The sequence below is a fragment of the Myotis myotis genome, unplaced genomic scaffold (genome assembly GCF_014108235.1).
Source record: "Myotis myotis isolate mMyoMyo1 unplaced genomic scaffold, mMyoMyo1.p scaffold_m19_p_6, whole genome shotgun sequence".
Classification (NCBI taxonomy): Eukaryota; Metazoa; Chordata; class Mammalia; order Chiroptera; family Vespertilionidae; genus Myotis; species Myotis myotis.
Window position 1 is genome coordinate 6,746,889 of NW_023416368.1, and position 70,552 is coordinate 6,817,440.

At 48.5% G+C, this 70,552-nt stretch overlaps 2 protein-coding genes across 4 annotated transcripts; one reads left to right on the forward strand and one right to left on the reverse strand.

Annotated features, from left to right (window-relative positions):
- Nucleotides 1-1,070: 1,070 nt before the first annotated feature.
- Nucleotides 1,071-40,622, forward strand: LCP2 (lymphocyte cytosolic protein 2). 3 transcript variants are annotated; one of them, XM_036313445.1, is made up of 22 exons: nt 1,071-1,393; nt 5,684-5,746; nt 10,250-10,296; nt 16,989-17,057; nt 17,487-17,518; nt 18,077-18,114; nt 21,317-21,515; nt 21,709-21,786; nt 23,383-23,480; nt 25,853-25,919; nt 26,006-26,089; nt 28,634-28,659; nt 28,776-28,795; nt 28,884-28,991; nt 30,285-30,315; nt 32,404-32,416; nt 33,112-33,241; nt 34,627-34,673; nt 35,617-35,711; nt 36,549-36,626; nt 38,081-38,236; nt 39,883-40,622. In XM_036313445.1, the coding sequence occupies exons 1-22, from the start codon at nt 1,316-1,318 to the stop codon at nt 40,003-40,005; spliced, it is 1,680 nt and encodes a 559-aa protein (XP_036169338.1). In that variant the 5' UTR covers nt 1,071-1,315; the 3' UTR covers nt 40,006-40,622. The 3 variants fall into 3 exon arrangements, with proteins under 3 accessions (XP_036169338.1, XP_036169337.1, XP_036169340.1); XM_036313444.1 differs by having other exon boundaries at nt 1,073-1,393; nt 34,624-34,673; XM_036313447.1 differs by lacking the exon at nt 21,709-21,786 and having other exon boundaries at nt 1,076-1,393; nt 34,624-34,673.
- A 1,850-nt stretch (nt 40,623-42,472) lies between these two features.
- On the reverse strand, nt 42,473-49,252 carry CUNH5orf58 (chromosome unknown C5orf58 homolog). The gene is made up of 3 exons (XM_036313448.1): nt 49,061-49,252; nt 47,937-48,030; nt 42,473-42,687 (listed from the first exon to the last, which is right to left on the reverse strand). The coding sequence occupies exons 1-3, from the start codon at nt 49,067-49,069 to the stop codon at nt 42,536-42,538; spliced, it is 255 nt and encodes an 84-aa protein (XP_036169341.1). The 5' UTR covers nt 49,070-49,252; the 3' UTR covers nt 42,473-42,535.
- Between the last annotated feature and the right edge of the window lie 21,300 nt (nt 49,253-70,552).

The window sequence follows — 70,552 nt, forward strand, 5'->3', positions numbered from 1 at the left end:
TTTTTTCTTTTAATTTTTTCCCTTTAAGTGAGTCTAGTTAAATGCATCTAAGTTTCATGTGCTCGTGAAGCAATGCCTCTGTTTTCCTGTTTTACAGACATGGGAACTGAGATTCCTAGATCTCAACACATTGCAGATGGATCATGAGAATTCACACTTCATGTTACACAGTGTTTCACAAAGTATCATACTTTAAAAAGATATTAGCTTGTAAGAACATATAATAAATAACTTCAAAATGCAACAGGTATTTAATTTTAAAGTGTGCCTTTAACATTGATGTAAAACGTTTTTTGTACTCGTTCAACAGAAACTTATCTGGCCACTGGGTAAAGCTGGCAATAAAGCTACTGGTCCTCAACGTGTTAAGTCCTACCCACGTTGCACGACATGGAAACCATCATATGAGAAATCAAGCGTAGTCTGCCCCGTGCAGCCCCTCTCTCAGCGCTGGGCCCTGGCTCACCCACTCACTCACAGAGATCCCTCTGGCAGTAACTCTAAGGGGGCAGCTGAAGAAATCTCGACTTTATCCTTGCAGGAGTGGGCAACCTTTTTTTCTGCCAAGGGCCATTTGAATATTGATACCATCATTCATGGGCCATACCAAATTATCAACCTAAAAACTAGCCTGCTATAGTTGGTCAAACATTTAATTAACTCACCGTAATGCCTTGGTGGGGTCAGACCAAATGATTTCTTCGGCCTTATACGGCCCGTGGGCCGGACGTTCCCCACCCCTGCTAGAGAGACCGAGGGGTGGTTGGAAAACATGAAAAAGCCCTGCTGCTTCCCCCAGCAGTTCACTGATGTGGGAGATTGTCTATATTTTAGGTCAACTGTCAAAATAGACTTTCAACTGCAAAGACCCAGGCAAGCAGGAATGTGGTGTAGACTTATGGGTGCCAGGAGTTTTAAGAGAAACATACTTGAACTCATGCTGGGGTCCAAGTCCCCTTCATGCCACTCCCACTGGGCTGGGTGGCTGGCCTTGGGGAATTACCACCCGTGGCTCGCTTGGCCTCTCCAGCGGGGAGCTGGCTTCCTTGTTTACTTATTTAGGGCCCAGCAGAGGAAGTGGTAAAGGAAACTTGCTGAGTCGTTTTCTGAGAAGAGACCATATTTGTTCGCGGAGGAAGCGTTGCTTTCTGGGATCTGGCTACGGCAGAAAAGACGTTGGCTCCAACAAGGCTGCTCCAGAGGGTAACCGGGTGTGGGAAGAGCCAAGGACACCCCCACGCTCTGGATTGGGGTTCTCTGTCCATGGGTGCCGCACCCATGCTCAGCTTGTGAGCGTCCTCCCCGGAGAGCAGCCATGGCCTTGAGAAATGTGCCCTTCCGCTCTGAGGTCCTGGCCTGGGACCCCGACAGCCTCGCCGACTATTTCAGGAAGGTGAGCCTTGCTCTTTGGTGGTGGGGGGCTGGCAGTGCCCTCGGGGAGGGCGGGGGGCAGCTGGACAGAGGCTTGAAGGTGGAGTCCAGGCAGAACGCAAAAGGCATGAAAGATAGCAGCGAACTTCCAGCCTCGCAGCCACCTCACCAGTTGGGCAAGTACCGTTAGATATGCCTACAGCACCGAGTGTTCCCACAGTAAGATCTGGGGAGAAGGGAAGTCCTCCAATGAATGTGTACCTACTGTGTGCCAGGGCTTGAGCTTGTGCTCTCCAGGCACTGTCCCATCTCACACTCTCCAGGACTATTTAACAGGGTCTGTCCCCTGGCTCAGCTGCAAAATCAGCGCAGGGAGGTTAAGTGGCCCAAAGCCCCAGAGACTACATGTGACAGAGGCAGGATTCCGGTCTGTCACCCATCTGGTTTCAAAGTCCAAGCTCTGAGATGCAGAACTGCTCTAACCCCTAGTGAGATCAAGGCTCCTTATTAGAAAGGGAGAAGTGAAGTGGTGTCCTGGGCGGGGGAGGGGAAGGCCGCGATGAGCCGTGCCTAGGCAGCAGTCCTTGTTCATCACCCTGAAGGAGGCCTCCTCGCGTCCTTACGTGAGGCAGCGTCTCCTTGGAGCTTTATGAGGGTCTTGCCAGGCAGGTCAGAAAACTGGTATGAGCCCAGGTTGCAGCTGGGGAAACTGAGGCTCCTGCACAGGAAGAGGCTCAGCCAGAAGGGTCAGAAGTGAGCTATGGCAGAGCTGAGCCCAGAAGGCTGTTGTCCTGCTTTTGAGCATTGGAGATGCTCAAGATCCCCATGCTTCGTCATCTGCTGGTGGGACCACAGGTCGCATAGCGGCTTGGGCAGATCCCAAGCCACGTGACTCAGGGATATTCTCTTCCTGTCCAAGGGATATGGTGTCTTGTGAGGGACATTTGACCTTTTTGCACCTGCCCCTGAGGAGGCTGGCCTCAGATTCAGTTGACACTCCAGACCGTCATACAGATGAGATTTTAAAGCCGAGGTCTTAGAGATCATCTAAGCCCACGCTCTGTTTTTCCTGGGGCAGCTCAAGCTCCCGAGGTCACACAGCCAACCCTGGGGTCTGCGTGGCCCCGAGGTGTTTACTGCCACACTGCCCTTCCCCAGACTCAGGAAGAAAAGCCTGAAAATGTTGGACCAGGTGTGGCATGATGGGGACACGGCCCGCGAACCCTGCTGTTGCTGCTTTTGTGCATCTCCTTCCTGTTCTTTTTCCCTCTAAAAGGTCATCTCAACTTAGGTTTCAGCATTGTGGTTGCAAAGATGTTTGGGAAAACTGACTTCTGAAGGCTATTTCTAAGTGTTTTTTTCTTAAACGTAGACCAAATGAAACAGGGCACCCGGTGAAATTTGCCAAGATTTCTATCAAGCGGCATGCTAGCTCAGTAAAGAAAGGAGAGAAGGATTGCGAATTAGGGAGGGAAACCAGGGGGCAGGCCGGGAGGCACAGATAGACTCCATCTCCAATGTGGTGAGAAGAATGCACAACCCAGCCCAGCCACAGAAGAATCCATGGTCAAGTTCCCCTGGCCCAGGGAGATGGGCCCCAGGCCAGGGCTGATTCAGGAGAGTTCTCTGCCTGAGCTGGGGAGAGGGAGAGCTTTCTTCTTGGAAATCCCACACCCCGGGTCAAGCCCACAGCACCAGCATAAAATGACCGAAGTGGGGAATGAGGAGACTGCGGGGCCTCTGTGACCTGGAAGTCCCCCCAGAGACACAGATAAACACCCTTTAGGTCCTCAGCACTTCAGTCCCCCCGAGAGAAAATACCAAATGGGGATGGATCTTAACCATCAAATCTCTTTAAAACGCTGATTGGCCAGCCCAACTTCTAATGAAGCAGTGATATCAGGTCCCCTTGCCAGCTCTGGAGGCAGACGTACCTCGGTTTGAATCCTGACTGTGCCACTTGCTAGCTGGGTGACCTTGCCTTCGTTACTTGACCTCTCTGTGCCTCGGTTTCCTCATCAGTATAATAGAGATACTAACAGTAACTAACCTCGTGGGCGTGTTGGGAGAACTAAAGGAAGTAACGTATGTGAGGCATGCAGCAGAGAGGGGGCTATTGATGATTGAGCTTCCATTTTTCCTGCTCTAGTTGCTGGCCCCTAGCTGAGAGCCCAGGTCCAGGCAGACTGGCACGTTCTTGTGTCTTATTCTCTCAGCTACACAAGTAGCTCATCCTCTGTCTGGAATGCAAGTCCCCAAGGAGGACCTAGGCCGTGGTCTGTACTTCTTTAACCCCTCCAATTCCTTTTGACTTGGGCCATGCAGTAGAGAAGACACTGGCTCAGAGCCATGAGTTCCAGTCCCAGCTGTGTTCCCAGCTCACTGTGTGATGTTAGGCCCCAGACTTAGGCCTCTCTGGGCCTCGGTTGTCCCATCTTCAGCACCAGGTATCTACTCTAGACCAGTGCCAACTAACACTGGGTGCTCATAAAAGCCATATAAGTATTTACTAAAAATATAGATTCTAGCCCCCAAGCCCAGATATTGTTAGATCAGAATCAAACTCCCAGGCAGGCCCCAGTCTGCAAGGATGTCTGTCTATCTAGAGTTGAGGTCAGTATTTTGCAAAATCAGAGGTTCATCTGACAACGATGACAGTGGAAATGATGAATTAAAGGCAGCTGACTCTTCTAAGAACCACTTACAGCTCAGAGCATGTAGATAAGAGGGATGCTCAGGGCTCCTCGGATGCTGCTTGCTTTCCACACTGATCTCTAAATCAGCTTTCTAACATTCATCCTACCCTTCCAAGCCAAGAGGTTACAACAAGTGTGCTTACTTCTTAGTCTTGTCGGCCATAAGAAAAGGTCACGATTTTAAATCTGTACCCAAAGAAGCTTGCCACAAACTGTGACACACTTGTGAGGAGATCCTAAGATTCTCAAGGACAAACATTTAACCTTAAATACTCCATCCCTACACAGCAGATTAGAGATATTTCCAATGCAAATTCATATGCTGTTGAAGACAAGGCAACACAGATACCTGATAGGATTGTTGATTGATGTGACTCTTTAGGAAAGCAACCGAGACCCTCAAAATGATCATCCCTGTTAATCCTATAACTCTGTTCTGAGAATCTAACTTAAACAGTTTCTCTTAACACATTGCGCACCAGTAGTTTTATTGCTAGCTTTACCCAGTGGCCAGATAAGTTTCTATTGAACGAGTACAAAAAGCGTTTTACAAAGTACCATACTTTAAAAAGATATTAGCTAGTAAGAACATGTAATAAGTAACTTCAAAATGCAATGGGTATTTAATGTTAAGGCGCGCCTTCAACATTTATGTAAAACACTGTGTAACACGAAAACACGCGAATGCTCGTGATCCACCTGCAGTGTGTTAAGTAGAAGAAAATGAAAATGGATGCAAAAGAATGGCCATGATGTCCTCTGATATGATCTGGATGTGTATTAAGTTGCACTTAAACTTGTTCACTTTACTTATGGCTAAGTTATAATGTTATTAACAAATACGGGACCATTCCTGACATTAAAAGCTTGATCTGAAGCCTGACTCTCGCCTCTGTCACCTACTCCCCGTGGAGCTTCCTACAGGTTACATGACGCTCTGCGCCTTTGGCTCTCCATCTGGAGAAGGCCAGGATGAAATGACTAGGATTGGTTTAAATACTAAGGACAATGCCTGCCATAGAGCAAGCGTTGGATAATTTCCAGCAGTTGCTCTTATCATTATTGGAGCAGCAGTTTGGTAAACAATCTAAATGTTTAGCAACAAGAGATCAATGAAACTAATGTTTAAAATAAATTTGCAATAACATGAGGCAGTGCTTATATCGCCTGAGGGTAATTGTGAGCAAAAGCCAGGCTCACAAGATTGAATATAAATTATAACCTCAGTTATGTTTAGAAGTATGCTCAGAGTGAAAGCGTTGAAGGAAACACACGGCCATGTCCAGCGAGCTTGTCTTTGGGTGGCAAGACAACGAGTGCTATTTATTTTCCTCTTCCTGATCCTCTCCACTTGCAGAGTAGCCTTGAAGGCCTCTCTTTCTTAGGGGTTGGCCCCAAAGCTTTCGACCAAGGCAAGTTCTCCATTTCACAGAGTCCCACGGGATTAGTGAAAGCAGGGCCGAGGTGGGGACGGGCCCTCTGTTAGACAGGGGAGGGAGCGGGGAGTCTGGCTAGCCACAAGTACCACAAATTGCTGAGCTTCTGGGCCAGGCAGGGGAGGGGAACCAATGGCATGAGCCTGCCCCACTGACAGCACCTTCCTTTCCCCTTCGCAGCTGAACTACAAGGACTGTGAAAAGGCCGTGAAGAAGCATCACATCGATGGGCCACGGTTTTTGGTAAGTGCTGCTGGTCCGACACATGGAGGCCAGAGCTGTTCTGTACTTTAACCAATGGCTGCAGGGTCAACTGGTCTACCTGTCCTTGAGGATGCCAAGGATCAATGCCTGTCTGCAGGATCCCCATACAACCTTTTGCCTTCTTCAGAGGTTTTGTCTGAACCCCTCTCTCATCACCTCTGAGGATCCTCCTATTTAGGGTACCTCCCACATCTTTCACTGATACTAAGGTACATTCCAAAGTCAAAGGATAAAGAAGAAACCCAATATAGTTAAAACCACACACACACACACACACACACACACACGCGCGCGCGCGCGCGCGCACACACACCTTGAAAATCTATTCAAATACCACCCACACTTTGAGAAATCCAAGTCCAAGGGAGAAAAGACCATCTGGGATGGAGAACAGAAGGATTCTTTTTTCCAATCTCTCATTCTGGGGTACATGCTCATGGAGTGGAATAAAGAGTGGGAGCACCTCATTATTTCAATTACATCTCTATTTCTTGCTACTAAGTTCACGGTTTTGTGCCCATTAAACACATGGGCTATGGCTCTCTCCACTCCATTATGTTGCATACCACTTCAAGTGGAGACTAAGATGCATCTGCATATTAAGGACTAAGCCTTTGACTAGAAGGGATGCAGATCTAATGGTGGGGACAGAGGCATTGGGTGCTGGTTGGGGATGTGGTCTGAGCATTTCCCCTGAAATGACACCTTTGCCAATGGGTAAGAGAGACCCTGACTACATAAATGCTTCCCCAATCTTCTTGAATCCTTTCAGTGATGGTGAGCTCACTACTACCTATAGTCATTGGCCCGCTTCTGGGCAGCGCTGAAGTCTCAGGCTGAGACCAGACCTCTGTCCCTATAGGTCTGAGTTTTGCTTTCGTGTGACATGTTTATTCACTGACCCACGCACATCATTTCATTCATTGACCCATCTGTTCATCGGACAAGCATTTCCCTGAGCTCTTTTTACACACCAGCCATTCCACGTGCTGGGAACAAGGGATGGTGACTTCTGTCTTCCAGAGGCTAGTTTTAGCGCAGAAAGGGATCTTTAGGCAGGCTCCTACCACCTTGTTTGCAATTGAGGAATAATGCACAGGGGTGTGATGGGATTTGTGCAAACGCACCCACTTTAGCAATTGGACTCAAGTACACATTTAATGCAGCCGAATACTGCATGAGTTTTTAACAATGCTATTTCTCCATGCTGAGCTTTTCCCCAGTAGAACTCCTGGAGTTTTGTTGTTATTGTTGTTCTTGCAAATTACTGCTAAACCCAAATGTTCCCATCTGGCGCCTTTAGCACTGAGAACAGAGACCTACTGGGGCTGAGTGGGAAAGAGGTGAGACATCCCTGAGGATGGTCCTGATGCCCTAGCTCACCTTGAATAAACACTTGCCCGCTGAACGTCCCCAGCTCCCTCCTCTGTTAACCAGCATGTTGGACTGGGTGGTGGTCCCTTCCAGCCTGTGGGTCTCCCAACACCCCCCAGGGGAGTTTCAGGCCTGTTAGGACCTGGTTGTTTCCTGGGTTGAGAAATGGTATCTGAGTCACTTTGTCACCTCTGCTCCAATATCTGGGACCTGCAGACCCACTGCATATTCTGCTCGTTCTATAAATGGGGAAGGGGAAGGAGGGTGCTCAGAGCCAGGAGAGCAGGAAGCAGAACCTGGTGCCTGCCCCGGCAGCCGGAGTGCTGAAAGGCAGCCTCTGTTGAAATCCACCCTCCACCCCAGGAGCTCTGGATACAACTTGGGCTCTGATCTGAGCTCTATCTCTTGTCTGTCACTCCTTCCAGCTTTATAGTGTCCAGGACCATTCTCCATTGAAGGCAGAGTGAAAGGCCTGTGTGGTGTGTCCTTCCCTCCCTCCCTCCCTCCCTCCCTCCCTCCCTTCCTTCCTCCTCCTTCCTTCCTCCTTCCTTCCTTCCTTCCTTCCTCCTTCCTTCCTTCCTTCCTTCCTTCCTTCCTTCCTTCCTTCCTTCCTCCTCTCCTTCCTTCCTTCCTTCCTTCCTTCCTTCCTTCCTTCCTTCCTTCCTTCCTTCCTTCCTTCTCTCCTTCCTTCCTTCTCTCTATCCTTCCTTCCTTCCTTTATTCTTCTGCAGCATAGGAGCTACCACATTTCTCTGTTTTGCTACCATCTTGTTTTCTTGTGAGAAGGGTGAGACCGTGTCTTTCCTCCCAGTTCCTGGCCCGTTCTGAAGGGCAGCCTCTTCCCTAACATCTGCTGCTCTGTCTCCAGCCACGCTCACCTCCACCTCCTCCTTCCAGAAGGTTGAAGAAGAGGAAGATGTGCGCTTAGGGAGGTGTGTGGCTGCACGTAACAGGAACACGATCACAGTGGCTCACACTTTCTGTAGAACCAATGCTGTGAAGAGAGTCCCCTCAGACACATCAGGGTTTATCTTTCTCAAGTGGTGAGAAGTTCAGAGGTGGGCACTCGTGGCTGGTGAGCTGCCGAAGGAAGTCATTGAGAACCCAGGCCCCATCCAGCTTATGGGAAAAGCCTACGGCTTCTGTCCTAATGGCTGCAAGATGGCTGCTCTGTCTCCAGGCATCACGTCTGCATTCCAGGCAGGAAGAAGGGGGATGGGGGGCGGGGGGGGGGGCGGAGGTGGGCAAAGAGTAAAAGATGCAAAAGTGCATGGGGAATGCATCCTCCTTGTTTTCAGGAAAGCAGTAACTTCTAGAAGCTCCACCCAGTAGGTCCAGTTCATCACAAATATTATTTCTTCCTTCTTTCCCTTCTCAGTAGGCCTCAATTATCTCTCCGGCCATACTGGGTCCTGTGACCTCAGCCATCTGCAAGAGAGTCTAGGGTATTGCGTATTTTGGACAGGACACGTTTGTTGCCCTGAGCGAAGCGCAGGTCCTGTCAGTGAGGAAGAGAGAATGGACACGGGGCAGATAAGCATCAGTGTCGCTCGGGCCACGTCGTCCCTCCACGTGGGGCCAATCTGCAGCTTTCCTCGCCCCTGTGCCCCTCTGGAGGATACACTCAGCATAGAGTCATATTCCCGCAAAGCCGCAAGTCTACCGCTGAGTCATCGTACAAGTAGCCGGGAGTTTGCCGAAGGTGTTTGAAGGAAGTGGGGGAAGGGATCGCATCACGTAGCAAAACTGCTCAGTAAACACCTCTCATCTTTCCTCCCAGTTCCTGGCCCTGTTCTGAAAGGCTCGCTCTTCCCTAACATCTGCTGCTCTGTCTCCAGCCACGCTCACCTCCACCTCCTCCTTCACTCTCTTCCCGGAGTCCCCTCAGGATATGACCCCGGCTTAGCCAACCCGAAGGTGCTGGCCAGCCGCCTGGTACTCAGCCCCCAGGAGGCCCTCCCTCATCATACCGCACTCTGGACACGAGTCCTGGTGCATCCCTGGGAGGGGTGGGGTTTGGCAGAGGAGACGCCACTGCTCAGTGATATTGAAGAAGATGAAGACGAAGATGAAGACGAAGAAGAGAAGTTAAGAAGTTGAATGGAAAGCCTGATTTTTCTCAAGAATCTTGGCAGATGCCTGTCCCGACCCTGCTGCAGGGTCTGATGAGGGGCCCGCCTGACTCCAGAGCTCCCGCCCAGGCTCTGGCCTCAGTTGGAACGCCAGTGGGGCCCCTTGGGCTCAGCATTGGTTCTACAGAAAGTGTGCTCACCCTCTTCTTTCCTCTTCCCAATATTGCACCCCTGCCCCTCCTCCGCCCTTCCAGCCACCTTCTCTCGCCCTCCTCCCCTCCAACATAGGCTCCCCGGGCCCTCAAAGGGCTCGGACATGGGAGGAGGGAAGCCGATAGGAAGAACTTTGACTACAAATGCTTCGTCACCTACAAGCTGAAATTCCCTTAACTCCCTAAGCCTCAGTTCCTCATCTATAAAATGGGGTTCCTACAATACAGAGTGGATGTGAAGATTAATCAAGGTGCTATAAGGCAGAGGTCCAGTTCATCACAAATATTATTTCTTCCTTCTTTGCCATCTCAGTTCCCTCAGGAAAGCCTCTTTGTCGCCTCCCCACATCTAGAGAATTCTATCAGTAAGCCTGGTGAAAGAGGCCTTTGGGGTGCAGTGGTGGCATGAGGCCCAGATTCCTTCTGCAAGTTGGCCTCTCACAGCTGCTCAGCTCATACAGAGATTGAGGGGCCCTGAAGTCTGGGGTAAGGGCCTCAGACGGGAAGAGGTCATAACATGACAGATTCAGCCCACCAAACACATTCTGTTTGGCCCACAACTCAGCGTTCATCGTGCTTGTTTAAGTCAAGATTATTTGTCAAGAGAACTCAGGAAATGGTGTTCCCTTTGAAAAAGGTAGATCCAGCAACACCAGGCCCACAGGCTTTTATGCAACCTCTAGAGCTGCCCACTCTGAGTGGGTGGGGGGTGTACTCTTCAGTGTGCGCAATCCCCACCACTCCCTACTGTCTCACACCTGACTCTACTCGCCTGGCCCCGGGCCCTGCCTGTGGGTTGTAACCTGCCTGTGTCTTCATTTCAGAACCTGACAGAAAATGACATTCAGAAGTTCCCTAAGCTCCGGGTGCCGTAAGTATTCCCCCTGGTTCGTTGGGGTGGTTTGGGGATCAGAGGTTGGAATGGGGAGCTGAGTCAGTGATCTCTCACTGTTGGTTCGAAACAGGAAAGAGAGTGAAGGCCAGGCCAGGGTGTGGGGAGGAGAAGTTAGGCGACGTGTTGGGAAAAGGAAGTAGCAGGCGCAGCCCAGCTGGCACGCTGTCTGCTCTTGCCAAAGACAAGCCCACCCTGCGCCATGTCTTCATTTCCTCTCTTCCCAACGGGCGGCTTGGGCCTGTGGAGATACTTCCAGTCAAGTGATCCGAGGTTTCGCTGTGGCGTCATCACAGACTCCGTGATTGCTCGAGTTTTCTGGACCTTGGTTTTGAGCTCAGTAAAAGGAGAGAATGAGCTCAGCGTGAAGAATGGCGAAGAGCATCATTTTGTCTGTCTGAGCTGACTGCTTGGGAACGGTGGCAGGGAGGGGCACTGTGTTGAGAAGAATCCCTGGGGAAGGGCGACATGATCCATTACTGAAGTCTGACATGGGTGCTGGAGTCTGACATGGGTGCTGGAGTCTGGCATGGGTGCTGGAGTCTGACATGGGTGCTGGAGTCTGACATGGGTGCTGGAGTCTGACATGGGTGCTGGAGTCTGGCATGGGTGCTGGAGTCGGACGTGGGTGCTGGAGTCTGCCATGGGTGCTGGAGTCTGACATGGGTGCTGGAGTCTGACATGGGTTCTGGAGTCTGACATGGGTGCTGGAGTCTGGCATGGGTGCTGAAATGAGAAGTCCGGCGTGCCTAGTGCGCCGTGTGTGTGTTCTCTCCCTCTAGTAAAGGCCCCACACCCTCCAGTGCTTCCAGGAGCCAGGCAGCTGATATAAATGTGTAAAATGACCAGGTTGAAAAATGCAAAGCCCTACTGATTTTTTTTTTTTCATTTTACCACCTTTGTGTTTTTTTGTTTTGTTTTTTATTGTTTTGTGTGTGTGTGTTTTTAAATATTGATTTCAGAGAGGAAGGGAGAGAGAGACATATCTATGATGAGAGAGAATCATTGATCAGCTAACTGCCTCCTATATGCCCCCCATTGGGGACTGAGCCCCAAATCCAGCCATGTGCCCTGACCAGGAATCCAACCATGCCCACCTCCTGGTTCATAGGTCTATGGTCAACCACTGAGCCACACCAGCCGAGATCATTTTACCACCTATGAATAAGATATGTGTATGGAGACATATTTCTTCTCTATAAGAAAAATAATAGCACAATTATGATGATAACTGAGGTAATCAACACAAAGCCTCATTGGTGGTGAACAGTAGGGAGTGGTGGAGATTGTGGCAAATCAGAATTATATTCTCCACCCACAGAGAGCAGCAGCTACTCAGCTCCAGTCAATGTGGAGCCAAGAATGCTCAATCTCTGAATTTACCAAACATAGCTAGACAGATTGGTTTTATTTGATTTATCTCATCTTTAAAGGTTGGCTCAGATGTTGTTAAATGCTGTGAAAGTCTAAGTAAACATAACTATGAGCTAGATTTAGTCTGGGGGACACAAGTTTGAGACCGGGCCTCTGGGCATTCTCCGTGGTCCTTTCTCTTGCTCCAAGGGTCCCAGAGCTCATACTAATAAAAGGGAAGTAGGGCAATGGAGTGGGAGGCCGGGAGGTCTCTAGTAAGTATGACTGCTGGAGAAGGTCAATTAAAGGAAACAGGACCCGCAGGTTACCTTCATCGGAAAGGGTGAAGGAAAAAAGGGATAAGGATTTGCTTTCGGTGCTACCTATCTCCTCGGGCAAGTGTTGTTGAAGGATGCTCATGCTCCCTCAGGGTTTTCTCTAACTACACATAGCTCTATAAACGAAAATGAAATGGAAAATTCAGTTCCTCAGATACTAGCCACATCTTGGTGGCTGATAACCACATGGAACCGGTGACTACTGTATTGGAGGGTGCAGACAGGATATTTCTCTGCTTATGGAAATATAATGCTGTAGAAAAAAATATCATAGTTCGATATAAAGAAGAGAATTTAACACACAGGGGTCAGAATTGGTGGCTGGCCAGCCAGAGCCAGCCTGCAGGCAAGGTAGGTTTGATCTACATGGTGTTTTAAATCAAAGTATGTTTTATAAAATCTGGCTTCTTTAGAAACAGACAGAAGCCTGGGCTCATGTTATAATGTGGGAGCAGTCAGCTGGATCTGAGTGTCTGCTGCCCTGTTTAGATAGGGGGTGTGCCCCCCAGTTCACTGAGGTCCTCACCACTCCCTAAGGTGCTCTAGTCATTTCTAGCATAGGAATGGAAACTTTCGCTTTCTGAACAACAAGAAGTAATGAGACCAGATTTGCACTCCAGCCTGAAATAACCAAAAAACTAGATAAAATACACAAAACAGCAGTTTTTAAAACATGGAACATCAGACAATGAGAGATGGAAAGCGAATGTGGTGGTGGTGGTGGTCTCCATGATTGCTCCCTGCTTTGAGGGAGTCTCCAGGCCATGGCAGGGGACAGGTGGAGTCTGCTGACCTCCTTGAGTTGAAGGGACAGGGCTGAGGGTCCAGAAGGCGAGAGTTCACTGAATGTGGATCAGAGAAGAGAGAGGTGCCCTGTGGAAATGCCCTGGGGGACTGCAAGGTCCCTCTGCAGCAGAGTTCTCATTGGAGCAGGCACATGGGAGGCTTCCTGAAAAGAACCACCCAACATTAGAGGGAATAGCGTCCAGCCGCACCTGTGTCTACCGGCCAGACTGGAACAACATCCAATTCATAGTCACTGGGGAAGGTGCACAAAAGGCCTTGCCTCAGTGGTGAGGGATGATTAGCCCTAGTCTAAAAAATGCCTACATACTGAGTCTTAACAGCAAGACTGGAAAAATTAAAACAAAACAAAAACACATACACAAAGCTTGGAAATACTGATCAGAATACAAAAACATCCATCACCCAACAAACTACAGGTCACAACGTCAAGCATCAAATCAGAGATGAATGCGTACACAAATCAGCAGAAAGTCTGACCTACAATGAGGAGAAAAACGATGCATGGAGACTGACCCATAACTGACACAGATAGTAGAATTAGCAGACAGGGGCAAGATAATGGTGGCCCATATGTTCAGAAAGTTAAGTTGAGGCTTGAGAAATACCAAAGGACCCAAAGAGAACCTTCTAGAGATAGAAACAATAATGTCTGAGATGAGACATGCATTGCTTGGGATTAACAGCAGATTAGACACTGCAGAAGAAAATATCAGTAAACATGAAGAATTAGCAATGGAAACTATCCAAAATGAAACACAATGCTTTATTAAAATAAAACAATAAAAAGTATCAAGGAACTGTAGGAAACTTCCAGTAGCCTAATAGATGTCGAATTAAAGTCCAAAGGGAGGAAAATGTAGAGAGAACCTACCTCAAAGGGTCAGTAGGAACGTTAGAGGAAATAATGCGGAGACAACAAAATGCATGGAAGAAGGGTCAGCTGTTCTTATTATTTTATGCAAAATCCCCATGAGCAGGATATCAAAGTTTTACTAATTATCCTATCCTGGTAAGGGGTGGGGGTGTATGTGAAGGAATAGAAAGGCATGGACTTTGGAGCCAGGGAGAGCCAGGTTCGAAAGCTGGCTTGGCCTCCTCCAAGCTGGGGCAGTCACCTTAACACTCTGGCCTCGGCTTCCTCATCTACAGAGGGGGAAAGAGCCAACCCTCAGAGAAGTGGGTTTTCAGGGAGGCAGCCCGCGTCAGGTGCCTGGTGCCGTACTTGACACATATCGATAGTCACTACTTACTCATTCCCATCACTTGTCCGTAGGTGCATTTGCCCTGATCATTACCCGAAAGGTCTGTGAAGGAGAATTTGTGTATGTGCAACAGACCAAAACACAATTGCGTCCTCTGAATCTACTTCCTTCCCCCAATTAAAAAGTCAGTATTAAGCAGGTTTTGTCAGAACACCCATGCTGGTGAGAAGGGCTTTCTCTGTCTGCAGTTGTCGTCGGTCTCTCAGAACACAGTGTCTCCCAGAGACACCCCAAATTCTGTAATGGGGGACGGGTTTCAAATAGGAAAATGGAGCCTCCCTATAGAGAGGGCCTAGTTCAAAACCAACACACAGCTGAGCAGGAGCTGGTAAGCCGGCAGAGTGCACGATAAAGTCTGCTGATGGCTGTTGGGAGGTTATTTTAAACCCCATATTGTAAGTTTTATATTTAACTCCACAGGGAGGGCCAACGCCTTGCCTGAGGTCACAGGGTGGGCTCTGCCTCTGCCCGTGGGCAGGACGCTGCTGTCAGACTCTGGGTCTAAGGTAACCAGGAGGTGTCAGACTGGCCCCTACGATGCAGCGAGCAGGGGTGCAACTGGGCTAGAATAGGTCACGGCAGGATGTCACCTGTTGAATGGCCTAGCTTCCTACTGGAAGGTTCAGCCCCTCTTTCTCAGCCAGTGAACCCCTAAAAATGAGAAAAAGAAGAGAACTATGTCTACCAGCTGCCCAGCCCCCTCCGCCTCGCTCCCTGGCTCTGAGCGAGGTGTGAGGTTTGTGGGAAGGAGGGGGAATGAGTCACCTCCGGCCACTCACTGTCACTTGGTCCTCTGGGGGTGTGGGAGTGGAGGACAACTTACAAGGTTTGCACACAGAGGAAGCCACCGCCTTCCTGCCCTGTCCCCCCGCTCCCCAGCGTGGTCCCAGCTGGCTAGGAAGGTGTCCTCTGAGGCCCACCGAAGGAGGAGGACCCCAAGAGCCCGGGTTTTGCTGCAAACCAGAAGGGCAGGCCCTGCTCCGCTCTCTGCTCTTTGCTTCTCTTCTGGTGGGGCCTGTGGTTTGGCATTTCCTTCCTTAGCCTCCAGCCTGGCTGCTAAAGATACTGGTGCGAAGCGACACCTCCACCTCGCAGAGCAGGAGGTCCTTCTAGGATCAAAGCAGCTCCGTGAGTCAGAGCCCAGCCAGGCTCTGCAGGACCAGGTCGGGGGCGGTGAGGTGGGCCGCGCCACCTTCCCCGGGTCCCTGCTGAAATGTCATCTCAGCAGGAGGCCTGCTCTTTCTCAACTGCACTGCACCCTCCCCGGCACCCTGTCCCCACCCCATCCCCCCCCACCACCACCCCAGGGTGGCATGTTTGTATACACTGGTCTCACCTAGCATTTCACTTCCTTAAAGGTTCATTGTGCATCGGCTTCTCTCTTAATTAGCATGGAGCCTCCTTCATGGCAGGAAGCTTTGTTTTGTGTACTGAGGTGCCTTAAGCCCAGTCCTGGCTGAATGAAGGGGGGACCTCCAGCCTGGCCACAGGCCGACACCACCAGGCCTCCCTGCCAGGATTCCCTCTGTGGGATCCTTCCATCCCCCAAGTCAGAGGGAGGAGAGGGGCCCTTAGCCTCTCAAAACAATCACTCAAAAGAAACAAAGGAACCATGTCTCAGGTGACACATGTCCCAGGTGCTAGTCAAAAGGCCACTGGGAAGCCCCAGGTGCTTTAGGACACTTCCCTTCCGGGCAGTCAGTGAAGTGTGACACCCCCACAGGGACACTGTGGCCCAGGATTCAGCAATGCCCGCCCCTCCTGTCCTCGGAAGTCCCCATTGCCCTGATCACGATTAGTTTAGCTGTCAATCTAATGAGGGAGGAGGGTTTGGGCAGCAGTCCTGGGAGCCTGGAGGAGCGTGGGGTCTGGGGTCTGGAGGGTCCCGGTCAGGAGGGAAGCAGGAAGTGGTGGGTGCTGGGTACTGCCTTTCTAACATAGCAATTTTGTTGTGGGCCAGGCTTGTCACCTGGAGACAGTCACTTCGCAGAAGGCATATAGCTCCTGGGTCCTTCTCAGATGGGCACGGCTCATAATGCTCACTGCTGACGGGCGTGAACACAGGAAGTGGTGTGTGGGGTGTGCTGGCCTGGAAATTGGGGAGCCCAGCTTCTATATTGTGGGGAAAGGGGAGGCCTTCCTCACTAACCCACAGGTGGCCTGTCCCCGCCTTTGTCTGGGCCACCTGGAAAATGTCCTTAGACCAGATCATCTCCCAGGCTCCTCCCAGCTGCCCCGAATCCCTAGGAAACTCTGAGCCTGTTCACTCCCGTGGTCTCAGCAGGGGGTGTGAAGGGAGGCTGGAGTCCCGTGTCCTGGGGGTTTGCTAGAGCCCAGGGAACGGACACCTGTGGGTAAGGCCTGCTTGTGTGAGGTCCCGCCGGAGAAGGCCCTCCCCATCCTGGCATTTGGGGATTTTCTGGTTCACAGCCCCCAGGATCTAGGAGTATCTCCAAGGTCTTGGCCACAGTTGGCCTCAGGGCATGGGTGATGGAGGGAGTCTCCCACTCCCACTCCCACTCCCACTCCCCAGGCTGTGCCTTGACCGGGAATACTTCTCTGAGATTAGAATCCACATCACCGAGGGGGGAGGCAGGCAGAGGAGAATGGAAGGGGATCCGGCCTCATGAACAGCCCCTGTCAAGCGCTATACAATCACGTCCGAGATGATTGCAGGCTTCCCAGGAGCCAGACATCACCGCAAGGCACAGAGTCAGAGCACCTCAGCCAGGAAGGCTCACGCGATAGCATCCACTACGCGGTGGTCATCCCCATGTCATAAGGCTGAGGACTCCATAAGGCTGGGGGAGGTTGGTCCAGGCATGAGGTCGGAGGGGTCGAGGAGCATCCGGTCTCAGTGGGAAGGCTGGGGGCGGATGGTTTTGTCACCGTATCTGTCTTTATCTTGTAGGATTCTCAGTAAGTTAAGTCAGGAAATCAACAAGAATGAGGAGAGGAGGAGCATCTTCGCACCTCGCAAGTGAGTGGGCCCTGTGTGCGGGAGGGAGGGCGAGGATTTTCATGCCCAAGTCGGACCTTAAGTGGGAGGCGCAGAACTGGTTCGGCCCAGTTTGTGATCGGTGTCTCTTCAGTCCCGGGTCTTGAAGCTGGCTCCCGGGACGGGTGGGGGTGTTCCCACTCCCTACCCTGCACCCTGGGTCTGGGATGTCAGCAGAACTTCTCCGAGACAGTCAGGCAGTCGCCAGCTGCCAGTGGCCCCACCCATGTGGCTTTGGTAGTTTCTAGAATTTGGGGCAGTCTGGCCCTGGTTGCCAAGTGACAAGGACCTCGGTCCTGGGTGGTGAGACATACTCTCCGCTGGGGTACCCTCTTGCAGGGCCGGGTGGAGGAAAGGGGGAGCCTCCTGACGTCAGTAAGGCCATTAACGCAACGCTGCTTGCCTTTGCAGACCCCAAGTCCATCGGTTTCCTGAGGAAATAGGTAAAGGTCTCGGGGGGAGAGAGATGGCTTTGGGGGGGGGGGAGGTACTTTAGTCCGTCTCCTGGTTCCTAGGGCTCCTTGGGGGTCATGCCAGTGACCTTGTTCATTGCCTGTCAGCCGGTTCTGACCCAGAAAAGGGTTTGGGTCCCGATTGAGGGCAGGAGAGATGTCACTATGCAGGGCACGTGGCTTATGGCCCTGCTCAGCGGGGACCCTCTGCAGAGACACAGAGAGGAACGCGGGGCTGGGGAGGGGGCCGGAGAACACAGGCTTTGGCTGGGCACCTACGTGGAGCCAGCCCATGGTTCTGAGCCTCTAGAGCAGCCTCCCAGCAGTGACGGTTACGTCGGCCACTTTAAAGCACTCTCAGTGGCTTCTACACGGAAGGTTGAGAGCCCGCTGCCCTCTGGGAGAATGAGCCCTCAGGCAGACGGTCTAGCACTAAGGGGGGTGTCAGGTGGGGTGGGGCATGGATGGGGGAGGCACTGAAGGAAGAGCTGCTTTCACTTTCTTTCTAGCACCTTCTTTGGTACTAACTAGCGTTGTCTCCTTCCACAGAAAGCCACGAGGAGGAGAATGGGGGCTGGTCGTCCTTTGTGAGTATGGTTGGCTGCTCTCCCAGAGCGTCTTTGTAGCGAGGAGCAGGCCTCTCACAGAGGCCAGTGTACCCACCACGGTCAGGGAATGTGCGGAGGCCAGAGAGTAACTCTTCCTGGCCTTGACATCCACGTGGCAGCTCACCAGCTTCTTTTACAAACCCAGACGCTGGGCCGAACTTGGTCCGTGGGTCGTAGTTTGCAGCCCACACCGTTACCCACCGTTATTACCCACTGTTACCACCCACGGCAGGGCCTCCCCCTGCTTTAGAGCAGCTTGGATGTAGCTTTTCTCATTCACATCAGTCCCCCCTGGTGGAGCAATAGGAAGCGGATTTCAGAATCAACCTTTAGGCCTGAGAAGACCTCAGGGAAGGTTCCAGCCAGTTGGTTTTATAGCTGAGGGGTCACAGGGACCCCTTTGAGATTCTAATGAGCTCTGCACACCGTCATCCCTAACACCCAATAAACACTCGCTGTGCTTGAGGCTAGGCCCAGGCGAAGGCTCCATGGGGACCAGAGCCTATCTGTGGATTTTATGGAAGGAGCAGCTGAGCCCACTGGGGAGCCTGACTTCTTAGAGCCACTCAGCTAGTTAGAGACCCGCCTGGGGCCAGGTGGCCGCCCTGGGCCATGGGTCTGCCAGCAGGTGCTGCCTCCAGTGCAGGGGCTCCCAACCTCTTAGGCCACGCCCCTCCTAAGCATCTCTAAAACCCTGATGCCCCCCCTGTGACATAGAATTCTTATTGTTCAAAAAGAGAACTCCTATTCACGGGGAGGAAGCCTAAAAGGCCATTCACATGGTCTAAACAAGCTTCCAAAGAACGTGGCATCCGTGAAAGAGAAAAATCAAAGAACGAAAGGACAGTTGAAGTACCGAGGAACACATCACTAAGAAATTGTTAAAAAATAATAATATGAAGTGATATAAAAAATAGCAAATAGTTCCGAAACATACAATAGAGAACTGAAATGCTTAAATATGTCACAATATGTATTTATATACTCTATATGAAGCCCCTAGAGTAGGGATGGGCAAACTTTTTGACTCAAGGGCCACAGTGGGTTCTTAAACTGGACCGGAGGGCCGGAACAAAAGCATGGATGGAGTGTTTGTGTGAACTAATATAAATTCAAAGTAAACATCATTACATAAAAGGGTACGGTCTTTTTTTTCAATAGTTTTATTCATTTCAAACGGGCCGGATCCGGCCCACGGGCCGTAGTTTGCCCAAGGCTGCCCTAGAGCCATAAGAAATGCGAAAAATTCACTGTTAGTAACTCATTCTCAAATTGCCACCCCTGAAAAATCAAATTGCCCCCCGTGGGGCATGTGCCTCACATTGGGAACCACTGCTCTAGTGCCTTTAGGAACAGGCCCTGCACATTCCTTATCCCATTCACTGGGATTCGGGCAAAGGGAAGCATTGAATTTGAAAAAGTTGCCAACTCTGTGCTTTGTGCCTGAACACGAAGGAATAGGTCAGATTTATCTCGTAGGAAAGGAAGACAGACCAGAGCTCCCCCAAATGTTTACCCATTGGCCCAGAAGCGACATCCTTGCAGGTGCCGAATGCAGTGCCTTCTGTGCAGGGCTCAGCCCCAGACGAGCTGCCCCGCTCCCCTCTATAAACAGATGGTTTCCATTCGCTGCTGACCACAGAACGCGGGGCTTCCAGGTCGTGCCCAGTACCCAGCGGGGCACTAGGGGGCAGGGTGGCGATAAAGAACCCGAATGTGTGAGCAGTTCACAGTGCAGGACATGCACAGGGATGGCACAGGTGCGGGGCAGAGTCTGATCAGGAACAAGAACACACACACCAGTCACTGGGAGACGTAATCGTCCTAGAGGTGGAGAGGAAGAGTCTATGGTTGCAAAGGCCTGTAGGGGAAGCCTGGTAGGAAGTCAGGCGCCATGGGCCGGGGGGGGGGGGTGGGGGGGGGGCAGGCTGAGAGAATCGAGGGTCGCCCATGAGACCAGGGCACAGTCAGTCTGGGCTGGAGAGGGCTGACACCATCGTTCTGAAGTCCTGTTTGTCACAGGTGCCCCCCCTCCTCCCGCCTCCTCCCCCCACTTGGCTCTTAAGATAAAGAAACACTAATGACAGGACAGGCCTTGTTTGGAGTCCAGGAAGACACTCAATCCTCACTTTGCCTTCCAACATATATTTTCAAATGCTCCTCAAGTCAAAAGTTAACACAACAATCTTTCAGTTGAACAGTTTGGTCTTCTTCACGCCACCCACAGAGCTGCCAGGATTTCTAGATGATCACTCCATCGCTTTCCTCACCGAGCTGCAACCTCCCATTGCTTCTTTGCCCTGAACTTGAGAGAAGTGCCCTGGGCTCGCTGACTGCCCTTGACTTTGGCCTGAGAATGACCAGCCACTCCGCTGGGCGGCTGATGGTGGTCCCTCTTCTTGGGACGTCATCCCTGTGACTGTCCAGGTCCAGGGACTGCTTCCCAGGCAACCACCCCGCCCCCAGGGCTGACTTCCTGGCACACACAGAGAAGCACATGTGCAATGCAATACAAAACTTAGAGTCTTTCCAATAGAGCGGCTTCAAACTCAGTGTCAAGGTCAGGACCTGTTTCTGTATGTGCAGCCCTCAGCTGAAATGAATAGCTCAGTGTGACTGGCCCCTAAACATTCCCAGACACAGCTCAACCTGCTTTCTGACTCCGGCGTGGCTCTCTGCCTTCCCATTAGCCATTAGCGTGGCCTGCAGCGCTGCACTGGGTTGTAATGAGAAGACATTTTTTTGAGCACAGCACCCACCCTCAATGAACAGAATCGACAATGAACTTGGGGCATCACAAATGCTCCAGGCATTTAGTCTGCCACTTGGTGATGCCTGGAGTAAAAACCGTTTTCTCAAAACGGAGCCAGGCCTCCGGCCCCTCCATTCCAGAGTCCTCCTCCTTTCTTTTGCTTGTCTCAGTTAGGCACAACGGTGTAGAGGAAAACGCACTGCCCTCATGGCCTGAAGACCTTGACAGAGGTCCCCAGGCCACGACTCGCTGGCCTGTCATACTGTCCTCCCCAGCCTCAGTGCTCTCAGCTGTAAAATGGGAGTGACCATCCTGGTGCTGCCTCTCCCCACGCGAGTACCACTGTGAAGCCTGGCAGAGAGAGTAGACACAGGCACGTTGAGTGCCGAGGAGCCTCTACAGCCTGCGCTGTCCCCGTCACTGTGGCAGGAAGAAGACGACTATGAGAGTCCCAATGACGATCAGGATGCGGAGGATGATGGCGACTATGAGTCCCCCAACGAGGAGGACCAGGCGCCCCTGGAAGACGACGCTGACTACGAGCCGCCACCCTCCAATGACGAGGAAGCCCTGCAAAACTCCATCCTGCCTGCCAAGCCGTTCTCCAACTCCAACTCCATGTACATCGGTAAGGGCCCTGCAGTCCGCCCCTGGTCCCCGGCCCCTGGCCTCCAGCACCCCGGCCCCCACCGATGCACCGGAGGTGGGCGCCCAGGCAGCAGAAAGCTGGATGTGCTGATGCCAGCTTTGGGCAAGTGACTCCACCTCCTGGGCCTCGGTTTCCTCCTCTGTGAGACAGGCTAATAATAACACACCCACAGAGGTTTGCTGTGAGGACTGTTCAGACTGCAGAGAAATCATTGCCTATGATGATACCAGCACTGAACTGCCACTTGAGGGTACGTGGCAGTAATAACTCGTTGTGTCCTGTTTCTCCACATTTTTTGACCAACTCATAGTTAGGTGACACAAATACCCACAGGCTGTCAGAATAATATAACCATATTGAGTGGGGTTTGAGCATAACTTCAAATTTTTAAGATTTTCACTGTCTCTCTATTTCTGTCAGCCCATTTCTCATTCATTCATTCACTCATTCATTCAACAAAAATCACTGACCTCCTACTATGATCCAGGCACCATTCTATGCTGAAAGTCAGCATTATCAGGGAAGAAAACATAGCCCTTGCCTAGCAGGGCTTACGTTTTAGGAGAGATGGTGACAGAAAATAAGCACGTAGAATACAATATCAAGGAGTAAGCCAGAAAGTTAATGGTCAGTATCACAAAAAATTAATACCACCGATTCTATATCACACTTGGCAATTTTAAAGCCCTTTCATAAACTCCATGTCAACATTTTATTTTGTCTTTGTAAGCACTCTATGTGATAAGGGCAACAATTATCAACCTTTTTTTTATATATGTAGGGAAGCAGGCCCAGTGAAGAAATAGATAACTGACTTGTTGAGTACCTCATATGTGTCAGTTATGAAGATACAGAGTGAGCAAGACAGTCCTCACCCTAAAGAATTCATAGTCCAGTGGCTGAGGCAACGTCAAATGAATGGGTCACAAAATGGTTTAATTAAAACATGATATATACTCAGAAGACAAGTGTGGGAGATGAGGCTGGGGTATATGCCTCGTCTGGGTTTGATTCCCTGAGGATGTGATATTTAAGCTGAAAGTTAAAAGATGAGTAGGGCTGAGGCTAAGTGAGGGTAGTTGTGGGAAAAGAAGAGCATGCTAAGCAGTAGAAATGGCTGTGCAAAGGTCCTGGGGTTAGTAGGAGCATGGCATCTCAGAGGAGCTGAGAGATGGCCAGTGTGGGTGGAGTGGCATGAGCTCGGACCTGACTTGCCTACGTTCTAAGGCCCATTCTCCATGGACAGGTGATGCCTCTCAAGGGCTGGGGCTAGGGTGACATAAGAGAGGCACCCAGGGCCCAAAGTGTAAGGAGGCCGGCACTGCAGTCCTGGCCTGGCCTTTCCCTGTTGAAGGGGTGGGGACGTTGTCAGCCTGCAAGCCTGGCTCAGGGATACTTCTTCTGTAGTGACCAGAAAGATCTGAGTTGCTCTCCAGGGCAAGTCCTAACCAGTTAAGAATCTGTGATTGGGTAACTGGAGTTGAAGACCAGCTCCTCCCTTTAAGGGAAGAGATAAGCCAAAGGAGGAAGTAAGAGGGAGCAGAAGAGCCCAGAGCATTTGTGAGGGGAAGGAAGGGAACCCAGAACAGGATCTCCATGAGCCGTGAGTGCCTCTGTGTGTACTAGTATGTGTGTCTGATTCCCCACCGCTTGTAACCCAGGTATGGACACATCCCTGCCGCAGCCTGCGCTGGCGCTGGCGGAAGGCTGTGGGACCTAGGGCTCCTGGAGCCCCGAGATGTGCAGAACTGGGTGCAGAATCTGTTTCTGGGAACCCCTGAGCGTGGCCCACACTCACCTTGCTTTAGCATTTCTCCTTTCATTTTGCTGTGCCTGTGTTTCCCAGACCGGCCCCTCTCCGGGAAATCCCCCCAGCAGCCACCCGTGCCGCCCCAGCGACCGATGGCTGCCCTCCCTCCCCCACCAGCCGGCCGGAGCCACACGGTAGGCCTCCTCGCTCTTCCCTGGCACTTTCTGCCCCTTCCGCAGACCTCCTCTGCCAGAGAGAAGTTGGTAAACATCTTCATCTACTTCTCGCCAGTAAGACAGGATTATATGCAGGCTGGGAAAATGCATACCCACGTACTCACCGCATTGTGTATATGTGTGTTTTTTGGGGTGGGGGAGGATTGATATACTAGTGGTTTTTATTCATATTATAATGATTATTGGTATTTTATTTCTATCATAAACAATTTAAGCTAATTGCTTAATAAAAAGTCTCTCACTTTTGAAATAAGTGAAAACTGTAAGTCAATGACACCTAATGGTATTCCAAGAGTCCCAGGTCCCCTTTTCTCTCCTGCAAAAAGGATGTGCACCACCTGCTGGCCAATGCCAGAAATTCCACAGGCAAATGCCTGGAGACTACAAGGTTTATGACCAGATCGAAAGAGAGGCAGCAACTCCCTTTCCTCTTTCTCCAAACTTACAGTCTCGGGTCCTGGGGGCCTATCCAAGTACCCAGGGAGACCCAGAGAGACCCCGAGAAGTTCAGGATAAGGAGTCAATATCTGGAAATGTGTTCCCCTCATGAGGGATCCAAGCACTCTAACAGCCATGGCAAGTGCCAAAGTGTCAGCGCTAGAGGGAGGGAGAGGACAGTGTCAGGGCTAGAGGGAGGGAGAGGACAGTGTCAGCGCTAGAGGGAGGGAGAGGACAGTGTCAGGGCTAGAGGGAGGGAGAGGGCAGTGTCAGGGCTAGAGGGAGGGAGAGGTCAGTGTCAGGGCTAGAGGGAGGGAGAGGGCAGTGTCAGGGCTAGAGGGAGGGAGAGGACAGTGTCAGGGCTAGAGGGAGGGAGAGGACAGTGTCAGGGCTAGAGGGAGGGAGAGGACAGTGTCAGGGCTAGAGGGAGGGAGAGGACAGTGTCAGGGCTAGAGGGAGGGAGAGGACAGTGTCAGGGCTAGAGGGAGGGAGAGGACAGTGTCAGGGCTAGAGGGAGGGAGAGGACAGTGTCAGGGCTAGAGGGAGGGAGAGGTCAGTGTCAGGGCTAGAGGGAGGGAGAGGACAGTGTCAGGGCTAGAGGGAGGGAGAGGTCAGTGTCAGGGCTAGAGGGAGGGAGAGGACAGTGTCAGCGCTAGAGGGAGGGAGAGGGCAGTGTCAGCGCTAGAGGAAGGGAGAGGGCAGTGTCAGCGCTAGAGGAAGGGAGAGGGCAGTGTCAGCGCTAGAGGGAAGGAGAGGGCAGTGTCAGCACTAGAGGGAGGGAGAGGGCAGTGTCAGGGCTAGAGGGAGGGAGAGGACAGTGTCAGCGCTAGAGGGAGGGAGAGGGCAGTGTCAGGGCTAGAGGGAGGGAGAGGACAGTGTCAGGGCTAGAGGGAGGGAGAGGACAGTGTCAGGGCTAGAGGGAGGGAGAGGACAGTGTCAGGGCTAGAGGGAGGGAGAGGTCAGTGTCAGGGCTAGAGGGAGGGAGAGGTCAGTGTCAGGGCTAGAGGGAGGGAGAGGACAGTGTCAGGGCTAGAGGGAGGGAGAGGACAGTGTCAGGGCTAGAGGGAGGGAGAGGACAGTGTCAGGGCTAGAGGGAGGGAGAGGTCAGTGTCAGGGCTAGAGGGAGGGAGAGGACAGTGTCAGGGCTAGAGGGAGGGAGAGGACAGTGTCAGGGCTAGAGGGAGGGAGAGGACAGTGTCAGGGCTAGAGGGAGGGAGAGGACAGTGTCAGGGCTAGAGGGAGGGAGAGGACATATTGCCCCCAAAGCTCAAAATCAAGAGCATACCACAGTCAGGACCTCCCATCTGAGAATGGTCAGCTCCCTCCTGCTTGTGCAGTTTTCTTGCAAAGGGGGCTCACAGACCTGAATTGATCTACAAATGCATTTTACTTTTGAAATCTGAAGGCTGTGAACTCTGCCATTGGCATGCAGAATCCACTCATTCAATCAGCAGATATTTATTGAGCATACTGTGTGCCCAGCAGCGTTCTAGCTGCTGGGAATAGAGTGAGCGTGAATAAGACAAATAATAAAAAAAGTAAATAGATGTATAAACACAACAGTTAGAGTAGTAATGTGAGGCTCAGGAGACAGAAGACCCAGGAATGTGATGACGGGTGGGGAGGTGACATTGAGCTGGATCTACTAGCAGGCTTGTCAGGGAGCAACTCCCTCCCTCCGCTGCCATGCAGGAATCGCTTTGGGGGAGAGAGGGCAGAACAGGGGGCTCCCGTAGCAGGCTACTGTTCAGACTGGGATCAGAGATTAAGATTGAGGGTGGAACTTGGAAATGGGGAAGAGTGAACAGATTCAGACATATTTGGGGAGATAAAGCCACCAGGAACTGCTGATGTGTTGCAAATACTTCCTAACATTTTTTTTTTCCAAACAGCCACTCCCCACACCCCAGCCCAACCAGGAAGAGCCTAGCAGAAGTAGAACTCCCAAAACAGCAAAGCGTGAGTTCCACTCTCCTTGGCCTGCCATGCCCCACCCCCCAGCCAACCATTCTTCTTTTAATTGACTTCCTTCTTTTCCCTTCCAGTCCCGGCTCCTTCGATAGACAGAAGCACCAAGCCCACCCTCGATCGTTCGTTAGCTCCATTTGACAGAGAGCCCCTCACACTAGGTGCGTATCATTTGTATTGGATGCATAATAATAATGGCCAGCCTCTATAGGGTGCTTATGGCATGGCTTTCACACCCACCAACTCATTTAACTAACACCACCACACTATGAAGTGGGGGCTTTTAGAAACATTGCATTTTACAGATGAGGAAACTGAGGCATAAAGAGGTAATTTCCCAAGATCACTCAGCTACCAAGTAGAAACCCCAACCCAGATCAGCCTGAAGCAGAGCTCCTGCCCTGTGCCCTGTGCTGGGCCTGCTTCTCCCCTGGGCCATCTGTGTACACTCCTCTCATTGTCCTCCCGAAGGTGATGCAGGGGGCACTGTGGTGCCGAGGGAGGAACTGTTGTTTAGCAGCTGCCTGGCCACAGGGACCTAATCTTTTCAGAGCTACCTCCTTATTTGTAAGGTGTGTGTTCTATTCGGAGAAAATGCTTCATAAACTCTAACGTGCTATTTAAACGGCAGGGTTACTTTTGTTGTCTGTGTGCAGTTGACCAAACTGTGGGTCTACGACAGTCCTTCTCCCCCAGAACTGACCCGGGGTAGTCTTGGATCACAGTTACCTCCACATGAAGCTATTTTCAACTCAATTCTAAAACGTAGCTACCATTTATTGAGCACCTACTATTGACCCAGTGCTTTACCTACCATAATATTTTACCTACATTTTCTCTAATCCCCAAACCAACCCAACCAAGGGGGTGCATTACCTCCCCCCCTCCCCCCCACCTATGCAGATGATGAAACTGAGGCTCAGAGAGGTTGAATAACATCCCTAAATGTGTATAACTAGGTACAGGATTTGAACCCATGTCTTTCTGACTTCAGAGTGGTGCTCTCTTCCACCATCTCCTCCTGCCACTGAAGACACTGGCTTTCCCCCTGTAGACCAGAGAGTCCTGGGCAAGGAGCCCCAGGTTTGGAGGGATAAGGAGCCTGGAGGCCAGGCCCCACCTGAGCCCTTCCTTCCCTTCCTTCGCTCACTCTGAGCAAGGCATTCGCCTGCGGGGGGCCTCAGCCTCCTCTCCTGTTGGCCAGTTCCTGGCCTCGAGGCTGCTGCTAGCTGCTAGCTGCTGTTTTCCTTAAAGGGCTCCAGGCTCTGCTGACTCATGCAGGACTGTGTGCTGTCCCAAAGCTTACAAAGTGGAATACTGCCATCAAGTCTCAGTCACCTCTGAGCTAACCCAGCCTTTTAAAAGATTCCTTCCCCCTTGGGAAGTGACCTTGTCCTGACAATACCAGCTCTGCCCTCGAAGTGACTCACTTGTCCAGGATGTTTTGGGAGAACTAACCTCTTACAAAGCTCAGACTCTCCACAGGAGATTCCTAAAATGCCCAGAGAATGTGCATAAATAAGTGATTTTTTAAAAGAGAAAATCTATTCAGGCGTAAGATATACATATAAGTTTTCCGGTTATCCCTCTAGAGTTTTCACCTCCAACGAGTTTTATGAATGACAAATTTATTTTTACACCAAAATGCTCCCCCACTGGGCAGGAAGCTCCTCACAGTGAGACAAGATCCTTGGCCCTCCCGTGGGCCTGGCTGTACTCAGCATCTAGAAAACAAACCACGTAAAAATACAACTCCAGGTGGACCATTTCACCATCCACCTCAGGGCGGTCGCTGTGCAGGACAGTGGGAAGGAGGGGGGAAGCTCAGCTCACAGGGATCAAGTGCCTGACCCTTCATATAGTGTCACCTGACTCCTATAGCAAACCTGTGCCCTTTCACCCACACTCCCATTTCACAGGTGAGAAAATCAAGACTCAAAGACCTTAAATAACTTGTTCAAGATCGTGCAGGATTTACTTCTAGACCTGCTTGAATCCAGCTGAGTAATACTTGTATTACATTGAGGATATAGGGCATTTCAGACAGAATAAAGAAGAAAGCGCTGTGAATAACTTTGCAATGCAGAGTTCTCATTCCCTCAGGGAGCCTGAAGGTTATCTGCTCATGAGAAAAGTGAAAGAAAAAGAAAGGAAGAAAGGCCAGCCAACAAAAACCAGCCCGCCAGGAGAATCTTCAGAAACCCTCTTCCCCAAGTTAAAAATCTTCTCAGAAACTAAGTGTAATTAATATTTTATATAATGTCAACGGTACCAAAGGATTAGAGGAAAGTTAACCTCTTCGTGGCAAATGGGTTTATTTCAGACACAAACATAAACGTAGGCTTTATACCAAGAACCTCTTGCCCAATGAAAGAGGGATAAAACCCCAAAAGACACCCAATCCTTTCATCACCCATTACCTAAAATAAACTGTGGGAGAGAAGCACAGAACCCAGAATACTGTTTGTATGTACGCAATGCTGTGCGACCCGGGGCAAGTCACTTAATTTCTCTGAGCCTGAAAAATCAGGTCTAAGGTCTATGGTTCCTCCCAGCTTGAACCCAAGCAGCTCCTTCCCTCCCTCCCTCCCTCCCTCCCTCCCCCCATGAGACTCAGTTTAATTTCATCAAACTAAGTTTTAATGCCTGGTGCTTAGCTGGTAAAGGCCAGAACTCAAGGCCTGTCTGCTGTTTGTCATTTACAGGAAAGAAACCGGTGTTTTCTGACAAGGTGAGCTGCTTTCCTGTTTGTTTGTGTTTGTTTTCATTTTGGTCGTGTCTTGTATCTTGTCTTTATTCTTTGGAAAGTGCTGAGGCCACTCACTCGTCTTCCCTCCTGTCTTGCAGCCCCCGACCCCAGCAGGAAGGTGAGTGCTCTGTTGTGTCTGCGGGAGGGAACTGGTCTGCCTGGGACTCTGGTTTGTGTCTCACACATCCTTTCTCTCAACTCTGCAGGCCTCTCGGGGACCATTTACCCAAGATACCAAAGCCTCCTTTACCCCCGACCGCGGAAAGACACGACAGGAGTAGCCCCCTGCCCGGGAAGAAGCCACCTGTGCCCAAGTAACTGTCCTCTGTTGCTTGAGCTTGTCATTTGCTGCGGATGCCCCCGCCACCTGCCTAGTGGTAGCTTTCCTCAGGGACCCGCATCCTGTCTGCTGCTAGGGCTAAGGGAATACTCGGGCTGCTTAGGCTGGATGCAAAGTCCCAGGGTCCCTTTGAAGAAAATGGCAATCCAGCCAAGAAAGGGTGGGGAGATGCTTAATCGGGGGTGTGGGCGTGACTGCTGTTCATGGAAACCTTGTCCTCAACCAGTCACATTTGCGGCTGCATTTTGCTCCCACCACAGGGCATGGGACCTGGACCTGGCATTGCAGTTTTCCATACAGACAGCAGGAGGAGATAATGGCGGGGGTGGGGGGGGAGGTGTCGGCCGCTGAAAGTGTCTTCCTCATTTTATAACAGCAGAATCCTGAAGTCTGCTCTAACGTTGCTCGCTTTGCTAGAAAGTTCTGGGGGCCTATTTACCAAAGGGTCAGGCCCAGCCTCACCACTTACTGAGGACAAAACCAAAGCTTCCATTTAATTTAATAATAGTTGTAACTCTGACCCTGGCTCGGCCAGTGTGAGGATTCAGTCTGGCCCAGGGCTGGGTACACCCCAAACCTCAGTGATCAGTTAACATTTTAATGGAATGTTTTAAAAGTTCAAAATGAATGGAAAAAATATAATGAACAGAATATCAGAATTTTAAATACAGGGAGACGTGGCAGGTGAAGCTTCCAGCCCTCACCCTGAATGCCTACTATGTGCAATGCCATCCCCTCCCCACTCTGTCGGGAGAGCGGATGCAGGCCCAGGGGCACAGCTGCCGCCAACCTGCGGGACTAGCTGTGCATCCGGGCAAAGCTCCAGAGCAGCCGCGTTTCCAACTGTCTTCCCTTCCCCCAAAGGGTGGGCCCGGGATGGCTGTTTAACCCATCAGCGAAGGAGAATGGGAGCTGCGATGGCTCTCTTTTGCTTGGTACAACATCTATTCAATGACATTTAACAGCTACTAAAGAGTTAGTTTGCTGGCTAAACCCTTTTTCATTTGTAATTCTTTGCTGCAGGAGCTGAACAGAATAAAGGCTTGCCTAGCTCAGTGGGCAACAGGACAGCGCTCAGTCACCAGACTTCCCCCCATGGCCTCTCCCCACTTTTCTGCTGGGTTTTGGGAGTTTTTTTGCTTCCTATTCTGCCACAGCTCAGTGGGCTTGATTTCTCACTATTACGCCAAGTGAAACGATCTATGTTCTGAGGCCGGGTCTTTGAACTTCATGCTCAGTTCTCTTTCTTTGCCCCATTTCATTTCAGGCATGCACGGGCACCAGACAGAAGAGAGAATGTAAGTACACAATGGCATTCGGTGAGCGCCTGGCACAGGGGAAACTAGTGCGGGCTCCGTGCAGGCGGGGGTCCCTCTGTCCTGCCTTCACTGAAGCCCAGTCCCAGAGACAAACCTACACACTGTGGGCTCCAGAGTCCTGTGCCTCTTGGGGCCTCCATCTGTCCCGCCGGCCCGCTGCCAGGCTGCACTGTAGTAGCTCAGGCCCCTCTGAGAGCTCCCGGGGTGGCTGGGTGAATAGCAGCCCCAATTCTCGTGGCAAATAGCAAGGTGGAGGGCAGTGGGTGGGAGGGAGAATGAAGGGAGGGATGGCCGAGAGGCTGGCCTTGCAGCAGAGTTTCTAAGTCCTCTCTTTTCCTTTTAATACCTGCACAACCTGCTAAGGAGGGGAAACAGTATTTATTGAATGCCTACTGTGTGCAAGCTAGCTACAGTTGGTGGACCAGCTGTGTGCCCAGGACTTGCCCACTTTAGCAATGAAAGTCGCATGTCCCAGAATTCCATCAGTTTCAGGCAAGCCAGGAAAGTTGGTCACCCAGTTTTACACACGCTTTGCCTTTACTGACCCCGTGAGGACTCATGGTTTCTCTTATAAGAGGAAACTGAAGCTCAGAGGGGGTGCCATGCTCCTTGCAAGTAGTACAGTGAGTAAGTAGGCAGGAGCTGAGTCCTCTGGTCTGTAAGCCTTCTGCAGGCTATCATACGCCTGCCCTATTCAGGGCTCAGCCCACAAGTGCCTGCTGTTCTGAAGCTCCGTGCTAGATTGGGCGCTTGTTTAGATGAAGTGTTAAGACGTGATGGAGGCAGGCAAACCCACAGCCAACATGCTAAACAGTGTATGATCATGGAATGAGCTACGGAGGTGAAGGGAAGAAAGTGACCCATGGGGGTCGAGGAGCCAGGGGCGACTTCTTAGAGGTGAAATTTGTGGTGGCCATTGAATGTTGGGGAGGGCACAGAGTGAAGTCACCCTAAGAGAAGTGGGCTTGCAGCCCAGCCTCAGGAACGTCCTGAGCAAAGGCGGGTGGGTGGCAGTGCCCAGGGAGCCCAGGAGCTCAAGAAAATGGCAGCTTGGCTGCCGAGCCAGAGGGACAAGAGGAGGGAAGGTTGAAAGTGAGGGTAACATCAGATTCCTGCGGCTCACAATCCCTGGAAGGGTAGCTGCTCTTGTCATGAGAACCTGGGACTTGATATGGTGGCAGCCGTGTTGAAGAGAGCTTTCATTGTGGGGATTCGCGGAGCCCACGCACATCAGCTCTGCAGCCCTGGGTGGGGACTCCCAGTTGGCCACGTGGGATGAGTGATTCTGGCTGTGATCCTTCTTGCCTCATCTCAGTGGTAGACTAGTGACAGCTAACTCTCATGAGCACTCCATATACGTGAGGCACAAGTCATAACTAATGTAATGCTCACAGCACTTTCATCACCAGCATGCTATCCTAACAAAACAAGCCAAGTTGCCAGTGTTGGTCTAGTCAATGGCAACATGCCTCTCCCATCATTTCTCATCTGAGGAGAGAGCAACTCGCCTCCCCCTTGCTGGTTTCACAAGGGCGCCCTGCAGATCAGTGTGCTGAGCGATGCGGGCGCACCTTGTAAGCGCATCATAAATAAGATGCAGTTGCTCTTCACAGGAGTGGCCACTGCACAGCAGAGCCCAAAGGAAGGCTGAGCTTGGGGCTAGACACATGCAGGTTGAATCCAGTTCTGTAACAATTCCCTGGCAAGTTTGGAGTCCCCCCTGAGCAGCTGGTTTCCATGTGTAAATGGGGATGTTAAATCCTTGATGGGTCGCTGAGGAAACTGGATGAAAGATCATGCATGAATCATTGGTGTCATTGCTGTATCTTTGGGCCCTTTTAGGCACCTCAGGGCCTGTTTGATGCTAAGTATATAGGGAGAGGCTCTGGGTGGAGTGTCCTTCGATGCCGGTTTGTATTAAGGAATCATAAACCACTTAACTAGTTCTGTTCCCTACAATATATTCGTTACAGAGTCGCACACTGCTAATGTGAAATAGAGCCATTTATGTGATTGAGGAATCGTCTTGATGATAGACTAATATATATTTTTTCTTCCCTTTACCAGGATGAAGATGATGGTATGTTCATCTTATAACTTATAACTCATCCCTTCATTTTTCTGCTCAGGCATTCAAACGAAATTTTTTAGTACAGAAACACCATAAAGTCAATTACATTTGTTAAATTAGTTTTAAATGGACATATATCATGTGGTATACTGCATGACTGTAATAAAATGGAATTGTTTGGCTGGATTACCAAAGAGAACCATTAAGTTTGTGCGTGTCGGTGCAAATTACTTAATGGTACAGCGAGTTAGAAATGGCATGTATGGTGTGATGGAAACATTTCTATTGTGCCCTCTCGTGCACATGGGTAAAGGATCACTAATTGCAGAAGAATAGGACAGCATACAATCTGGCTTTCATAAAACAGAACAAAACTTGTGAATCATTTCTAAAATGCATATGGTTTCCAATTGATAATTTTCTGCCAACTTGGCATTTCAAAAAAGGGGGAAAAAGTGTATTACAGAGACTGACATAGAATGGCAACATTTTAAAATGCACGCTAAGGTGAAAGGTCACCCAGAAAGTCCTTGGGAGGTGGGGTTCCATCCTACCAACCACTTCCTAATTACATTTCATCTTTCTTGGATGTTTGTATCTCTCTTTGGACTAGTTGCTTCTAATGGGGGAGCAGTTCTGGAATGTTCTATGACACTTGGACCCTGATAATCAGCTTTATTTTTTTCTTCTTTCCCTTCCCACAGTGCATCAAAGACCTTTGCCCCAGCCAACACTGCTCCCCATGAGCTCCAACACTTTCCCTTCAAGATCCAACAAACCATCGCCCAAGTCCTCCCTCCCATCATCACACATGTTCGGAGCATTCTCAGAGAGGTTTGTGCAATGTCCTTAAGATCTAACTTGACGTCTGGGTCCACTGAGACTGAGCTAATGTGAGGTAAGTTAGGAAGGAAGAAATGAGCCAGTATATAGTAGGGTCAGAATATTTTGGGTCTTAAGAACCAAAACCAAGCTAATCACAACGAGCCGCACTTCTTAACCCACCGTGTCCTCTGAGTCTGTGCTCAGGGTGAGAGAGGTATGGAATAGAATGCCTCATGGTCACCCCAAAGAACGGACGCTTTGGCAGGAAATGGGGAACATTTTCACTTTGTGAGTTAAACACACGACCACTCAAGAAACCCAGTTACCTGAGTCCCTGGAGTTCACCCTGCGTCTTGAGTGGAGATGGAGAAAGCCTACCGTGTACTTGGCAGGTGCGAAGGGTCCACTGTGCAGGCTGTCCCCGCAGGGGCGGATCTCAGCAGCAGGGCGGATCTCAGGGCCCGCAATGAGGCTGGCCAGGGGCACGGACAGGAAAAAGACGCCGGTCGTGTCTCCCTCAGCAGGCCCACAGGGTGCCTCCTGGTGTCTCCCTGACCTCCAGCCCTGTGGGCTCGCTCTCTCCTTTAATATCCAAAGGGAGAGGCCCAGCCCCGCTCTAAATACGGGAGAAAACTCAACCATCAGCACGACTCCCACCCCCCTCCCCGCCCCCCGTCAATTTTTTTTATTTTTTTTAATCTTCCTTGGGTGCCTCTTGCTCTGAGTTGCTGCTGCTGCTTCTCACCCTTCCAGCTATGCCTCTTCCTCTGCCACACCTGCCCTTTTCCACACTGTCCGCCCACACGGGCCCCTGCCCTAGCCTTCATTCTCACAAAACACCACTCACGGGAGCTTGCCGAGCAGAGCAGACTTGGACAGAAGGGGGTTGGGCTAATGGGTGGGGGCATGGCCGTGCAGCATGGACAGATGGCATTTAGGGTCCCCAGAATCCCTTACCGTCCGCTGCAGCGCCGCCTGGTCTCTGTTCCTCACCCGCCCACCCTCTCGTTGTCCACTGTGAGGCCCTGGGGGTCCCCTGTTCCCCAACTCCATGCCCATCACTGTATTTTCCTAACCATGACAGGCCCTCTCCCCAGAGGACTCTGCCATTCCCCAAACTCGAAAGCCTCAAAGTGCAGCCAACCATATGAAGTCGCTTTCAAATGCCCGTACTTACAGTTTTCTTGGTTTTGTTTGGCGGCTGGCGAAGCTGGTTAGACTTTGGCCGGTGGTGAGATGCGTGCGCCCCGTTCCGTCTCCGGCCCGGCTCCCTGGTTTCAGGGCGGGGTGGGAAGTACTCACAAAGGAAGGAGCATGACAGCCCGGTCTCCCTCATGCAGCCGCCCACTGGCTCCTCCTCACCCAGCTGACAGTGTGTTCTTTTCCCGCAGCAGCAGCAGCTTCCCGCAGAGCGCCTCCCTGCCGCCAAACTTCTCTCAAGGTTTGTGGTCTGGGACCCGGGGGCCTACTCCAGGCAACACGCCGTCATGCCAGGGTTACCGACCTGTGCCAAAGCTCTTGGCCAAGGTTGTGCTGGTTCCTAAAGGCATCAGCTTCCTCATCCAGCACTGAAGTTGGGTCTGCAGTGCGCCAAGGGCTGCTGGAAACTTACCCCACTCCGGAAGGCGGCCTTGGCCTTTAACCTTCCCCGGTAGAGCTCCCAGGCCCATGTTTTTATCCCGGGCTCGGCGTAGTACTGGGCTTTCTCTGTAGTTTGTTTCCACAATGAATCTACACTTGACTTATACATTGAGAAACATGTTTAAAAGACAGATTAAGAGAACCCAACCCCCAAATTTCAATTCGGTAAGTCTGGGTGAGGCCGTGCCTTTTAAAAATATATATATTTTTATTGATTCAGAGAGAAAGAGAGAGGGAGAGAGAGATAGAAACATCAATGATGAGAATCACCTATCGGCTGCCTCCTGCACACCCCCTACTGCAACCGGGCATGTGCCCTTGACTGGAATGGAACCCGGAAGCCTTTGGTCTGCAGGCTGACGCTAGCCACTAAGCAAAACCAGCCAGGGCGAGGCCTTGCCTTTTAAAGAATATCTCCTCCAGGTGTTCAAAGAGAGTGAGCAGCAGGGAGCAAACTCTGGTTCTAAAAGCTAGCAGTATTCTCAAGGTAATTTCATCTTGTCTCAGGCAACTGACATTTCTCTTTGTGAACACGAGAGAACATAATTATCTTCATTCCTGCCTCGTCACCACGTGGTGGTTTTGAACAGGTGGAAATTATTGTTGAACTAGGCTTCCTGAAATGCTAGTTGCTGGAAACAACTGCAAGAGCAATTGGGGGGGGGGGGGGCGGGAGTATGTGTTATGACAGAAGTGAAAAAGGGTTTACAGTAAATTAACTTCCAAATGTTGTACTTTTGAAGGTTCCGGCAACAGACCACCGCTCAGGTCAGAAGGCAGGAACTTTTCCTTGCCGGTTCCAACCAAACCCCGGCCACCATCCCCTGGGGAAGAAGAGGTAAAGATACACATATGTTTTCATTGCATTTTCATTTTCCCCCAGGAAATGAATCACCGTAAACTCCCACTGAACATTCTTTTGTACTTTTATCTTCTTGACCTTAATTTTATATGTATATATTATTGATTTCAGAGAGGAAGGGAGAGGGAGGAGAGATGGAAATATCAATGATGAGAGAATCATTGATCGGCTGCCTTCTGCATGCCCCACACTGGGCATCGGGCTCGCAACCCAGACATGTGCCCTGACCAGCCATCGAACCCGGACTTCCTGGTTCATAGGTCCATGCTTAACCACTGAGCCATGCCACGGCTGGGCATGGCCTTAATTTGTTTTTAAGTGAAAATAATTAAAAGGGAGGATCCAGGTGAAAAATATATTCTTTTTCCTTGTGTTCTTAAAGACTTTTCCAATGGCAAATGTGTTTTGCATTTAACAGTGAGTACCATGATCCTATTTTTCATCTGTTTTCTAGTTTATGACCTTGAGTAAGTCCCTTAAATGCTTGTTAATTCAGTTTTTTCATTAAGTCCATTATTCTATTAGACTGAAGAAATTATTATATCTATATTTTCCTCATTAAAGATTCCATTATATAAGGAATACTTATTCGCAGATACCTTTGAAACAGCGTCATGATAAAAAGCAGTTTGCAGGAAATACCTTCTATTTAGCCTTACCTGAATGATTCTTTATTAAATTAAGAAAACAAACGTTTCCAACCTCATGGCATGGAGGTGGCGATTTATGAAAATGATTACTTGGAGGCCTTTCTTTTTACTTACTTATGTAACTGCACAATTTATTCTGTATTTTAAAAATTTACCTTTTCAGAATTCATTAAGTGAAGAGTGGTACGTTTCTTATATTACCCGACCGGAGGCAGAAGCTGCTCTTAGAAGGATAAACCAGGTACTGTGCTAAAGTTTATTTTTAAGTGGTTATAAACATTAACGGCAGGAGGAGAAGGGGACTGGCTTTTACTGAGTACCAGTTACGGGCTAGGGATTCTGCTAGGTCCACGCTGTTACACCGGGGAGACCTATTAGTACTGGCTTCACACCTCCCAGCAGCCGCCACAGTGATTCCTAGGACCCCGGGAAAAATCTAAATTAAGGCCACACTGGGCTGGCAGAATCTCAGATTTTATCATCAAAAAGGCCCAACTTGTCATAGGAATCATACAGTGTCCAAAGAAGACTCTCCCCCAAAGTTCCAGCGTCTTACTGGCCAAGTCCTCCTCTTCATGTCAGTGGCCATTCGCACGGATGGGAAGAGATTACATCCAGGCGGACAGTGGGTCGCAGCCAGGCCCTTCCCTCTGGAAATGCCTTGCTGCCCTTTAATGTTATCGGGTCTTAGCCAGATGTCTTGTCGTCGGTGCTGAACCTTAACCTTAAATCTGCACGTATCAGAGAGGAGAAAGCGAAGACCCTGCATCTTTCACATCTCGAGTCCACAACAGGGGTTCTCAACCTTACTTGCACCTGCAAATCGCCTGGGGGAGCTTTTCTAAACTCCTGCTTCCTGGGTCTCCCCTGGAGAGGTTCTGACTGAATCAGGGCGCTGTGGGTGCACGGGGTCTTCAAAGCTCTCCAGGTGAATCTATAGTGAAGCCAACCCTCTACATCACTGGTCCAAGGGTATATTTTTTCAACAGAGATGTTCTGACTGAAATTTACTCATTAACTTGCAATGAAAAGCACAGGGGAAAGCCATTAATGCAGATTGATGGCTCTATAAAGCCATCCTGGCTCAATACACGAAGAGAAAATAGCTTAAGTGAGTTCTTACTAATTAATTCTAATTTAATATCATTATCTTTACAGTATTAATATTAGATAGCAATAATTTATAGAATAAAAATTTAAAGTACAGGACGAATCACAACACTATTTTAGAAAATATCAGAAAAAAATATATAAGCACAAAGACAGCCCACATTCAGTTTTGTTCAGGGCCGAACACTCCACCTGGAGGTCAGGAGGTTTAAAAAAGTGCGGGAATTTCAAGGCGTTTGGGTGTTTCCTGACTTTGGCTGAGGGAAGAAGGGCAAGGACATGAATTAGCTCCCAGGAGTAGGGAGCTGTCTCCTTAGCTGACCAGGTCCTTACGTCGCCTGGCCCTGGGCCCACTCACCCGCCAGTGTGTTTCATTACCGAGAAGGGCACGCCTTTCGTCAGGCTGCAGAGGTTGACTTAGACCTTTCTCTCCTGCCTCCTTCCCCATAACCATTCCTGGGATTTTAGCAGTTTGGGACCTGAATGTTCACCGGCTTGGCTTGTAACCCACAGTTTTCCAGATCCCTAGAGACTGGCCCACTGTTGACTTACTGTTCCCATCCCCACACGAATGTTTCCTTTTAGGATGGCACTTTCCTGGTTAGAGACAGCTCGAAGAAAACACCAAGCAATCCGTACGTCCTCATGGTGTTATACAAAGACAAGGTCTACAACGTCCAGATCCGTTACGTGGAGGAAAGCCACGTTTACATGCTGGGAACTGGGCTCCGAGGGAAGGAGGTAAGGACCTCAGTTGCAAAATGTTCCCCAGTTCTCTTGTTCTGCTTCCCTGCATACCTACCGAGCGGAACTTCACTGTAACATTCTTTGCAGGTCCATTCTGTATGGCAGCTTAAGTTAAATCATGTTCGTGAAACCCTTCATTTACTGAAAGGCAATAAAACAAAATATTAACAGTAGCCACACCTCTACCACAGGAATCTTTCTTTTACCTTTTATTCCAAATAATCTAACGTCACATGTGCAACTTTTGAAATCAGAAAATATATGTAAACATTTACATTTTTCAAAAGAGCTCCAGTTGGATGGTGTCAAAGGCAAGTCCCTTCTCAGTCATCTTTGCCACATCATTTCAATGTAAGATTGCAGGGTGTTTATAAGGCTGTATTTTAAATCAACAAATGGAAGAATAGAATGTTTGTTGTGATTATTTAGATACTTGGTTCATTTCCTACTAAACTGGAGGTGTGGCCAATGAAGGTGGCCAAATTGCCAAAGACATCTTCCTCTGTTCAGCCGAGGTTTATACCAGTCATTTTGGGTGGTAATCCGGTTATGAGGAAAGCCTTTCAGGGCTGCTTTTTGCAAAGGAAACTAACAGCTAAATTTACTGCCCCAAGCGTGTTCTTTAAGTTCAAAGTTCCAGGAGGGAGGATCAGCCGGACCAAACATTCCCAGACTGAGAAACAGCCCACCAGAACTTCTATTTCACTCCAAATGTGTTTCAGTTACGATCATGTAAATGAGCAGGAAAAAAGCCCCCACATGATTTTGGTCAAGTGCTTGAATCACAGCTGCCGCAAGGGAGCTGCTTAGCAGGGTGGTCTTAGAGGAAGTGCACGGTCCTGTCGGGATACCTAGGTGACTTCTGGCCCACCTAAAAGGGTGGATGGGGTTTTCCCAGTCTGGCCCTCGGGGAGAGGTGATCCAGGCACTGAATGCAGACTCGGCTACAGAGCCCTGGTGAGTGCGGGGTGGCAGTGGGCAGGCAGCAGAGAGATCGTGAAGGAACTATTATGCCATGTTGCAGATGTCCCCTCCAGACAGCAGGGACAGTGGCCTCCTGATTCCTACACCTCCTCACATATTAATGACCGAGATATGGGATTCAGAAACCAAAATCAAAAACACCGAGAGGCAAAGGCCAAGGTATCATAATTAGGCCCCTCTATATATGACCCCCTGTCCGAAGTTAAAAAAAAATTAGTCGCCCTGGCTGGTTTGGCTCAGTGGATAGAGCGTCGGCCTGCGGACTGAAGGTTTGATTCCGGTCAAGGGCATGTACCTTGGTTGCGGGCACATCCCCAGTAGGGGGCGTGCAGGAGGCAGCTGATCGATGTTTCTAACTCTCCCTCTTCCTTCCTCTCTGTAAAAAATCAATAAAATATATTTTTAAAAAATTAGTCATACACACACACACACACACACACACACACACACACACACATATATATATAGTCTTTTATCCATAGTATATTGGATGTTGGTGACAGCAGAAATCATTAAAACATTTGTCAAATTTTACATTAAAAAAATAAAAATCCTCCTAACTTCAAGAGGTAAGGTATTATGCAGATTAAAAAACGGAGGGTGCAATTCATGCTACCTGCTCCAGGGTTGATTTATCTCCGTTTTGAATCTTTCAGGACTTTCAGTCTGTGTCAGCTATTATCGACTACTTCCGGAAAATGCCGCTCCTGCTCATCGATGGGAAGAACCGAGGCTCCAGATACCAGTGCACGTTGACCCATTCGGCAGGTTGCCCGTAGCACGTTAGCCGAGCAGGCGAACCTTCCCTGACTGTTGCCAGTGCAGATCAGCCAACCTGGGTGGCTGCACAAACACTTAGGACTGAATCGAACCCCTCAGCATGAACACGAGGGTCTGGTCCTTTCGCTTAACAAAGGTTTGAAATGAAGACTGTCACGTGTCCCATAATTTATTTATTCTTCTTCAGTGTTTGTGAAGTGCATGAGTGATAATGTGCACACTGGCACTGTAGTCGTGCACTGTAATGATTTGTGCAAATAATGTGCATTTTTGATACCCGTTTCAAAGTACAGTAGTTTCCACAGCTACAAAAATAACTTGGGGCAAGTTTCAAAACATTTAAACAATAATAGCTTTTGTTATCACATAAAACTGATTTTTTGATAGCCAAACCTTGTCCATCAATGGCAATCATGAGTTTTTATATGTATACTATAGTAATTTGAAAATTACTAAAATTAACTTTCTTAGCAGCAATAATTTAAAAGGCTTCAAAAATATTTCATCCTTTCTTGGTGTTTTTTTGTTGGGGGGATTTTTGTATACTTTTTTATGAAAAGATAAATGCATGTTGGAGTAACTTCCTGGAATTAAAATTAATTTGCCTTTTGCTTTACTTTCGGGTTCCTAAAACAACTTTATTGACTTTACTGTTTGGTCTGTACTATTATATTTTTGTTTTGAAGCAAACTTAAGCTATAAATAAAAAAAAAACCCCATTTTAAATCAAATACACTTGGATTTAAGTACAAAGAAGCATGTATTGGGTCATGTGACTTGGAAGTCCATGGTAGGAGTAGATGTCAAGGATTTGGTGGTAGATTTTACCAGTCTTCCTGGGAAGATGAAAAAGCAATGAACCTACACAGAAAAATATCTGGCCAGGTAACCTTTCTTACACCTCTTTTTATCCCCCTGACAACTGTCATAAAGACCTTTTCCTCATCCTTCTCATAAGAGCTTCATAAATCCTGCAAAGCAATGCAGGTCTTTCCTTTGCTAACATCTCACTTAACAAGCAGTAGGCATTTGCAAAACAAAAACCTGGCATTCAGTGATTCTTCAAGTTTTCCCTTTTGGGCCCTTGGTTATTCTTCCACAACTTTTACTAAGAAAAATTGTTTGCTTCTCTGCTTAATCTACACTTTTTCTGAGTGGCAAAGAATATCTTGCAACTTCATTTCATGAGCTAATAGAACATGGAAGGGATCAAGAGTGTCACCGGGTTAAAACTGACAATTTGGTATGATGAGTGTGTGGATACTTTTAACCCACGATGATAAAAATGTTTCACAAAACATCATCCTTACAAGCCGAAGTTCTCAATTTAGGGTCCAGAACTAGGAGTTCTAAAGCTGAAAAAACCTGCACTACTTACATGTTTATTCAATAGGATATTCAACAAGCATTCATTCAGTGCCTGTTCTGTTAAATACTGAGCTTGGTGCTGGGTAGTGAGTCTAGCAACCATTGTAAGTTCTATTATGCAGTGAGCTGACTTTGTATCTTGCTTCATAGTATTCTGTCCTTTATATTAAAAAATATCTAAAATGAAGGACATGGTAGATTTCAAAGCAACTATTTGGTAGTGAATCATGTTATATGGCAAACCAAAGCCTATTATTTTACATCTCCTTGGGTGGAAAGGGACAAAAATTAGGAAGTTTAGGGTAAAGATATGGTAAGGCTACAAGCTATCCATGGCCATGACTGAAATCAGTGGTGAGTACCTGATGTTTTCATGACTAGCATTCTTCCTCCCCTTCTTCAGGCAACAGCAACTCCATTGTTCTGGTAGGGCCTCTCCGCCTCTGACCACAGACCTGGCGTATGGCCCAGCCTCACCAATCACAGTTGCTTAGGACCCTGCTCAGGAATAAGGATCTTAACCAAAGCTGGCATCCTTCCCTGGGATGCTAAACACAGAGGCTGAATTAGAGGGTCTCTCTCCTGTAGGGATCTGCACACCTGGAGTGGTCTGCACACCTGCAGTTGTCTGCTGCCATGCCTCTACCCTCCTTTGGTCTTGTGGAGGAAACCAGTCCATAACAGGAGAGGCTGAGACCACTGCACAGAAACAGAACCAGGACAGAGCCATCTGGTCCATTAGCGGAGTCCTTGACATCTACTCCCACCATGGATTTCCAAGTCACGTGATCGAATACATGCTTCAGTTAGCTGGAGTTGTTTTGGGCACCTGTTGCCAGGAGACATCTTATTAACATAAACGCATACCATCCATTTATAATTTAGTGACTCTCCTTCAGCCTGAGCCAAATTCAAGCAGAATGTAAATGATAAGCAGTGTCACATGGCCAATTTCCTATGTCATACCCTTGCCATTAGTGAAATAAATTAGCCATTCTTTGAAATATTAAAACAATAATACAACAGCCTTCAGGAACATAAAATGATTATTTATAACTCAGTATATTTTTTTATATTAAATATATTAGTAAACTCAGTTCTCCAAGGTACTTGTTAATTCAACAATACATAGTTATAAATTCACGACAGATAAGTAAAAAATTAGGAAGAAAAACGGTTAGAAGTAAGGGATACATCTGACAGTTTAAACTCTTCAAAGAGGGGCTTGTTGCTTTCTGTTTCCTTGGAGTCATCTGTCTTCACAGGGTGATTAAAATGTAGAGTAAGGTCACAGAGCAGTAACTGGGAGTGCTCTGTGTAAAACAGTAACAAAAGGGATCATATTGTAGCATATATGTCCCTAGACAACTATTGTTGCTTTCAGTAGCTATTGCTTAATTCTTAATTTAGTTTTCTTTTAAGTGATTATTGATCAAACTACACATTAGGTGTGCTTACTGTAACTTCAAGTCAAATTTCTGTACTATAAAATAAGCATGACAAAAATTTACTAGAAGGGTTCTTCAGCCCAACTTGTCAGCTATCTTACTAAACTGCAAATTGATTTATGCAAATTTTATTTACACTTTTTAAACGTCACTTTTGTGTGTTCTATATGCACATAGTATAAACAATCTAACAAGTCTATGAGGCATGTTACAAAACTAGCAGTTTTCACCTCCCAAAAGCAACCACTTCTAACTTTGGAGCTCATTTTGTTTTTATTGCTTTTGTTGTTTTGTGGCTGTGGAGTTTTTATCTTTTTTTTTTTTTTGAGGTGGGGGCTGGAATTACTTCTATATTTTTAAAAAACATGCATATTTTATATTTTCAAATTTAAGTATTACCTATCTGCTTCTGATTACAGAAGATTAAGATATAATACTTTTTACTCGTGCCCATCCCCAATATACTTGAGTACAATTTTTGCTAGCTTAGTATTTAATGCTTATAGTTTTTAATTATATAAGTACTAGAGGCCCAGTGCATGAAAATTCATGCACTGGAGGGGGGGGGGGTCCCTCAGCCCAGCCTGCGCCCTCTTGCAGTCCAGGAGCCCTCAGGGGATGTCTGACTGACAGCTCTCTGCGGGAGGCTACAGGTGGGCAGAGGGATGGTGCTGGCTAGAGAGTGGCCGGCCCTGCCCCCCATCACCCCACTGCTGCAGCTGCCATGGGCCTCCCTCTGCAGAAGGCGACCTGGTGGGCTGATCATGGGACCGCCCCCCCATCCTCCTCCACCACTGCTGGTTGCCCCCTCCCCCCCCCCACTGCCGTCCCCTCCCTCTGCCGGCTGGCACACAATTTGGCTGGCCTGGCGCCGCCTGCCCAGCTGGCCCTGCCCGCCCCCCCCCCCCCATCATTCTGCAGTTCAGTTGATTTGCATATTATGCTTTTATTATACAGGATTCTTCACAGCTGAGTCTTGTAATATGACATTTCCCTTCCTTTAAGCTACCACCCAGCCACAGTTAATTTCTTTTTTCGTTGCTTAATTATCATGAACATATCTCAAATTCCCCCAAGTTGGGTAAATCTCCTCTCCCAGTACAGTCAAGCACGTAACTACTCTACAGTTGAAAGTCTCTCCTCTCCAGAGCCTTCTGCCTGCTCTAGCCTGGACCGATGCCCTCCAGGACCAGAGCTCCAGAATGGGAGCCCCCTTCGCCATTATCCTAGGGACTCTTTCCCCATCCCGCATGTGGAGCATCCTTTTTCCAGAATCTCATGTCTTTCTCTTTTTGGTCTGGCTCCTTGTTTGGTGAAATACAACCTTGGTAACTTCTGTATGTCTGAAAAGTTCTCTATCTACACCAATGCTTAATGGAGTCACTGAATATAAAAATCTAGGTTGGAAATCATGTTTCTTCAGATTTCTATGGGCACTGCTGCATTTTCCTCCAGCTCCCAGTGTCACTATTAAGAACCGTCAAGCTTCTCGTTTCTCTTCAGAAGCTTCGAGCATCTTTTGTTCTCCGGGTTCTGAAGCCTCACAGCGCTGCATTTTGGTGTGCATTGATTTTCATCCATTGTGTTGGGCTGTTTCATTGTAAAAACTCATACCCTTCAACTCTGGAAGAGTTCCTCAGACTATTTCTTTAATGAATTTCTCCTCATCCATTGTCTATGTTCTAACACCCCTATTTACTGGATATTGGACTTCATTTTGCCTGGTTTGTCATTTCCCCCCTAAAACTTTCTTTCTTCTTTTTTTTTTCCTTTATATTCTAAGGTATTTTCTTCATTTTTATCTTTAACCCTCTACAGATCTATTTCTATGATCACATTTTTAATTTCCAAGAGATCCCTTCTGTTCTCTAAATATTTTTTGTAGTTTCATGTTCCTTTTCATAGACATAGCATCTCCTCTGTGGATATTATAGTTTCTCGGAGTTCTCATTTCCCTTCATAATTTGGTTTTCTTCCTCCTTGATTGAACCTATTTATTGGTTCTGTCTCTGCTTTTCATAGTAGATGCTTTCCTCCAATGTCCGTGCCACAGCTGTTTGCTCATATTTGAGACCATGGCACTATAAAGACAACAGAAGCTCTTTGCCGTGGTAGGCGGTATTTTGGGCTGGTCTGACTGGGTGGTTTGTGGGGAAACCTGCGCTATCAGTATTTTTAGGTCTTTTCTCTTAGGCTGGTCATATTCCTGAAAGAAAAATCTGCTTGAGGGTATAAATCAGGCTTCTGATGTTTTATAGGCAAGTGGGAAGAGAAAGCTAGAGGTCAATTTGGTCCTAATACCCTCATTTTTAGTACAGTACTCTCCCCCTCGGCTTGTGACCAGTGGCTGCAGGCCAGGGATCCCTGGTTTTACCCTCTCATGGAATAAACCTTGTGTCTCTGTCACAGAGAAACAGCTGCCCAGTTCCGTAGAGGAGAAAGAGACCTTAGGGGCTATGACTTCTTAAACATTTAACCAGTCCTCCTGTTCTTAGCTCCACCTCCCCCGCTACTTCCAGAGGATTCTGGCACAACTGTGTGTTGAGTCTTTGGGCTATTTCTTTGCTTTTTACCCAGCCAGTTCATAGTTTAGATTTCTGGGCTTTAGGGTTTAAACGTCTCTGTTTGTTTCCATTTGCTTTCTATTTTGTAGGTAACACTTTTTGAGAGCTCTTTGTCTTATGAATTTTTGCCTGTTTGACATCACTTTAATTCTCAGATCTACCAATGATTAGATATCTGTCCCCGGGAAAGTTAGTTAATGTCTCCATGTCTGTTTCTGTACCTACAGTATTTCCTATCACACAGGGTTGTTATGACAACTGAGTCCACTTATTTAAAGCTCTTAGAAGGATATGTGGATTATGGTAAATGTTATGATTATTTATTGACATTATTATTTTGGGAGAGAGTGGGGTAAACAGAGTGTTCATTTAATCTTCAATGTTTACCAGAAGTCTACCACCCTACACGTCTACAAAAGCCCCTTGTACCCTAACTGCCTGACCTACCCCACAACTTTTCAGGACATGTATAGCATATTTATTATTTCTAATTTACTTCATGAAAGGATTGTCTAGAAGAGTTAGATAATTTAGTTTGGGAGGAGTTTTTTAAAAGTGCAAGCACCCAGAACCAATTATTCATTAAGTAAACATTTTCCAAGAGCCCATTATATCAAGGCACTGTTAACTGCTAGGAATACCTTTAAAAAGCTTCCAGTTGAGCAGGGACAGGGAAAGGAAGTAAACATGCAATTACAACACAGCGTGATAGATGGTATGAAAAGGTAGAAGAGGTAACACGCTGGCTTAAAGGAAGTTTTCCAACCTAAGTAGCCTTGACTAACACAGTTTAATAAGTAGCAGTTAACCTGGTGGAGTGGAGGTGTGTGTGTGTGTGTGGGGGGGGGGGGGGCAGCAGTGGGCATTTCAGAAGGAGATGCATGTGTTAAAACACAGATACCAAAAAAAGCAACTGTGTAGAGATGCACACAGGTCAGCATGGTAGGAGCGCAGCACATGCAGGGGAGAGATAATGAGATGAGAGATTGGATGGGCTGGGGCCTGGTCTCAAGAGGTCTTCTAGTCCATTCGAGGAGGACAGCAGTGAACCAATGGGAGTTTTCAGCATATTTACATGTTAGGAGATAATCCTTGCTGTAAGTTGAGATTGGTTTTAGAGATGAATTAAGCAAAGCTAACCAGATTTCTTTACATCGGACTCCTCGGTGCCTTTGCTAATGTGTACTGTACATTTGTGAGAGAAATACAGAGCATATGCACTTCCCAAACTTAAGTCCCAGAAGGATGTGGAATCCAGTGTTACTGCACCCATCTATTAACATCTCTAGGACAGCAGGGTTCACAGAGAGAAGTCTGGGAAATGCTGCTCTGGGAGGAACGGGCAGAAATAGCCTAACAGCACTGACTATCTGGTCCTAACTAACAGCCACCTGCCTCTTCTTGGTGGCACTGTGCCTCCAGGTGTGGTGGTCCTCTCCTCCTCAGCTTCAGCAGTAAGTTCTGACTGGTCCTCACTGGTCTTGGCAGTCCCCTTCCCCTTGGCAGCAGCTGCTGCAGACAGTTGCCTTTGATGCATATCTGGTCAATGACAGGAAAGGGGAAGTGTGCTGGAGGGGTCAGGGAAAGGCTTACATAAAGAGAAGAGGTAGAGGCAGTGTCTGGCCAAGCCTGCAGGTACTGACCACGAGGACCGACGAACAGAGTGAATATAACAGAGAAAAAACAGAGAAAGAACCCAGTGTCTGATGAAGTTTTTAAAACTCGGAAGCAGCTGTAGGCGGCCCACCTTGGATCTTCTGGCTATTTTCCTTACTTATAAGCATGTTAAGTCAGTATTTTTTGACATGTAGCTGAAGACCTATAACTGACACAAAGGCTATCTCCAAATACCCAAGAGTTGTCAAAAGAACTACATAATCAATGCAGTTTTCGTGGTCAGAAGTAGGACCCGCAGGTGAAAGAATGGGGAAGAGATTGAGCTAGTCCGTAAGGAGCAGCTATCCTAAAATGGAACAGGGTGACTGGAGGGAATGTTTGGTCAGGGACAGATTGCCCCTAGAAATGTTCAATCATGGGAAGTTCACATGCCGGGGGAAAACAGAGTATGTCTGTGAGGTGAGGGCCCAAACACTGCCCCGTGAGGTCTAATCCAACTCTGTGAGTCTGTTTAAAATGAAGAGCCCTTAACTCACAGCATCAAACAAACTTCTAATTTTTAATTGGTAAGGAACCTTAGGGGCTTAGTAAGGATTAATGGATAAAGACACTGAATTTTGTAGAATGTGACATTGTCATGTAATAGTTTGTTGAAAGGAAGAAAGGGCAGTAATTTAGAGAGGTTAGACAATATCATAAGCTTGTTAGTGTCAAGGATGGGAATTCAAATTGGCTAACTCCTAGATCAATGCTTAAACATAATTCATCTTTAGAGATCTAGTTCATATTACAATGTAAGCATTTCTTAAGAAACAGAAAAGTCCTAAATAGTGGGCAAAATTCGCTAACACCTCAGCAGAAGCAAAAATGGCTCTACTATTTATTTTACAACAATGACATGCAAACATTTTAGTTTAGTGATTCCATACTTACCTTTCATTTTCTTCAATTCCAAAGAAATTGTATTAATATTTTTAATTATGGCTTTCACATTTAGCCTATGGTCAGAAACATCACTGTTCAACATCTGATTTTAAAAGAGAAACAAAAACAATGTAAAATCAGAAACATTTATGTGTTATTAAAATACTTAAATTTTCAATACTTCTAAAAGGAAAACCTATTATTTCAGAACAAACAATTGTGAAGTAGTAGTCTTTATAAATAAAATTCTAACATAAAAAGGTATCAACTTATTATGTTAATACTAGACATCTGGTGGCCTGCACCCACTCGAAATCTGGGACCCCTAGGGGGACATCCCTCTTGCATTCCAGGACTGCTGGCTCCTAAATGCTCACCTGCCTGCCTGATCACCACTAACCGCTTGCCTGCCTGCCAGATCGCCCTTAACCCCTCTGCCTGCCTGCCTGATCACCCTTAACCCCTCTGCCTGCCTGCCTGATCACCCCTAACCCCTCTGCCTGCCTGATCGCCCCTAACCGCCTCTGCCTCAGCCCCCGCCACTGCGGCTTCATCTGGAAGGACGTCCAGAATGACATCCAGAAGATCGTTTGGCTGTCCAGTCTAATTAGCATATTACCCTTTTATTATTGTAGATTTTCTCAACTCAAAACACCTCCAACTGGAAATCTTAGGACGAAGTTTCTTCTTTAATCAAACCACTTCCACAAGATGGGGCCTTTATAGGGGAGATGCAGACACCCCCTTCTCAGCAAGCCTCCGCACTCAAACTCCCTGACACCTGAGCAATCATTGTTTACACGGAAGTCACTGTCTTTTTCTAACTTATTCTTTTTTTTCTTTTCTAACTTATTCTTGAGTGACAGGGTTCCCATAAATTTTTTTTTAAAGAGATAGTAAAATTCAAAATAAGATTCAATTATAACTCATTGACTAAGAGGATAGCAAAATGATCACTTCTATTTTAGCGAAGGAAATTAGGGCAACCTAATTCCACCTCTGAATTTTGGTTGAGAGAAATCCGTAAATCAACATGTTACTCTGTTATACTAGTACTAGTGTATACAGCACATATATTTAAACAATTGTGTCAGAAACAAATACGTTGGTGGGTCACTGGAAACCAAACTAACCTGAGCCATTCAAACCTCTCAAAACGACTTGAAAAATAAGCAGCAGTCAGCACACCCCACTCCAGCAATGTGCAAGGGGGGCGCTTAGAGGCCCTTCCGGGGTTTGTCCAAAATAATGAAAACAATTCTTTCCTTGGCCCCACCTCTCCCTGAGTCAGAGGGGCTGATCCGATTCCTCACTCTCACTGCAGAGCCCACTGCAAAGGAAGTGACACGTTCGTTTTCAGGACAATGAATAAAACACACTGGCATCCACCCACAAGCCCCTGGGCGCTGAGCGGGAATGGCAGCTGTATCCTGGGTATGGCAAACCGAAGGATAACTTTAAAAATGAGGAATGAAAGTAAATTTAAAAAAAAAAAAAAAGCCAAAAAGAACAAGAAGTAAGTAGAAACTAGATGGATAGTGAAACGCCCAAGAAAGTTGACCCTCCTGCTCAGGGTCTGGTTGCCGAGGGCTCTAAGCCCCATGGGTGGGTGGGTGGGTGGGTGGGGTGAGCAGGCAGAGCTGCGGCAAGACCCCACTCCACGGGACAGAGGCTGGCCAGGCCATTCCTCAGACAGGGCAGGTGGGCAGTCTCCCCAGGACACGGGAGGTGGAGGCCGGGCTGGGGCGGAGGGAGCGTGCCCCGAGGCCCAGACACCTGCACTTGGGCACCGACGGCACCGACTCCGGAGCCGGAGGCAGACACACCCAGGCCCGCACCGCCTTCTAACCACCACGCCCTCCTCCTCCGCCCAGTTCACACCCGCGAGGAGCCCCGGGCTTTGGGGGGCCGTCCAACCGCTCCCGGGGGGTCGGGGGTCTGAAAACGGAGCCCTAGCAAACCGGTGGGGACAACAGGGACCACGTGAACCACCCTCATGTGACCCTGCGACGACCCTGGCCCTGCTGGACTGGCCCGCCAACCACCCCGCCCCCCGCAGCCCCCCACCAGGGGCTCCGGCCGCGATGCCCACTAGCTCCGGCACTGAAGACGGACCCCCGTAGCCTGGACATTGCAACAGTCTCCACCCCCCGGCCCCCGGCCCCAAACCGGATTAGGATGACCTAAACCCAGGAACCCTGGCCTGCCCGCAACTGGTCGCAACTCACTACCCACCAGGCCCAGGGTCACTGCAGTTCCTACCCCAGGGAGGGGTGGGGCGAGCGGCCCTGAAAGGGAGAGGGCTTCCTGATTGGCCAGCTTCTCTGCCTGATGCATTCTGGGGGTTGTAGTCCCAGGCAAGGCCCCTATGGGGACAGTTCTAGAGGCCAGGCTGAAAGTGGCCTGCGCTGTGGTGCAAGCAGAAAGGGCGGGCAGGAAGGGGCTGACCTCCCCTCCCTTGTATGTGCCCTGCACTGTGCTAGGTGCTTTACAGGCCTCGTCTGCATTTAATATTCACAGCATAGGAGGGTGGTTAAGGCCATACTCTGGACTGAAAGTGTTGGGGTTTGAATCCTGCTCCATCACTTGATAAAGAGGCTGGGAAGCGCTTTAATCATTCAGGGTCCAAATGTCCTCATCTCTCATATGCAGATAGTAACTGCCTTCTAGTGGTCTTTTGAGGGTTAAGAGAGAGAATGCATCAACGGGGCTTGGCAGATGATGTGCCCAATAAATGTGAGCTATTGTCATTCCTATAAATTTTTATGGATGAGGAAAGAGCACAGATGAGCTGAGAGATGTTCACTGGTTTCTTGCCAAATAATGACGTTGGGATTCCAGCCATCTTTGCTGGATTCCTAGAGGAGTCTCTGCCACCACCACCTTTGGGGCTGACTCGGAGACTTTGCTTGGTGGCCACAGGACATGCCTTTGACTTGATGATGAGCTCAGACCTGCAGTATCAGCTTCTATACACATCTTTGTCTTCTGTAAGTCTCACCAATAACACACACCAGCCTCATCAACCAATCCCTTCCTCATAACCCACAGCACAGAGTCTGTTGTTTAATTTGTATCCCGTTGCCTTCTATTTAACACCGAATTTGTTGTCGGATAGGCGAGGAGGGGTACAAGAGAATTGAGCTTCAGTCTCAGGTCTGCCAGCCATGTAATCTTGGAAAGGAGTACCTTCGTTTCTCTGAGCCCCAGTTTCCTCATCTGCTTTCTTTAGAAAGGGATGGGCTAGATCAGTGTTTCCTAAATGTCATTCATTATAGGGCCGCTATATACCAGCTATTTCATTATTACCTTCATATTTTAAATTTGCCTTCCCTTTAAAATTTAAGTCTACTTGAAAAGCTTGATATCACCAATGTAAATGGAAGAAAATATAAACAGAAGGTAATAGGAAAAATAAAGACAGTGAAAAGGAAATATTATTTTTAATCATCTGGCTATTCTTGCCTTCTGATGGCTATGTTCCTGCAGCCCGATTTTCTTTGTTAAAATAGGTTCATACTGCGTGTTATAGAAGAAGTCTTAAAGGTAGTCTGGCACAAATGGAGACTTTCTTCTTAGTGTTTCAGGATGATAAGACTTGGACGGGGAATAACTCTCCTTGTGTAGTTACATGATTTTTAGTGCCTCTGTACCAGATGCATCACTTAGATCCCAGTGGGATAGGTGCCACACTTTGCAGAACCTAAGATCAGACGCTCTTCAGTATCCCATCCCTTCCAAAGACTCCTTCATTCTCCATGTGCTATGGATGCCTTTCAAAACTTAGCTCAGTCCTGGAGGGAGTCTTCTGGAACCAACCCTACCCAGTTCTGCAGTTTCATGCCAGGCTCTCTGCCGATGCTTCCCTCACTTAACATTCTGCCTGTGGACACTGCTAGTGTCAGACTCTAGCGTTTTCTCACTTCTGACATGCATGCTGAGCACTTTTCATCTAACCTTCAAGTCCTAAGTAAGGGAGAAAAAAAGGGGCACAGGAGGCCAGAAAACACGCATTCTCTGAGCACTCACTGTATATCCTGCATTATGTTAGAAGCTTTCATCTTCTGACAGCTCTCTGGGGTAGCTGTTATCACCCAGTTACCTGGAAAAGGCAGTTGGAGCTCAGAGAGTGTAGTACCTGCCCAGGGGCACCAGAAGCAGATCCTGTCTGTGCGACTCCAAAGCCTTCTTTTCTCTGCGCCAGGTTGTCTCCCGGAACAGGATACAGTCCCCTGAGACAGCCAACTACATCACGGCTCCGCAGTGTTCGGGGCCTCACAGATCACTGGGCTTGAACACACAGGTACTGCTGTGCACGCGGCACACAAACACGGAGTGACCAACCTGGGGGAGCAACATTTATTTTCTGAACCAGAGACATTAACGACACAAAAATAACCGCCATCACTCTCTCCTAAACGCAGGGATAACTTAGCATCAAAAAGGAAGGAAGAAGGAAAAAGAAGGAAGGTCACAATAATTTCGAAATAAGACAAGCTTAACCGAAATCTTACTGGATGCGTCATTGTTTTAATTCCCCTTATACTGATGCAGGCTAGTTAAAACTTCACCTCAGATCTGCAGGATTCTAGATGTGCTGTGGGAAACGCCCCATGGGTAAGAGCAAAAGAAAATAAGGCCTTTAAGAGACTTAAGGTGAACAAAAGTAGGTCGGTGGAGATAGCATTAAGACTGAAGATCTTGAAAGTCGGGGATGAGGGGGGCTGGGCTGAGTAGGAGGTGCTGCCTCTGGAGCCCCATCTTCCCCATCACCTTGAACCCACTCGCCAGTGTTTGCCAGGCCTGCCTGGGCTCAACCACCGGCCTTCCAGCTTCTGCTCACAGGACTTGAGATAGAATCTGAAGACCTGTCACACAGCCAGAGTGCTGATTGCTTCTTGTGAGTAGATTCAAACCACTGTCATTTGGGAAAAATCATCATTAAACTATTTTTAAAAGAAGGATAAACACTGTGTTTATTTTGAATAAACGTTATAAATGGGGGGGGAGGGGACATTTGAACTCAGAAAAATATAGATTGTAATAATGTACAGTATTTTCCTTCACAGAAATGTCTTGGAGCCATGATGACTACTTATTGTGGTGTTCATCCTCCTTAAGTAATTATAGATTCCCTTTTTTTTTTTTACTCCATAAGAAAGTAAACCTTTAAAAGCATGATCGGCTACTTAAGGCTTGAGACTGTTACAGATGAGGCCCTTAAAACAAATCTATCTCTTTTAATACGTTTGCAAATACAACACTTTGCTGGAGCCCAACACAGGTTGTAGCTGTGGATTCTCGTGTTAATCAAATAAAGGAAATTAAAAAGCCGGTAAGTTTCCCCATTAAGAGAAAAGCTGTTACAGAACAACAAGGTGATTAAGCGTTTTATGGAACCGGGTGTGAGTGCCTCAGTTAGTTTTATTACTAATGCTGGGCATAAAGCCTTCATTTCCAGGAAAACCAATTGGGTAAATTATCTCACTCTTCCACTCGCTCTCAGAGCTCCCATTCCCATCCTCTCCCTGCCCCTCACCAAGTGACAGTGCTGGTCTCTGTGCCTAGGGACTGGCTTCCTGCTGGAGCATCTGAATATTGCTTTGCACAACCCTCGTGTACGCAGACTTGGCAGGCAAGGAGCATGTGCTTGGATCATTACCTAAAGAGCACGGCTGGTGTTGGAATGACCCAGGAAATTCCCATGTGTCAGAGCAATGCTTTCCCCCCAGCCAATCACGCACAGGAAGCAAGAAGGCACGTGACTTCTGCCATGAAAGTTGGGTCCCCTGCCCACTGTCTTCTGCAAATAGCTGATGTTACACTGTGCAGAGTCATTTTCTTTTTTTCTCCAGAAGAAACACTTCTGAACTATAGGAAGATGTAATTAATGAAAACCCAAATTGCTCGCTGTGTTAACAAAAACGTTTCCACTTCTAATTAAGAGACGGAACAAAAGAAGAAAATCCTGCCATTTGTGACATTTGTGACCTTGAGGGCATTATGTTAAGTGACACAAGTCAGAGAAAGACAAATACTGAACGTGTGAAATCTAAAAACATTGAACTCATAGAAACATAGAGTGCTAGGAAATGGGGAGATGTTGGTCAGGGAGTACAAACTTTCGATGATCAGACTAGTGGCCTAGTGCATGAAATTTGTGCATGGGGGCGGGGGGTGTCGCTCAGCCCAGCCTGCACCCTCTCCAATCTGGAACCCCTTGGAGGATGTCCAACTACCGGATGTCCCACAGGGATCGGGCCTAAACTGTCAGTCGGACATCCCTCTCGCAATCCGGGCCCACTGGCTCCTAACTGCTCACCTGCCAGACTGCTTGATTGCCCCTAACCACTCTGCCTGCTGGCCTGCTTGCCCCCAACTGCACTTCTGCTGGCCTGTTCACCCCCAACTGACCCCCCACTAGTCTGATCACCCCCAACTGCCCTCCCCTCCTGCCTGATCGCCCCTAACTGCCTCTGCCTTGGACCCGCCACCATGGCTTTGTCTGGAAGGACATCCGGAAGGTCTCCCGAAAGGTCTCCTCATCTAATTAGCATATTACCCTTTTGTTAGTATAGATGAGCACGTTCCAGAGTCTAGTATACAGCTTGGCGACTAGAGCTAATACTGTATCGTATACGTGAAAGTTGCTGGGAGAGCAGAGCTTCATGTTCTCTCTCCATAACAATGACAACAACAAGATGGTAATCGTGTGAAGCCAAGGATGTGTTAACTAACCTTATTGTGGTTCACATTTCACAACATATACGCATATCACAACATCACGTTTATACCTTAAACTTACCCAACCTGATAAGTCAATTATATCTCAATAAAGCTGGGGGAGGGGGAAGCAATTACAGCTCTGTGCCAATATTTCCCTCCAAACTAGGACGCTACCCAATAGAGTTGCCAGATAAAACACAGATATCCAGTTCCATCTGAATTTCGGGTAAACAACAGGTAATTTTTTTTTTTTTACCATAAGTATGTCCTCAATATTGTATGGCGCAGACCTCTATTAAAAATGTATTTGTCTACGATTTAAATTTAACCTGGAATCCTCTTGTACTTTGACTTGCCAAATCTGGCAACGCTATTACCCAAACACTTCAACCATGAAAAGACACGCAAACAGTCCGAAGGCTTGTAGATTCAGGAGGTACGGAAGCCAAGAGAATATTGGTGTTTTCCAACTTGATGTCCAAAGTAATAAGATACACACACTTACTGCGCCAGAATGAGACGCCCTCCTTCCTCCGCGTCCCTGGAATGCAGGAAAGAAGCGACGACTTTGAGAAGACAGATGGACGAAAGTGGACGATATTCCAGATGGTGCTGCTTTGGACAGTGACTTGCTATGCCTGTTTGTCTGAACACTGTTCACACCTGGCTTTTCAGAATATGCCTTCAGCCAGCTGGGCCTATTCATGACACAAACTGTGTTTATTGCCAGAGATCCACCAATCAGAGAACACCTTCTGTCCCCAAATAAAATATGTTTCTAATTCCAACATGTCAGCCCTCCACCCCCAACACTACTTCCCCTGTTTATTAAAGACATGGATCCTGATCAGGCGTTTCTCCCTCTGGACATTGCCCCTCATTCCCATGCCCCACCCTCATCAGCCATCCATGCAATGAAAAATGAGCGTCTTTAGGAAAAAACATAGCACGTGCATGAAGTCAATCACAATGGAATATAAGCATGTGCTCACCTTTTGGGGTGAAAAAAAAGTTTGTGTGCACAAAAGCAAGTTTGGGAAACCATTCACCAAAATGTTAGCAATGACTATCTCTGGGTAGCGAGATGGATGGGTGATGTCGTTTCTTTGCGTTTACTTATTTAGCCTAGCTGTATGTAACTTTAGTCCTGGACCTCTTCTCTCTATTTTAATCTCTCGGGGGAGTGGGAGGAGGGGGGCATTTCTCAGGGTGGTACAACATCAATTGCTTTAAAGCAGGGATTCTCAGACTTTACAGTGCACAATTTCTTAGGAGTTTGGGAAGATACAGATCCTGGGGCGCAGTGTAATGACTCTGATTTGGTACATCTAAGGAGCAGCTCTTTGAGTCCGCATTTTAAATTCCCCCTCCTTCCATTTTACCCTCCGCGGACTGCGGGCCATCCTCTGAGGAACGCAGTACTGACTCACAGCTTCTACAGGTCTCAACTGCGTGACCGTAGTGGAAACTTATCTAAATGACTACTAATGTCAGAATGTAGTCATTTTAAAAAAGTATTTATATATATATAAAAGGCTAATAAGGAAAGTGTCCCCTCAGGAGTTCGACCGGAAGACTGGGAGTTCGATCACTCTCTATGACGTGTGCTGACCACCAGGGGGCAGCGTGGAATGAAGGAAGGCCCCAGCTGGCAGCCAGGGAAGGGAGGCCCAGCTGGCAGCCAGAAGTCCCTGATCAGCCCTGATTGCTGGCCAGGCCTAGGGACCCTACCCATGTACAGATTTCATGCACCAGGCCTCTAGTATACATATATAATACTAGAGGCCCGTTGCACCAAGAGATTTGTGCAATAGGCTTTCCCTTCCCCTGGCTGCCGGCACCAGTTTTCCTCTGGCACCCGGGACCCAGGCCTTCGCTCCGGCTGGAGCCTTCAGTCTTCACTCTGCTGCTTTGCGCCTACGTATGCAAATTATCCACCATCTTTGTTGGGTTAATTTGCATACTCTCCTGATTGGCTGGTGAGCATAGCGGAGGGATGGTCAATTTACATGTTTGTCTATTATTAGGTAAGATACGTGTTATATATAATATACTATATATATTTTCAAGCATAGATCAGATTCACATAATGTTCATTTAAGAGAGGACAGTACCTCCCCACTCCAACCCCCCAGCACAGCAGCAAACACACTTAATGCCCACTTGATTCTTGGAGGTGGGAGGAAGGAGATGGACATCCCAGCGTCAAGTTCTTCCTAACTTAGGTCTTTATGTCTTCCGTTTCCTAGCCTTTTCATGTGCGCATAGTATGTGCTCACTAAACCTTATGACTGGATGAGCTGGCCTGTTGTGGTGGCACCCTGGAGAGCCACAGGAACTGAGGTGTGTATGAGCGCCTGCCACTCTGCTGGCATCTCAGCAAAGCCCTGACAGCAGAAGCAACACCTTCCTGGCTTCCAAGCCCCCGAAGGAGGGACCGCCAGCCCCACGCTGTCTACGCAGAATGCAGACTTACAGCTGTTCTAGAAGCCGCGACAAGCCTGCAAGCTTCAACGCAGCCTGTGCCTTGTGGGCCAGATTAGGAAACTCTGGTCCCCGATTTAAAAAAAAAAAAAAAAGGATCATCATTTGAATAAAAATCAAATGACTCAGGATCTGTCCAAAATGAAGGATGTTTTAATACTTTGTGTGTAAAAACACGGATATTTTGCTGCTTTTTTATTAAACAGATTTTATTATTTTTCAGAATCTTGTCAGCATAATCATTTTACGGGCGGATGGAATATTCGGCCCTGCCCCTGCAGGAGTTCTTCCACAGCAATTACCTCGTGGCACTTTCTCTGTAATTAGGTTTTCACCGAGGACTTTTCCCCGGGTCTGTGTAATAAGTGAAATATGACCAGAATTTAAATTTGTCAATTACAAGCCAGCGCAAACACGCAGCAGAGCCATGAATTCCAAACCACAGGCTTGGAATTGCTGAGGGGCAGATGCTCTGAAATTAAAATGGAAATAAAACTACTGACTGGCAAGTGGAAAGTGGCCCCCAAAGAACACAGATCTCCCCGACACGATGCATGATTCTCCCCAACAGTGCGAGTTCTTGATTACAAACTCTTCAGCGTAAAACGGGCGAATCAAGGAGCAAGCAGTGGATTTGTGGTAAAGTCACCTACGCAGGGGCTCTGAGCTCCTGCCCTGTGAATCCCTGCGCTTGGCGGGCCAGAGCCTCACTGCATTATGCAGTCCTCTGGCCTGGCGGTATTCTCTCTGCGTGGCTCGGAGACAGACAGATGTGGGGACAGGCCTGCCTGCGGTCTCCAAGCAGCTCCCATTTTTGCTGACCTGACTTCAATATTTGCTCTTGGGGTGCCCTCTGCCGGCCATTTCTCATAAGGGGCAAGCTTCTAAAAGTCTGCACCGTGAGGACCCTGACAAATCATTTATTTCATTGTAACAACCACAAAACAAAAGCAAATTTTTTGAGTTTTGCATTTATAAGAAGCCCCAGGCGAAGGAAATGGAACTCACAGTTCTTAAATTGACCGAGTGCCTGCGTTTATTCATGCCACCGATCTTTCTGGATTTTCCCTTCTGTCAGTCACTGTGTCTAAGGCAGATAGTGGGGAGCCCATCGGACCGGCCTCTCGCTGTCAGGGAGCTCACGGTCTGGGGGAGGAGGTGGACGGCAGCCTATAAGTGGCACAAATACATGTTAAGTGACAGATTCATGAGGCAGTGTCCAGGACGGAGATATGTCACGGCAGGTCATGTGACTTGGCGGGGCAACTTTTAGGGAGGGCTCCCCTGAGGAAGGGACTTCCTGTTGAGATCAGGAGAGAAGAGCCTTCCAGGCAGAGGGAACAGTGTGTTCAAAGGCCCTGTGTCAGGAACAGCCTGGCAGGCGGGAGGCTTGAAAGGATGTCCAGCCAGGCTGGACTGCAGGGAGCGAGAGGGAGCCAGGGCAAGGAGGAGGGGGCATGCAGGGCCAAGGAGCCCGTGTGGAGGCTGCTGGTGTCTCCTGACCCCTGTGGGAAGCCACTAGGTGCTCTTAAGCAGGTGGGAGAGGGGAATGCTGGTGGCTGTTGAGGTCTGGGCCGTATCTGCCCCTGTTGTCCATACTGAGTTGGGTGCCGCCTCAGAGTGGGAGCCAGGGAACGTGTGTTCCGTGAATAAGAAACTTCCCCCAGTCCTCTACAGCGGGAGCCGGCTGCAGGGCAGTCTGAGTTCAACAACAGTCTCACTGGCCTCACTCTCCCTTCCCCAGGACCACAGTTTTGGAATTTTTGCTGGAATGCTTTCCAAAAGGATCTAGAAGTTTCTAGTAGTTACAGGCTTTGGGATCCCATGGCTCTGGATTTAAATCCCAGAGGTACCTATTCTCCCTGACTAGTCAGTGCCCTCAGGTGTAAAACGAGGATAATTTACATTTTTACCCAAAAGGGCTGATGTGGAGATTCCATCTGCTTATCTGTGCAAAGGGCCTGGCACATTCACGTATCAGTTCCAAAGAGGGTCAATGGTACGTGGCTGGCCACGGCTGCGAATGGGGTGGGAATTACTTTGTGGTCTCAACGTTCCTGTCACTTACAGCTCCTCCTCCTGTGGGTTTATTTTGGAGAAAGGAAAGGGGAAGTTGTCTCCCTGAGGGTCCCTGAGGAGCTGACAGATGTTCCCTAAGGCAGCTTTCAACAGAGTTGATTATTATTATTATTATTATTATTAGTGCAGAGTAGGAATGGAATTAATACATGGGATCTGCTTCCTGCTCCACTCATGGCTCCGACAAAATTAAAGAGGAGACAGGAAGGAGACCCTCAGCAAAGAGTGTCCCGAAGCCTGGGTTCTGGGGCGCAGGGGCTGAGGGGAGAACTCTGCGCAGTCTGAACCACATCCGAGCCAGACAGATGCCCAGACGGAGCAGAGGCGCCTGAGGACACCCCACAAAACACCAAGCCCTTCCATTCCAGTCCATCTGTTTGCAGTAAGGAGCCCAGGACTCTGGGGTCACATGGGCATGGACTGCACTGCTTGCTTTGATTATACATGGCTCACAGGCACACAGCTGGTTGTTTGCAGAACTGGATTCAGATGCAAATCTGAACTGAGCCTGTGGTTTTTAGCCAGGAGAGGAGGGGAAACAATTTCCCCTCTATTCTTCTAAATGATTGGCTGAGATCCCAGTGATCAGAGACAGATAACAGAAGAAAAACCAGAAGTCTATTAACGTTGTTAAGAAATAAAACTGAATACATTTTAGAGATTTTGTTGGCTGTATTCAATGATTCATGAGTCGGCAGCATCCAATCTAGGGACAGAAAGGAGCTCTGAGGAGCTGTGCAAAGTGAAAGACCCACAGGCAGAACGGGGAACAAGGAAGCCTTGCTGGAAGCGGGGGAGGGGCTGGTTATTGCAAAGTTACTTTGCTTTAGGGGTTGGCGGGGGTCTACCAGGCAGATCACCCAACTAGTGCTGATCAGGATCAGGTGATTCCTGGCTGGTTTAGGATTCCACTTCTGGGATAGCCAAACTGTAATGAAGTCTTGATTTGGTGACATGAGGCTTAGCATAAGTGACTCCGTTTTGGGCCTGTTGTCTTGTTTTTCACAACATGGGCACCTCATGTATACATGGGAGATACCCAAGAAACGGAGTCATCCCCCTAGATGGCCCAAGCCCCCGGCTTAAATACCGCCTTCCGCTAAACGGAGGACAAAAGAAAGACGTTGGGGAGTTGAGGTGAGAGGAGGCCAGTTAAGGGGGTGACAGGAAAGCAAGTAAACAAGGACAAGGTTTGCTGTGCAGATTGAAGGCAGTGCCTCTTCTGGGTACAGAGGCGGAGATGCTTGCAAATGGAGACTTCCGTTCTGTACGTAAATGTCCCTACAAAAGGGTAACCTCCGCTCTGTTTTCATGGCTTCTCCTGTGTCCGCAGCTGCTCAAAAAATAATCAGCTCAAAATGATTCTTGTGCCAAAAAGGCATATTTTCGGATGGCACATCCTGTTATCCTTCACCATTACATTGTTCATGAACATAGTATGCCGTATGATAGTTGCTTCACACATTGATCACCAGTAGTTTTGTTGTTAGCTCTACCCAGTGGCCAGGTAAGTTTCTATTGAACGAGTACAAAAAATGTTTTACAAAGTGCCATACTTTAAAAAGATATTAGCTTGTAAGAACATGTAATAAATAACTTCAAAATGCAATGGGTATTTAATGTTAAGGCGTGCCTTTAAGATTTATGTAAAACACTGTGTAATACACGTGAAAACGTGTAATTCTCGTGAAAAACACGAGAATGCCCGTGATCCGCCCGCAATGTGTTAAGTATTTACTGCACAACTATGAGATCCTTAAAACAAATGCCTCATATACAGAGGAGCTCCATAAGATGCATGCTGACAAATATACAGATCACTGGAAAGAAGCATCTTAGAGAAATAGATCCTCAGACTGTAACCGGACAATCAAGGGGTCTGCGCTGCCTGTCACTACAGTGGGGCCTTGACTTATGAGTGTCCCGACTAACGAGTTTTTTGAGATACCAGCTGTCTCTCAGCCGATTTTTTGCATTGAGTTGATAGAGGAATTTGAGTTAACGAGCTCCTTAACGAGCTCGGTCTAGGAACGAATTAAACTCGTAAGTCAAGGCCCTGCTGTACTTGAGCCAATTCATCAGAGACAGAATCATATGTGCATTTATACCAATCCTGCTGGCGGCATGGGAGAGCAGCAGGTCACCCACAAAAATGTGCTCTGCCCCCCACCATAAGCCAGCTGCTTACATTGGGTAGAAGTACAAAGATTACATGGGGGCGTAGGCAAAAGCTATACCAAATGGGCACTTTCCAGGTAATGCAGGCTGGAGATTTGCAATGGCCTGTGGATATGCAAAAGGAGGCCTTCAAAAGGCTGGTGGCTCTAGTTTTTGCAACAAGGCTGTTAATCTCTCCATGCTAATAGGCAGGTCCTGGATGGGGAGGATGGGCTGCATCTCCAGGCGAGCTCCCAGGTCCCATGTGCAACTCCCAGCCAGGTTAGAATGTGCCTTCTTTAATCAGAACTAAATAATCATGGTTAACAGAACATGATTAATATTTCTTACAATTATAGCTGCTCCCCAACATTCTATTTCTGTCCCTATCAAGACCTTCATAAGTGATCAAACTCAGGATACAAAAGTAAATATTTGCACAGCATGGGGCCATCTCTCAAATCTTATTGCCTCCAAAGTCATGAGCTCCCCGGGAGAAACCCTCACATTCCACATTAACCACTCGTTCTGTTGTTGCCGATGGCTACTTTCCATGGAGAAGCCTGGTTTTGCGCTTAGGAGACTTGCCCCAAATGTACTGCAGAATGATGCGGTGATGGGATAAGGGAGTGGGCAGCGGCGGGGCTCCCTGACCTCATCCCCAGGACAGACCAGGTTCAGATGCTCCCCTCAGCCAGATGGCAACCAGCCAGGTGTCACTCACTCACCTTGGGGTGCTTGCCCATCGTCAAAGCCAGGAAATGCCAGGGACAGCAGTATTGCAAAGCCCCGATGGGCCATTCCTTCACCAGGCCCAGGCCCAACCTTCTTTGAGGCTGCACTTTCTAACATTTCCAGGCTTAAATCTTATCATATTCGATTTATTATTTTTAACATAAAATTTTCCTGGTTACAAAGCCAAAACCACCATGGAAGACTCAAGAAAAGCACCCAAAAAAGAACAACAACAAATAATCACCCGTGATCACCTGTAATATAACATTTATGCACGAAGCTCTCCTATCCCTCCCCCCAACCACCACCATACAGCTTTCGACAAAGGATTGTTCCTTCAAATATCCTTAGGCTTAAGAAAAGGGGAGAAAAGAGTTCTTTTGTGAACCCTTCCAGCAAGTGCCCAAGTAATCCCTGTTATGTAAACTCAAGCAGTCTGTTCTAAGTCATTTGTTGCTATAGCAACGCTTGGCCCCAGAGCACCACAAACAACCATCAGGACTCCAACTCTAAACAGGAGCCTTCATTATCTCTCTCAGAGCCCTTCAGGGGCATCTTCTGCCAAAGCTATTCATTTAAATTAGCAGCTCCCTTCCAATTTCTTGTGCTTCATACCAAGACTCACCAGGGGCTGAAAAGGCAGTTAGGGCAATAAATTGACCTGCTAAGGGTTGGGGGCAACACTGCTTCGGCTGGGGGCCTCCCGGGGCTCTGCTCGCTGTCTGTGCTGGGCACACAGACTACCATCTTGGGTGCCAGTCCCCCAGGGCAATGCTAGGCTAGTTTTCAGGCTTAATGGGTCCAGTCCTATCAGAGTGACAATTCTGACACCACCATATTGAACCAACCCCATGGAACTTTTTTGAGCTAAGAGTACTGAGAAAAATCTCACAACATTCTGGAAAGCTTTGTAATGCTAAGGACAGCTGCAGAATATTGTAGCTGAAGGGCTGAGGGTTGGGGTGTGGGAAGGCATTCGAAGTGCTTAATATGCTTTATTTCATTGGATTCTGACAACAATCCTGTAGGGACAGGCAGCATTTTTCCTTCCTTTATGGTTGTATAGATGAGCATGCGGAAGCTTAGAGATTGAGTGATTTGCCCAAGTCCCTGAGCAGAAAGAGTACAGCTGGTTTCATGTTCATGATGTGTCTACCTCAGAGCCTGTTCTCTGGACCCTTATCCTGTAACTAGAGGCTCAGTGCATGAAATTCATGCACTGGGGGTGAGGAGAGTCCTCAGCCCGGCCTGTGCCCTCTCACAGTCTGGGAGCTCTTGGGGGGTGTCGGACATCCTTAGCACTGCCACTCTCCCATCACAGCTGCTGCACTCGCCAGCTGTGAACCTGGCTTCTGGCTGAACAGTGCTCCCCCTGTGGGAGTGCACTGACCACTAGGGGGCAGCTCCTGCATTGAGCGTCTGCCCCCTGGTGGTCAGTGCGTGTCATAGTGATTGGCCATTTGGTCAACTTGCATATTAGCCTTTTATTATATAGGATGCCTTGAAGGACAGGAACAGGTATATATGGAGCGCAGAGCGCTAGAGATTACGTGCATTGTTTAAATGTCATGATTGGCCTGGGTCGAGTGTATCATCCCCATTTGCCAGATGGGGAAGCTGAGAGCAGAGATGTGGTGGGCCAAGGTCGTCCAGGCAACTGCAGTTCAGCGGGACTGGAGCTCACAGCTGCTTGGCTGCAACACCTGTGGCTGCTTCTACACAGCAGTGCCTGGTGCCTAAATCCCATGAAGCGCAACGCCCTCTTTTTAGAAGAGAGCAGACAGAGGCCTGGAAACACTGAGTGTCTTGCCAAGGGTCGTCTCTTACGGCCCAGGGAATACCTCGCTCCAGCCTGGCAGGGAGACGGGAGAGAGTTTGTTTGCTCTGAGCTGGTCTGGCATCACCAATGGCCCCTCCTCACTGGGTGAGTCCCGGCTGTCTGCAAAGCAGCTTAAGTGGGGGCTACCGTGGAGTCCTGAGCCACCCTGCTCTGTTGCAGGCATCTCCTCTCCCTAGCTTGGCTTCGTCAAGCTTCATATCCGGGGAACTTCACCTAGAAGAAGCCCCGAAAAGCTTCCTCAGAAAGACATTTCTGGTGTTGGGGCCTATTTATACCTAATCCCTGCACTGGGCTCCTGAGCCTGGCGGTATCTCCTCCAGAGGTCACAGCCTCTCCAGTGACCTCTTGTTCCAGTGCTTTGACTGCTCTGCCTCCTGGCCCCAGGAGACCAGGGCTAGAAAGGGTGGCCCCTTGCTTTCCGCCAGGGGTGGGGGTGGTGGTAACTTTCTTTTCCATCCAATCTTGCCCACAGCTTTGTGCACTGTCTCTTTAACAAGCCCTCCTCAAATTGCCCACTTAGGTTGTTTTCTATTTGTACTCTAACCAAACAGTTACAAGACTTGTTTGTCATTGCTTTTGGATCCCCTGGAGGACTAGCCCAGGACACTTTGTGAGTGAGATGAAGTGTTTCCCACCAGGCCTCCCAGTCCTGCCTGGGGCTCTCTAACCACCCACCTCCCCCACCAGGTCCCTGCTCTCCAGGTCACCAGTGGGCAGCATGGCTGGAGCTGGGGGGTGGAGCGGGGGGAGGGGGCATGAGAATTAGTGGACAGGGGTTCAGGCTCTGGGCCCGGAGAGGTCTGGGTTGGAATCCAGCGCCTGCTTACTCGGGGTGTGAATTCAGGTGCCCTGTAACTGCCCTGAGCTTCAGTTTCCTCATTTGTGAATAGCCTGTGAGGAACATGTGGACCCAGGGCTGGGAAATGAAGGCGTTTCTATCACACTTAGGATTTTAGTCTTTACCCCAGAGGAGCTCCTCCTGTGCTCGGGATGATACAGCGCATATTTCCTAAATTTTCTTAAATGCCTGCGCTTGAGTCTAACCGTTACTAGCAAGTCTAGGGCACGCCTACTGATTAAAGTTCTTCGGTGATTGCATTTATGAGCTTTCTAATCCAATTATACTAGTAGGTGGCTGCCTTTGACTTAAGTATTGATCTAATCAAAAGCCAATTTCTTTTTCCTTTTTTTTGAAGGGACTGTGCTGAGGTTGGCAATCAAAGGAGCGAAAAAGGACAGGACAATTCATGCGGTGGAACTGGCCCTGGCTGCTTTGCTGTTCTCAGAAGAAAGCAATGACCCTGGCAATGCTTGTGCAATGCTGTGCAGTTCCTGTGGCTCAGTTCTCAGTTCTTCATCGTAGCTGCACAAGCCCTCCGGCCTGAGCCCTGGGCCAGCCCCGCCTCTCACCTCTCCAGCCCACCTACTCACTAACCTGCCCTTCCCCACACACCTCAGGCTGCTGTGTGTGGCTCTGCCTGCCCTCCGTGCCCTCCTCTCCTGTTTTCTCTGTGTCCCCTGGCTGGACGCGGCTTATGTCTTCCAGATGCAGGGACAATGGCTCCCCGGGGCGCCAGGCAGTGCTTCTCCAAGGGTGGTCCTTGGCAGGTGCCAGTCTGCAAACTGTCACAGGTCCTCCCTGAGATAAGCATAAAAGCAGCAATTCAACAGAGGAATTTATGTCTGTTGAATCTTGTAATAAGTTTGTGTTATTATTTTGTATAACTTTGCTTTTTAATTTTGATTGTATTTTACAGAAGCATTGGTGTGCGGGGGAGCAGAGAAACAAAAACAGAGGCATGCTTCCCACAGTGGGTTTGAGAAGCACTGCTCAGCTGAACTTCCCAACCCTTCCCTTGCCTTGACCTCCTGGGACCCCTCCGAAGCCTCACCCTCCTCCTTCCCAGCCTCCCCTTCCTCCTAGCCTCCCCTTCCTTCCAGCCTCCCCCTCCTCCCCAGGCTCACCCTCCTCCAAGCCTCACCCTCCTCACCAGCCTCCCCTTCCTCCAGCCTCCCCCTCCTCCCCAGGCTCACCCTCCTCCAAGCCTCACCCTCCTCACCAGCCTCCCCTTCCTCCAGCCTCCCCTTCTTCCCCCGCCTCCTCCTCCCCAGGCTCACCCTCCTCCAAGCCTCACCCTCCTCACCAGCCTCCCCTTCCTCCCATCTCTCCTTTTCACAACATTCCTGCTCCCACCCGCTTCCTACCTTGAACCTTCAGATATGCTCTTCCTCGTCCCTGGTGCCCCTTTCCATCCTCTCCATTCGGCCCTCCGCTCTCCAGCTTTCTACGGTGGCTCAAACATGACTTCCTCAGCCAGCCCTCCCAGCATGCCTCAGTCTTAGGGCACTGCTGGGATTCCTGAAACACCTGTTCCTCTTTCTTCCTAGCACCTGAGCCCAATTGGAGACTTTACTGGGCATCCCATTGTTTAATGCTAGACATCCCTGATCCCCACAACTATAAGCTCCACGAAGGCAGGTGTCATACTGGCTGGTCCATCCTATCTCCCTGGTTTTTAGTGAGATGCCTAGCACACAGTAGATGCTCAATAAACTGTTTTTGGCCCTTTGGATGGCTGGGAAAATAAATGTCGGATACAATGCAAAGGTCACCCACTGTTTTAGCAAACTATCTGCCCTACCTTGGGTAGAGTTGCTCATTCCATCTTCCTGATCCCTTCATAAACTTTTTTTTTTTTTTAAATAGCATTCCTGCCACTATAAACCCTCAACAAGTAGGGTGTTGGCATCAGGGAGAACTGAGTTTCAACCCCAGCTCCTCCACCAACCAGCTGTGCTACCTTAGGCAAGTAATTTGAAGTCTCTAAGACAGTGGTTCTCAACCTTGGCTGCACATTAGAATCACCTGGGAATCTTTTTGAAGTCCTATTTTCTGGGCCTCCTCCTCCGGAAATTCTGTTTCTTTGCTATGGGGTGGGGCCACAACATTAGTCACAAAGAAACAGAATTTCCGGAGGAGGAGGCCCAGAAACCAGGATTTTAAAAAGATTCCCAAGTGATTCTAATGTGCAACCAAGGTTGAGAACCACTGCCCTAAAGCAAGTCCACCTGTTGTCAGGAGTGACAGCAGGGGGCGCTGTTTCCTTAATAGACTCCAGAACATGAGCACTTGGTTTAGTTGGGGGTTTGAGCATCAGCAAGTTTCTTGGAGTAGGAACTATAAAGGTTCTGAACAGAAATCTGTTGACTGACACTCCCAAGACCAGGGCCCTGAATATCAGCCTCTTTTTTGTCTTTGCAACGGTGAGTTTCTCTCTCTCTCTCTCTCTCTCTCTCTCTCTCTCTCTCTCTCTCTCTCTCTCTCATCCTCAATGTAAAAGGAGGCCATCCATATGTGTGCTTGAAGGAGGGAGAGAAGCCTCATTGACCCTAACATCTCCTGGTCCCTTCCAGCTGTATTTGGGTCATGCTTCCCCCACCAAACCATATTGGGGGCGGGTGCAGAGGGTGAGGCGCTGAGGCTGCTGGGCTGCCTTCCTCTCATTGTCACTGCAAAAGGCCCCCACGAGCCAGCAGCAGCCTTTTAGCGCACCTGGGTATCAAGGTGATCGTCCCCCTCAGATGGAAATGGTTCCCGGTTGTGACAGGCTTAGCTTTGGCCCTGGCCCCGTGTTGATTAACAACCTGGAGGCAGACATAGAAGTCTCGTCGTGCACCAGGCCCAGTGATGCACTATATCTGGTCATCTTCTCTGGTCTGAATGCCTGTGTCACCTCCTCCAGAAGCCTTCCCTGGCCCTGTGGCCTGGTGTAGGTGCCCCACTGTGTGCTCATTGCTGGCATTCTCTACCATCACACTCAGCCCATTGGGTTGTCATCGGCTGTTTATCTGCCTGTTTCCTCCTTGGGACTATGATATTGATGCTCAAGGGCAGAGATAGGTCATTCATTTCAGTGTCTTCAGCTCAGGGCTTGACTCAGAACAGGTGCTCTGGGAATATTTGATGAATGAATGAATGAATGAATGAATGAATGAAAACAAGGCTTGAGAAAATAGCTAATATGCTAAGTAATAAGTAAGGATTTAAAACATAAAGATAGTCAGTGGCAGGAGTTGCTAAAAGAAACAGGATAAAGTTCGTTCAGATTAAGTGTAAAGCTTGCTCCCAGTCTAAGACATCAACTGGACAAGGACAGGATGGGTCAGTGCTAGCTTGACCAAGCCCATATGCGAATGTGGCGGGGGCTTCGGGGTGGAGTCAGACCCAGGATGGAGAGGGGAGGTGTTAGGGACTAGAAGTAGGAGATCCGACAGAATTAGCAAGAGTACAGCATCCAGCCCTTTCTATAGTCCGTTCTGGTTTCACCTCTGGAGTCCAGGGATGTGAAAGAGGACAATACCTTACTGGGCAGGGGCCAGGGTCAGGCAAGAAAGGTGCTCAGGGTGCAAAATGGAAAGCAGCCCTCACCCCCAGGCTCCTGCAAGTGCGGGGTGGACACCTGAGACCCAGGGCTTCTTCAATGTTGCCGCCTGCGCGTCTGTCCTCTTCCCCCGGCCCTGGCCCTGTGTCCTTGGAGAAGTGAGGAGGGTTGAATGTGCGAGGGATGTTTGCCTTAGAGATGAGACAACTCCAGATGCTCACTCCTCTCAAATATTTCAATCTTTTTACCTCCCCAAGGCTCTGCTTAGACCACTCTTCCGGCTCCAATCTGCCTGACAAAATTATACTCATCCATCACTGCCCAATCAAACGCTGCCATCCTCCCTCTTCTGGAAGAATCACTTTAACATGCTCACCTGCCATATGCCTCTCACCCAGGTCTGAGGATGCTGGCTTTGGAGGATGAGGCACATGACCTCCTGGGACTGTTCTGTAGCCTGCCTCCTCTTGTCTTCATTTGCCCCTTGCATTTTCTGTGATCTGGTCATTAGATCTAGAAGTTCCATGGGTTTTATGTTTTGTTGTTGTTCTTGGAAGGGGCAAGGTTACCGCACAGGCACATGGCATGTGATTGTCTGTCTTCGGTGACGTGAGTGACCAGCAGGGACCATCGACTAGCTCTGCTCCTTCATTAGGAAAGTACCAGATGGAGGTATTCACCATTCCTTCTGCGCTTACTCGCTGGAATCCTCCTGGGCAAATGAACTTCTCTTAGTGAACTATTTGATTATGTAGCAGTTCCTATAGGAAAAGCAGGACACGCTTGATTTTCTCCCCTTTATTAAGCAGTTTTGAACACAAATGAGTTGTCTCTCTAGGACCTTCCAAAAGTGATCCCTTTTGCAGTATCATTTATAAATGCATGGGCGTGAGCATAGCTGATGTTTTCACTCTTTGCCGTTATGTATCGATGCTCCTGATGTCCCATTTTGGCCAGTGGGGACCTCTGCAAGCTGTCTTGTGAGACCTTTTGTCACAACCTGGGTTTGCTTGGATGGATTCCTTGCTGGCAAGGTGTCCCAGGCTCATCTTGTATAGTTCCCGCCCTAGATCTGGAATCTGCCATTTTCCCCACAAAGACCCTTTTAAAACATAATTCTATTATCATTTTCATATCTGGAAATTTAACAATCATCCCTTAACATGTGAATCCCATTTTAAATGATACCCTGTATGTGAAATTTTAAAAGCACTTAAAATTATTATTTAATTTGACTTTCACATTCTATTCTCATAATATATCTTCAAAATCTATTGTATGAGGCAATAATAGGAAGGTAAGGAATATTATCCCCATTTAAAGATAGGAAAACTGAGGCCTAGAAACATGAAGTCACTTGCTGATGAATAGAAGTTCATACGAAATAATGGCAGCCAATTAGTTCTGGTCCCTGCGCTCGTTATTCTGTGGTACCCACGGAATGGGGCACGTGTGGACAGCAGATGAGTTATGCGAATATGTTTTGAAAATTTTAAATTGCCTTTTAATTGCTAATCATATTTGATGCTGCTGTTTATTATGATTAGTTCTACCTTATTCTATATTTGAACAACTCCCCATAAAGTAAGTTACCTTTGAGTTGGATATATCTGGTCTATCGTTAAAAGCATCATTGCTATAGGAAATAAGAGTTCACCTCCTAGCTAAGAGAAAAGCCTGTGTTTATTTTTGTCCTCTTCATACAGGACTTGAAAGTCAAGGACCTTCGTGGAATCAATTTTAGGGATTTGCCAGAGAGAGTCGAAAACTGTTCATCAAATTCTCTCTGATTTCTCCCCCATGGGAATTGCCAACTACAGAGACGGCACAAAAAGGATTTTCTTTCTGCCTCCCTCCTGCTCTCCTGCCCTCCTGAACAGATTATCTTGGAAACAAAAATGCAGAAATAAACGTTTATGGGCCCCAAGGCTCTGATGTTCAATCTATAATTTTCTCGTTTGTTTGTGTTGACCACAAATACTGCTATTTAACTTTATTTAATAAACAATATGAGGCACTGTCCAGGGCATTTTACAAATACCTGCTCATTTAATCCTCGTGTAAATCTCTGAGGTAGATACTTTTATTAGCCCCATTTTACAGAGGACAAAACTGAGGCACAAAGAATTTCCCCAAGGTGATGGGGCTATCAGGCTGGATCTGAAGGCTGTGTGCCTACCCACGACAACATTCACGCCCACAGAACTGCAGACTGTAGGTGG

Coding starts and splice junctions, on each gene's coding strand:
- LCP2 (XM_036313444.1), top strand. CDS start 1,316: ATGGCCTTGAGAAATGTGCCCTTCCGCTCTGAGGTCCTGGCCTGGGAC. Junction 18,115..21,316: donor ATGGGGGCTGGTCGTCCTTT/GTGAGTATGGTT, acceptor TCACTGTGGCAG/GAAGAAGACGACTATGAGAG. Junction 38,237..39,882: donor CTGGGCTCCGAGGGAAGGAG/GTAAGGACCTCA, acceptor TGAATCTTTCAG/GACTTTCAGTCTGTGTCAGC.
- CUNH5orf58 (XM_036313448.1), bottom strand. Junction 42,688..47,936: donor GGAATTGAAGAAAATGAAAG/GTAAGTATGGAA, acceptor TGTTTTACACAG/AGCACTCCCAGTTACTGCTC.